This window comes from Indicator indicator, chromosome 25, assembly GCF_027791375.1.
Source record: "Indicator indicator isolate 239-I01 chromosome 25, UM_Iind_1.1, whole genome shotgun sequence".
NCBI lineage: Eukaryota > Metazoa > Chordata > Aves > Piciformes > Indicatoridae > Indicator > Indicator indicator.
The window spans coordinates 6072443-6144531 of NC_072034.1; the positions used below are offsets into that span (position 1 = coordinate 6072443).

The 72089-nt window shown below is 37.6% G+C and overlaps 1 protein-coding gene across 2 annotated transcripts; it reads right to left on the reverse strand.

The window, feature by feature from the left end:
• Window positions 1-1621: 1621 nt before the first annotated feature.
• PRDM5 (PR/SET domain 5) lies at window positions 1622-57600 on the reverse strand. 2 transcript variants are annotated; one of them, XM_054392409.1, is made up of 15 exons: window positions 57508-57600; window positions 54679-54762; window positions 46134-46256; window positions 43066-43249; window positions 42320-42494; window positions 41348-41469; window positions 38954-39033; window positions 34208-34292; window positions 32803-32960; window positions 27711-27804; window positions 25940-26100; window positions 25495-25588; window positions 14489-14574; window positions 6893-6997; window positions 1622-1786 (listed from the first exon to the last, which is right to left on the reverse strand). In XM_054392409.1, exons 1-15 carry the CDS (start codon window positions 57598-57600, stop codon window positions 1622-1624), a joined length of 1809 nt encoding a protein of 602 aa, XP_054248384.1. The 2 variants fall into 2 exon arrangements, with proteins under 2 accessions (XP_054248384.1, XP_054248385.1); XM_054392410.1 differs by lacking the exon at window positions 6893-6997.
• Window positions 57601-72089: the final 14489 nt, after the last annotated feature.

Genomic DNA, 72089 nt, shown 5'->3' on the forward strand with positions numbered 1-72089 from the left:
GTAAGTTAAAAGTTCTCTGGACCTAGAAATACACTAGTTTGACAAAGTCTCTAACAAACTGTCTTGTGCTCATTTTCTGGAGAAAAGCAAAGCCTTTGGAAAAGACTACTATTGGGATCCAGTGCTGGGTCTCAAATCTGAACCTATAATGTACAGATGTCCACGCAGAAGAATGGGATCCAAACCATTAGTAGAGAAGGAAATGGTAATCACTAAATACATCAACACATTTTGTTGCTATTTCTGTCACTAGCAATACCATAACTGCAATTTATTGTTTTGTTCTTCCCAGCAGAAAAATCTATCCTGTGATAAACAGATTTAAGTAGTCTCTGCTGTGAGGTGAAGAATTATGTTGTTCATTTCAGTATCTTTGTCCATGCTGCCCTTAAGAAGTTGAATTGTTTTCCCATGAAAACTTGGAAGCAAGATGTCCCAGTGCAAGTTTCTTTTACAGAACACTGAGAGGTCCAAAATGAGCATGAGCAGTTTACTAATGACAGAGCCTTAATATTAACTGCTGATAACTCAGGAAATTTCACACAAAATCACCCTCTGAAGTAGTCCTTGTAGATAAAAATTTCGTGGTTATCTAACTGTGGTACAAGAGGACCTGTGGGAACATTTTGATAACATGAAGAATTTGATTGTTACTCAGTTGTAAAGCAGCGTTTTTCCCAGTGCTCATTAACAGAATTTAGAAAAGAAAGGTAGTTAAGTGAGATGAAGAAATCCAGAGTATCTGATTCAGCAGGAAGAAACAGTCTGGGAACCAGTTATTCACCAGGTAATCAACTACATGTTAACTAGGCAACTGTAGCTGCTGAAGACACTCTTAATATAAGTCTTAAGTCTTTCCACTTGCCTTGCCAGTCACGATGATGAATATTGTATTAAATTAAATTGCTCAAAGTTTTCACTTCAGTCTTGTTTCAACATAACCAGAAGAAATAAATCCTCCTCAATGCTCACACAAAATTACTTAATGTGACAGATGTCCACAGTTCCTGTACCCATACATTTTGGCATCTGAAGAAACAATTTAAGTTAATAACTGCTGTCAAGCAATGAGAAAGATCTAAATAAAATTAGATGAAATCATGCTACAAGAAAACGCAGAATTTAGATCTGAATAAAATTAGCCTGGATGCAATCAGTAGCCAAGCAGAATGACAAACCCTGTGTGGTTTCAAATTAAAGAATTTTAATGGATTCTTAAAGCTTAGATACAGAAATAGAGTTGCAGACAACCAAGAGTTCAGTTGCAAAAGTCTGTGATTTCCAGGTAATGTCACCAGTATCTACATTTCTAAAGCTGTAACTGAGAAGGTGAAGCTTACTTAAATATATCTTTTGCTTTGTATTTATTTTAATATATAAGCATAAAAGTTTCTCAAAGCTCTTTTATCTTCAACTTTTTATTTTTTCAAGCTATGTTTTACTTCAGGTGAATGTCTTTATCCTATTAGTTTATTTTTTGAAGTAGGAAAAATAGTATGTGAACACACAACAGTTGTTTGTCCTGACTGTGCTAAGTAGTCAGGTGAGAAGTCTGGAGTTTGTGCATGTACAAACGGAGCACTTTGGAACATGAGATCCATTCTTCTCACACGGGATGCAATTAGCTGTCAGTTTCACCATGGACATTTTCCATGTGCACTTTGAGGTAGTCGTTTCTTGTAAACTTCTTGTGGCAAAGCTGGCACTCTGCCATCGGTCGATTTGGGTTGTGAGTCAGCTTGTGTCGGATCAGCATTTTCTTCAGGCTGAAGGACAGATCACAAACCTAAGGCAGTGAAGACAAAGAAAGTCTTAAAACTTCAAGAGCATATAAAGCTCCTTATGTTACATCATTGAGGCCACAGGCACACATACCTGCAATACTTAATAAATGAGCTGGTCCTTTGGAAGAATAACTCCTTCAGAGAGCACCTTAAAGACTATTAGTGTCTGGAACCTTTCAATGTTGTACATTAACAGTGGTAACAGTGTGTCCCAGGTTGGCTTGATTTTTTTTTTTTTTAAATCTCTTATTCTCTCTTGGATGCAGCAAAACTTGTAACAAAATATCACAAGCCTCTGTCAATTCAACCTCAAATGATGTATTTCCATCCTGACCTCCTGAATGACATCTGCCTGTTCCTAAACAGTTACAAGGAGGAAGGAGGAAAAAAAGAGGCTCTGAAGGCTGCAAGAAAGGTTAATAACTACTACAGAGAAAACTGCATTGTTCCAGTTGTCTTCTGCCCAGCCAAGAAAACAGAAGACATCTTGCAAGTGAATATGGAATTCCTTTGCTGTATTATCTGGTGTCCTGCTTCCCTGCTTCCACTGCACTCCAAGCAGTCCAGTTCATTCTGCCATTTGAATAAATGAACAGAGGGATGAGGGGGGCTCTGCCATGCTAAAACCATCACTTCTTAGAAAAATTCTGATACTGAAGTCAAAATGAAAGGGTAAGAACAAGTTCAGCCAAGAGAAGTTAGAATGAAAAGAATCTGTAGACAAGACATCAAGTTAATCGAAATTATGCAGTTACACTGTCACATGCATGTACCAACTAGGTACCTACCATAGGTGCAAATCTCCCAGAAAATAAATATTTAAGAAAACATGTTCCTGAATCAACTAATTAAACAGGCAAGGCTCATACAATTAAGAATGAACATCCATAGGCTTGCAATCTTAGAATTCCATGTTCATTCCAGACAAAAATATCTTCCATGCAGAGGAAACCTAGGGAGCTCAGCACAATATGCCTTTAAGAAAATGAAGTTTTAAATTCATATCGGTATCAAACTAAGAATGAAAACACCAAATGACTATTCACTTAGTTTGGAACTAAGACAAACAGCTGACTTTTGAAGTAGATAATCTTGACCTGCAATGTATGTATTTTATGCCAGTTAAGGCAAAACCATACAGTGATCATAAAAAGGGTAATTGCCAGAGGCATGTTTTGTACCCACAGTATGTTTTGCCGGACATGAGCACTGAATGTGCTGTTGCAATGGAACAGTTTTGAATTTATGACATGATGTAATACCAAGGACTTTTATACAGCAACTGTAACTCTCCAACTTTTTCCCCTCAATGTATAATCACCTCTTTCAGACCCAAGCAACAGTCACCCTTTTTATTATGCTACAATCAACATCACTTACAGCATCCACTGGTCAGGGCTTAATGTTGCTTTTGCCAAATACCATTTTGTATTCCTCTTCCATAGAACACACAAAGTGAACTCGTAACACTTCTCTGATCAAAACCATCATGCTTGCTCACAAGTCACAATGTGTTAAAAACAGCAAATACTTGTAAACAGAACATGTTCCTTGAAAGCTCAGAAAGCTGATCCAGAACATACACACATCCAAGACACATGTGTGTTCTGTTTATCTTACAAATGCCTCTTCATTTTTAAAGCAAACTGCTTACTGCACAGTCTTAAAATACATTTTTTTAATTTACAATGATTTTTTTTTCATTTATATTCATGTAAATAGTATAATGTGTCCTGCTGTTCCTTCAAGGCTCTGGCACATGCTACTACCCGACTTCCATGGAATGCACAGGATTGTTAAAGATACAATATATCTTGCGCTGTGCTTATGCTTTAGAGTTTGGGTTTGGATTTTTATGTTGCTCTGTATTTCAAATGTATAAGCAAGACCAACATCTGTAGATTTACAACCATGTTTGCTAATGTACACTTGAACTCTAATCAATCTCTTCAAAATGATCAAAGTTTTGATCAAGTAGGGAGGATGGAAAAGACTGACATTTGAAAGTAAGTCTAGGGTCAACTAAAGGCAGAGTGGAGAGAAATACTCTACTGGAAAGAAACCAGGACAGGCAGTACTTGACCTTTCTGCCCCCAAAGAATAATCTGTTGTTTCTGAGGCAACTGAAGTTTAATTTGCATTCCAGTAAAAAAGTCTGGTTCTCACAGTTCAGAAATCCAATATACTAGCAAAAAAAAAAAAATTGTATTTCCCCATTTTAGTTATTTTCATTTTCCTATGCAATACAGATTAGAATTTCCATCTTAGAATAGAAATATTTTGCTTCCACTATCAGTAGGATGAGAGCGTTTTGAGTCACTAAGGTCTGGAAATGCTTTTGTTGACTGACAAGGACACAAATAAACTCCAGCACCTTCATCAAACAGGGTACAAGGATTATTTTTACATGTATTCTGTACTATAGTGTCTGTTCCATATGCCTGAAAGAGAGGAAGAGAAAACATGACTTTTATTTCTGATTCTGGAAATAAAAAAAATGGCTATACAGTGGTTTAGATTTGCTGGAGAGAGTTGCATAATCAACCGAAGTATATTCCTGAACCTGTAAGATACTTCTTTTTTTCCTCCTTTTCGTTTTTCCTTTCCATTAGCCAAAGGTTCTCTTTCTCCAGTTCTTTGGCACTGAAAGCCATTCCCATTTGTAAGGGCTAATAGTACTAAAAAACAAAGAAAACTCTGGCAGGAAACGGTAATACGTTATTTAGAAGAAAGAGCTGGATGGTTTCTATGACTGCTTCTAATGCCAGGGAGGAAACAAGACCAGATCTGTCAATCCTTTTAGGACTTTGGTCTTTCACTGTGGCTTCCTGTATGATTACATTTATGAAAATCCCAATCATTAAAAACACAGCCTGTTTTTCACCTTTAAAAGATTCTTAGCAGGTCTAGGCATTGGACTTACAGACTTTTCCAATTACTTTAATGAGTAAAAGTATGCCAATATATGCCTTCACCCTGTAAAACATGCAATGGAAAGAAGGAAAAAATTCCAGAAAATGGTAACAAAAATTATTACGAACATGGGAAGTCACCATACAAAGTGTTGGAAAGAGAAACTTCAGAGAAGTTGACTAAGAAGGAATATGGCACAAGTACAGAAAGCAATGAATGGGACAGCTATTAACCCTTTGTGTTAATGAAAGAACTAAAAGACAGTTACTGAAATTTCATTGCAGCAATCTGACACACACTCTTCTCCACAAAATCTGCAGTTAAAAATTGATGGAAGTTGTTGCCAGAAGTGAATCCCAAACAAAATAACTACTTGTAGTTCAGTAACTACTGAAAACAAAATTTTCAACATTCTACAAGTGTGCTGTAAACAGTAGACCATGGTATGCATTTAGGCAACTGAAGGGTGTTTGAATGAATTGTAGAGGCTGTATGAATGAATTGTAGAAGGGTGTACGAATGAATTGTTCTTACCCACCAAAACCCAAAAACTCTGCAGTGTGCAGCTGGCAAAAGACTAGTGCCGAAGAGTAACTTTGGTGCAACGTGGTAGTAATGTAAAGCATAAAAAAGTAAAATTGTCCAGTAAATGAAGGTATATCAACATTCTCAGAGAAGCACCAGCACTAGATGCAGGTTACAGCTGGGTTTAGAAACACTATGATTTGGGAAAATACAGGTCTAACTAATTAATAAAAACAACTGAAGGAATAGTTGAAGCAGGAAAGTGTGCTCATACAGCTCATATTTTCAATTAAAGAGAAATAAAATAAAACAGAACTATTACCCCAAACTGTTCTGAAAAAGCACACTATGAATCCAAGATCAGTGAATCTTGGATTCATAGTGTGGTAAAATTTGCATTTACACTTTATCACTTGGCTAGCATGTACAGTACAGCAATCTGAAAGCTGAAAAGGTTACTGGCAATGATTTGGAATTAGAGAAATCCTCGAGATACTATCTAGAGCCAGGTTGAGGTTATCCCAAAAGAATACAACAAATCTCCCAACTTGCAGACATCAGCAAAACACTGTAACTGAAATTTTTCATTACAGTAAATAATTTTATTCCCAATGAAATGTCACCACATTATTTTTTAAAAGCCAGATCAATTAACAGACCCTTGTGTCTTTTCATGCCAAGTGATTATTCTAGTTTTTGCACCTGATTTTAAAATTTGTAACAAATTTACAGCTGTTCAGTCTGAGCTACAAAAGATAAAACTGAAAGCTGGCAGTTTCCCTGTGACTGGTTCATTAAGAGCTCCTATCACAAAACAAAGCACCTATACTAATTCTATACCCTGTGTTCTAATGCCCTTCTCTAAATCACAGAACTGTTTTGGTTGGAAAAGACCTTTAAATCCAAACATTGACCTAACACCACCCTGGCCATTAAACTATATCCCAAAGTGCCATGTCTACAAAATCCTCAAGCAACAATTTACATTCTGGCATTTGATAATTCTGAAAGACATTCCATCAGTTCCTACACATGCAGCTTCACACCTACCTACCTTCCAAACACTGTGAGATATGTTGTATACAGGATAGAGTATGCTGAAGGAAAGGTACTTGACAGTGATCTATGAACTGCAATATGACACGCTGCATTTCAGCAGAGCAGAAATACACAGCATCCATAATTTCTTCATTGAATAATAAAAGAAATCCCTATGAGCAGATGTTGAAAGTATTAGACCAGATTTCACTAAATGCAGATTGGAAATTCTGAATTCATGTGTGTCATTCAACACCACCAGAAGCATTCATAGTCCATGTAATGAATTAAATACCTTTTCCTGTATAAGCTAATCTCCAACTATTAACCTGTCATACAAAATATACAGGAACCCAAGTAGCATGAATTTGTAACTTGTAGCATCCAAATTGCATTAATAATGGTGAAAATAACTCTTAAGGGATCCAAGCCCATAAAATAAAAGGGTGTGCAATGCTCTTGGCAACTGAAGAGGGTACATAAACTTCCCTGAAGGGTCTCTCATTAAAAAGGCAATCAAAGACCATATAAAGTGTAACTTTATGCCTCAGGCAATAAGTGCAAGACCATAGTCTCACCAGCATTAAGTTCTGCTGCTGCACTGCAATCAAGAAGAGAGACAGATAACTCACATCACACTGAAACGGCTTCTCTCCAGTGTGCGTCCTCATGTGCTCATCTAGGCCTCGCTTCTGACTGAAAGCCTTGTTACACTCTGAACATTGGTAGGGCTTTTCCTGTATGAAACAACAACAGTGAGTGAAAGTGAGTCAATGCAGAGCCCAAGTCATTAAAGGAGTGGAATTCCATGCTGGATAGTGCAAGTATTATATTCTCTCTAAGGGATTACAGTCAGTGAAAGCAACAGAAAATGACTTTCAAATGATTAAGTGAAAGCTGGGAAAGCTGTGGCCTGACAGTTTCCACTTCAACACCCACTTATGAATTAATTATCTGTTCCAGTCTTTCAAACCCAACCATTTCAGGATTCTGGTTTTCGTAATGTGAAAGGTACAGAAACATAAAATTCCAATGTACTTTCCTTTATCCTCCACAAAAGCTAAAGCATAAAGACAAGAAAGATGCCTGTAAAAACCTCAGGTTTGTGAGAGAGTTTCCAAGCAGGGGAAGAGCTAAGGAGAGGAAGAGGGGGTACAAGGAAAGCTCATGGTAGAGAAAAAAAGCTTATTTTGAAAAGTGGTAACAGCAGGTTAACCACATATTCATTGCAGAATCTCCACAGAGGTGCAGATGACAACACAGACATCTGTATTTTTATTACAAGTACTGATTATCAGCTACTGTAACACATGATATCATAACAGTTGCAAGCTCACTGACCTCAAATAAATAACTAGAGATAAGTATGGAAAATTGCTTCTACAGAGATTTTCCTCTTGGAAGTTATCCCTTAGTAGAGAAGCTTACATAAGGTGCAAGACATTCTTTATTCCATTAAAGAATAGAACTCCATGGAAAGCAATATTTAAATAAACAATATCTAAGTTTGTGTTATGGCACTGCATCATTAAAATTTTGATGCTCTAGAGGCACCTTTCCTTTTTAATCAAACAATTTTATTCCATGATCATTCTATGCCTTCTGTGGTCCCTAATTCTGTATTGCTTAAATTTGAAAGATAGGTAATTCAGGCAAAGTAAACATATTTTACTAAATTAAACTGAAAACAAAAGACTGAAAAAAATCAATAAAAATGCTAAGCCTATGAATTAACAAATAATAGGCAGTAATCTTAACAGTCTCTTGGGAGATAATGTGGGATTTCACAACTTTTGGAGAAGGCAACATTTGTAACACGGAAAAAATGATGCTGGCTTGGCATAATCACCACTGCTCTAAACCTAGTATAAAAAGGAAATAAATAAAACCCACAGCAGGAAGTCTGCATGAAAGTTAATGCCACCACATAAAGGGACAATCAGGACCAATGACAAGATTAGAAGAAAGCTGGACAAATTTTAAACATCAAGCAAAGGGGAAAACCTGCTGTCAACAAAACAGGAGATCATTGGGAAGATCATATAGGTCTGACTTCAGAGGAGTTAGCAACTGCTAGTACCATAAATCCACCCTCTGTTCAAAACGCATCTGCCAGGCCATGACTATGGTAGCAGCGAAGCCAAAGGATTACATGTGTTTTCTTTTATTGATGATATAAATGAGGGAAGGGAGCAGGAATAGTGAAAGAGACAGGACACAGCTGATCCTGCAGTGATTTAATATTACATTTTTAAGTACACCAGGTATAAATAAAAATATGTAGATCAGGATTTATAACCTTCCTGCCTCTAAACAAATAAAGGCCAAGGAGAGCCCAAGTAAGACTTGGTATTCAAGGAAGTGCTTCACTCCAAGACTGAAATGCTAACTTTGAAGCTCTTATGATGATGATTTTCACTTCACTATGCTAAAACTGAGAGGAATTTAACATTTTAACAGCTATGACAAATATAACAGTGACATACTTAAAATCCCAGGACTACCTAGGATCTAATATTTCTTAGTGTTTTGGTTTGGTGTTGTGGTTTTTTTATATCCAACTGAATTCAGCAGATTTACTTCTGAGTTCTTTCAGAACGTCACAATATTGCACACTTCTTGTGGAGTGTGTTCATACATCTAAGCACACGTAAGAATTACTACCATCTTGGGGAAGAAATACTGACCACATTAAGTTGTGGATAATCTCTCTTCGGAAGCATTTAAAGCCAGGTTGGATGGAACTTTGAGAAACCTAGTCTAGTGGAAGATGTCTCTACCCATGACAAAGGGCTTGGAACTGGATGTTTGAAGTTTTTTCCAACCCAAACCGTTCTATGTATCCTTCAAACAACACTCAGGAGCAATTCAGCAAGTAGTACATAGCACGTATCAAAGATGGTGACCAGAATTGGTATCAACCTATCCAAACCCTATCTGAGCATGAACTGAAGGTTCAAAGCCACAACAGCCTGAAAAAGCATGGTCTCAGGGCCTGGAAAAGAGTCCAGCCAGGTGGCCTAACAGAGTTCATGATGCATACCCACATGCAACCCAGCCTCACCAACACCAAACTTCTACCAGAAGTTACACACAACAGTGATGGACAGGTAAGGGAAGTTGTAGAGATTCAGAGAGAGATTGCTGCTTCATCTAGAAACTCCCCATAGATAGTGTCAGACCACGCTGAGGGCCAGGCCAATAGGTTCATTCTTTACAAGAAAACCTGTCAGACAGCAGCTGTAGTAATAGACCTTTGAGCCTCACTAAACTCCAGTGTCAATGCACAGGTTTCTTCTACATTTAACAAGAGCAATGGGTAGTTTCACTACCAATGAAGTGGTGACATGCAATATGTTGTTTGTATTCTTTTTGAAAGACCAGCTTTCCTCTGAATCAAAGGGCTAGGAATTGAGGTATAGTGCAGGAGAAAAAAAATGAAACAAGAGTGACTTATGTAACTGATGTTTAGTTACATTTCAGCCCTAAAAAATAAATACTAAGCTGATTAATGTCAGAAAAAAACATCAGTGAGACTTTCCACTAAATCACCACCACTAGCAATACATCCTCTGTTGAGAAGAGAAGCTAAGTCACTTAAGATCACAGATGGTGCAAGTTAATGGAGTCCAGCTTCATATCTAAGTGTGAAGAATATGCAAGACCTAACAAGATGTTTTCTCACTAACTGGATGGTTCATGGAAGCTATCGCAAGTGGCTCACCTACAGAGGCCTAATTATATGTGATGGTTTTAAGACTGTCTTTTTCATTTTTCTTCACAAAGTTCAGGTAGAGAAAGTGAAAGAATGTAAATAAATCACTATTGGGTGTAAGAAAGCAAAATAATGATTATTCTAAACACTTCCATTGGAGAGATAGAAATGTTTAAGAATCTCTACTCAAAACAAGGCTGGGGAGTTGGGCAGTCTCAGCTTGCTCGGTTTCTGTCTGCTTCTAAATGAATTGTAACAGTGTGAGAGCTGAAATCCCCCCACATACCGACAATGACCAGGCTAGCTCAGTCTGGAAGCAAATGAAATCTGCATTTGCAAGCAAAACTACAATCTATGATGAAATGCAATGAATATGTACAAATATACACTATTCACAACATTTACAAATATGTACAATCAACAGAAAAGCACAACCAAGCCCCCTTTGCTTCCCCCAAGGGGCCTCCCCCCAGCCGGAAGGAATCCCCCCAAATCTCCCTGGCAGAAGGCAGAGACCCAAGAAGCAGAGAGGCTGTTAGACTTAGCTTGTCAAGGTCAGTGTGTTATCTTCAGCCAGAAAAGAAGACAGAAGCCCAGCAAGCAAGCTGAGAACTCAGACTGCATCAAGCTGAAACACTGACAGCAGACTGCCTAGCTTCCGTATTTATCATAATTTGTTCCCATTAAATTCATAATTAAAACTTAACTCATAGTTGGGTAATTCTTCTACATACTGTGCCAGACTGAGTCCTCAGCTTCTGAGGATATCTTTACATTGGAGTCACTTACATGACTTCAGCCCATGCAGATATATCCATAAAAGATTTATACTAATACTCTCAGCCTCCATTAACAAATTAACTGTGAGATTAACTGAGTTCCAGAGTTGACTTCAAAACATATTCAATACTCAGGCCACTGGACTACACCAACCCTTGCAATTTTGAAGCTGCATTAACAGTATCCAAGCTGCCCAGGTTCAAATGAGTAAGGAAGAACAGGCAACAAAGCTTCTTAAACAGTGAGTACTGATAGCTTAAGTGTTCAGAAGCTACATATATATATATAATTGCAATATATATATTGCACAAAACCTAGGGAAGGACTGTTTTGAAGGACTTGTAGTGACAGAGGAGGGGCAATGGCTTGAAACTGGAGCAGGGTAGGTTTAAGTTGGACATAAGGAGGAAGTTCTTTACTACGAGAGTGGTAAAATACTGGAACAGGTTGTACAGGGATGTGGTTGAGGCTCCATCCCTGGAGACATTCAAGATGAGACCAGATGTGTCCCTGGGCAGGCTGATATAGTTGGAGGTTGCAAATGGCCTGTTTTCCCTCACTACCATGTATTTATAACTAAAATTAACTACCATTTTTTAAGTAATAACAATTTGACATGATGACAACTCTGGGCACCCATCAGTGATCTTATTTCCAAACATTAACAATTATAATTGTGTAATGTCAGGCAACGAATCAAGCCTTAGGGGAGAGCTGAAGTTTATTGCACCATGTAGGTTGGAAACATGCATGTATTTCCTAAAAGCTGGTATGGTCTGTAAATTCATTTCACCGAGAACTTCAGTGAGTTGCTCATTCATGTTTTCTTAGGCTGCTTTATTTCTTCTCAAGGAAAAAAAAAGAACAAAAAGAACCAAGCCATAAACCGAACACATCTATTTTCATAGAAACAAATCAGCACTCAGGTGACATTTTAATATTAGATGGTCGGTATTTTCTTCTCTTTACATTGTCAGTAGGGGTTTTGGCTTACCTTCTCTGTTTACTCCAGAGTTTGAGTTGACACCTGCGGCCACCCAGGTTGTGCTCAGTGTAGCAGCTGCCAGACCCTTAATCAACTTTCTACAATGATTTTTCCAGCAACCTTCCCTGATCCACAGGATCACATTTGGCATTTAATCCCACTGGTAAAACATAACTAAATTTAATCTCTGCAATGATATTTTCCTTGCTGAGTATCATATTATTACTTTTAAGCTACTCCATAATTTTTCTGGACAAAAGATCAGACTCTTTTTTTCAATGTATTTACAAGCACAATCCTTGAGAGGGGTGCTATGATTATGTTTATTTCCACATTGCTAGGCTTAGCTGACACAAAAATACCTTCTAGCTTTTTACATCTTGCTATTTCTCTTTGAATAATCCTTCTGCATGCAAGTGTAAGTTTCAAAAATCAATGTGTGTGTACAAAGGGTAAAAAAAGGAACAGCCAGCATCCTTATAATCTTTTCAAAAGTAAACACATTGGATGTCTAACAAGAGAAACTTCAAGTGTGACTTCCTGTCTTTTCTTCTCAGAACTGACAGAAATAAATATTGGCAAACACACTACATTTTTTACATCCTCATCTTTTTTTTAGATAGCCTAGGATCATAGAACAAGTTCTAGTGAATTAGTACCATGCTGAGGAGTTTCAAGTTACTTCTGCACAGGTAAAATATGTCTTCACTGGAAAACTTCCTACACAGTGCAGTCAGAAGCTATTTCCCTTAGTATTTATATTCAGATCAGGTATGTGCTTTTAAAGCACACATTCCAAACTTTCCCAGTTACTGTGCATTGGTGTATACTTCCAAAATATTTTGGGCTGCATGATCTGGATTACTTTTGGAAACAAACCAGAAGGTTTAATGCTTTCCAGGGAGTGCTATTGTGCATTCAGTCCGCAGGACCACACTACACAATCTGCAGTGAAATCCTTGAAACACATACAGAATAAACATCAGGTCGTCAGAACTGTTTCACTTTACATACCTACTACTTCACTGTACTATTTGTTAACACACATGTAGTCTGAAAGACAAATTAAACTACATCTACCCTGATCACCAGATAAGCGCTATAATGTAACTATGTACATTCACTTCAAAAAAGACCTACACATGAAGAGCTCAGTATTTGGAGTTCAGCTTATGTTGCAAGCCTGTAGGACACACAACCCTATTGTAAATAACTGTTATCAGTTCACGTCTAGCTTTTAATGAATGAAGACACTGTTTGTAAAGTTCTCTAAGCTTACTCCCAAGCATGTATTTTGGAAGAAATCATTACGTGGTGTAATCCACTATAGTCAACAGAGATACATCACTACAGGCCTACTCTTTCTCTTTCTCATTTCATCTCTCTCTTTTTGGTCTTTTTTTTTCTCCTGCAGAGGCTGAGGATTTGTTTTTACGCAAAGTGTATGACAAATCAGGAAAAAATTAAAATCGGCACTATTTCAGAGTTGGTCTTGCTTTCTGCTCCTCCCACTCGCAGCCATGTAGAACATGTATGGCAATGAAATTTGTCCTGGTGCACAAACAGTAATATGGGACAGAAACAACAGAACGGACTTTATAGCACTTCTTAAAGCTACTTCACAGCTGGCAAGAAGGAGAAACAACTAATGACAACAGACTAGCCTGCTCCCAGTGAACCCCCAGGAAGCTCTGCACAAACTTCTAAATTAAAGTTTAGGATACACAACCTAAAACTTTATCTAAGACCTCCAGTTAATATCCTCAAGACCTAGGTAAAATGGTATAATATTGAAAAGTTTTGATCTTACCTTTATTTAATTAGAAAGCTATTCTGTGTGCAGATTTGCATACGGTGATTATTAACTTAACCATCGCCCTTCCTATTTATTAATAGATAAAAACTTTCTTAGTTCGACTTCAGAGATGCCTTGACTTCTGTAAGCAGTAACATCTCCCAAGGGATTACTAGCAAAGCTATAGTGTACTTCTAACTTTTTGTTTGTTTTCTTATAGTGGATGAGGAGGCCAGAGGCAGGTACCATACGGAATGCTAGACCAGCTTAACTTCACCTTTATTGAAGAATACACACCTGTTGTTTTGAAGACAGTTCTCTATATAGCTCTTTGCTGCCTTTGCAGGGCCAAGATCTCACTACTGTCCTCTAATAAATGTATGTACATGACAACACTTTTCCCTAAAACAGGGGACTCCTGTACTAACAGACTCAAGGTTCAAAAACTATTTTGGAGGTATCTGCAATTCGCCTTTTATTATGGTTTCAGTTAAACAAAGTCATTTTGTAGCTTTTTTCTTTGTCATCTGTTGGTAAAATACAGTCTCTACAAAAGCTCACAGTGACTAGATTTGAAGGAGAACATAAAAAAATTGAAAGCACTGGATATTGAAGTTTCAAGAATAATGAAGCCCTTACATAACTGTTTACTGAGTAAAGAGCCACAAAAATTAACTAGTATCTGTAAATAACCATGAGTTAGAGGAAGAAGTTAGTACTGCTATTATTTTAACGTATACAAAATGGAATACGGGAAAAAATAGAAGGACAGTAAGGGAGTCAAATAGAATATAACAGCTAATGACTTAACTGTTTGCCTCTTATTTTCATAAGTATAAAGTATCTTGATTGGTAGAGCGTAATCTCTACACAAACAGTCAATTTTTTACTTTTTGCCACTCATGATTCATAAGACAATCCTCAAGTGCCCATAAAAACTAAGCTACACTTACCTGTGTGTGGGTGCGAATGTGCATTTTCAATCCATCATTCTTACTGAAAGCTTTGTCACAGTAAGGACACTGATAAGGACGCTCACCTGAAAACAAGAAAGCATTTGAATCCCTAAATATGGCCTCAGTATATGAAGGTCTTGTAGTATTGTGATTTCTCAAATAGAAGTAACTTTTAAATTTTTTTCTGGTCTTCTCTTCTACTCAGTTCAAACAAGAAGAGATTTAAGTGTTAAGAGATTTAAGCATCTGAGCAGGATGCAGGGCTAGACCAAAATATTACTCTTTGCTGCTTGGTTTTGTTCAAGCAGTAGATCACAGAGTGCCTTGGAGAAAACAAACACACACACACCCCCAAATGCGGGAGAAAAGAGGGAAAAAAAAAACAACACACCAAACCAACAAACACACATACACAGAAAACTACTCAGAAATTACCTACTGCCCTTACCCAAACCACATTCTACAGTGACTTACACATGGTTGCTTTTATGGTTAGGCATTAACATCTCCCAAATATTTCTGCTGTTTCACATCTGGTCATTTTCAGAGCCCTCTGGGTGTCCAAATCCAAATGAAATACAAAATCTATTCTTTTTTTAATGCTGCATGTGAGCTAACTGTTAGAAGCCAGTTAATCCAAAGTTTCTACAATTTTTGTGTTACATTTTATAATTGAAATGGAAGCAGAAGGATCTTAGCATCTCCCTCACAGCATCCTATATCTTAGAGGTATTTAGTTTAATACTCCATTAAACTGGTGTCACTTAAACTAAACTGGTGTCGATTTTAGCAAATGCACATTAGTGTAATGTGGATACTGAGCTATTCAGAAGCAAATAGCCAGGAGTTTCCAAGCTAGCCCTGTAATTTGGAAGAAGTGATAAAAAGCTTTATAATTTCTCAAGGCCATTTTAACTCTTCAGGCAATGCACTGAAATCTGAGTTGACTACCTCCTCTTTCTGTACACAGTGCTTTAAGAACAAACATCAGGTTTCTTCTAGTACAAAACCACAGTTCAACATACAAAGATACAATAACTATTTTCCCACTAAATGTATTTTTTCTACACAATCATAATGTTGAAGGTCTAACGAGCATGTACTGAAAAATACAAACAAAGAAAAGTCTATTCTAAACCAATGTGTAGCTTTCTGCTCATGAAAGAATCTTTGCACATATACAGAGATTTAACATAGTCCAAATGTCAAATGCTTGTTAAGACTCTTAACACTAGAAAACAGGTAAGAAAGTTAAAAAAAATAACATCAAACGTATTTCTCTGATATGCCAAAGATCATAGTGTAAGAGAGCAGCAGTAACAGAGACAAGTATTTAAAACTCCACAGCTCCTAATCAGTGCAATATTCATCTTGACTTGGAGAAAGGAAGCCTCATCCCTCTACTGTTTTCTCTGCATGAGGTGTTCCTCCATGATTGCTTAGAGGGAAGATACTGGATGTTTTGTTTCTTGGGAACAATATGCCAAAGGATCACAAAGAGTATCTAATGGAGTGTTTACAGCAATAGCTCTTCAGAAGGACTGTGATTATATCAGACCTGGCCATCTGATAGTCACTGTGATACACAAAACCTCCATATAATCCCAGGTTGAGATGATTACTTAAGTAAGGGGATAAAAAAACCAAACAGCTATTTATTAGATACACTGTTCTGTTTTTTGTGTTACTGTTTCGATAACAGCAATGATAGCAGCAAAAAGCTGTGTAACAAAATAGATGAAAAATACAAATCTTTTCCTCTCTCCTATTCTACCATCTCTCAGAAAGCACAATTACATGTTTCAGGATATTGCGTTAAAGCCATGCTTTCACTGAGCAGTCTGAAATACAATACTCTCTCTCTCATGACCCTTGATGTCTTCAATCCATGCCTTAAAACTCAAACACTCCAACTGTTGTCAGTACTCGAACATTTAATTAATTCAGACAACATTTTTATGTTTTAAGGTTTTTGAATGTAAAAGTTAAAGCTTTCAGTAATTTGTAAGCAGGTAAGCATTGACAGGTTAGAGCTGTACCCTTTCTCCCTCTCTCCTCCCATTCCTGAGTCTCTTTAAAGAGAAAGACTTTTGCTTTCAAAGGATGGCTTTGACTTTCTCTAAAATGGATTAACAATGTCCTTCAGAAACTAACCATGGAGGTCAAGGTACTTGAATAAGGCCTTAAGAGCTTTCAGCATATGCCAGTAGAGGGCAACAGTATGACTTCACATCAAATGTTACACCTGAAAAAGACTGGCTTTGAGCAGCAGCTACATACTATAAGGTAACAAAAATCTCCAAAATTTGTTCCAAAAATTGTGTTTACTGTGTAATATAGATTGCGAGCACTGGCTTGACATTGATGCCTGGTGACATTTAGTACAGTATCAAAAACCAGCAAGCATATTAAATACATCTTAATTTGACAGCTTGTCCAATCGTTGTGCCCACAAGTAATGCAAATGCAACAAAAATCAGAAGAATTGCTATAATTTTAAATAAATCATTCAAATAGGACAGATGTGATAAACAGTTTATCCTCAAGTTACGGCTAACTGTCATGTCCCTGCTGTCCAAGAACAAACTGTTCAACACACTAATGGCACTTCTGTACAAATAACCCCAAATAAATAATCCTTGGATAAACTGCATTGGATTTAATGTAATTCAAAGTCTAGACATTCTATTTCCAGATTTCGTATGAGCAAACCCAAAGCTTTTAATGTAATAAAAATAAATTTAACCCTAATACAAGGATTATGAAAAACAATTCCATGATTGAAAACCATACGGGATTTTATCTAAAAATATGCCAGGACAGAACAGAGATCTTATTTTCCTTATGTGTTTTTTTCCCCCTCAAGTGTGTACATCTCTAGCATAAGAATGTATGTAATGGAGCATAAGAAGTTAAATACCATATTCTTCCATTCCAGCTCAGCATGGACAGTTTTCTATACGACATCTGCAATCAAAGATGCACTAAGACAGTATTTACAGTGAGTTTGACACCCATATTTCCCAAACTTGGCTATCTCTGAGAGCAGAACAATTAAACAAAATCAAATACATCTTAGTTCAAGATTTCAGTGGCTACAGCTAGATATTTAATAAAGACTTTGAGACAATGATTTTAATTAGCCATACATGTTGCTACTTTCACACTGCAATTTGTATTCCCTGTAGTCAGTTTAGCAACAAAACAGCAAAATCAGGTGGAAACCTGATAAACACCAATGTTTGTGATAGCTTTGAAACAGTGACCTCAATTAAAATCAACCAAATATGTACTTTGCAGGTGACAAATATACGAGACAAATAAACCATGCAACAGAGAAACAGCTCTAATACGTAGAGACCGTAACAATGACTGATGAACTCCTGAGTTCAGTTTCGGAAGCAGTCTCAGAGAGCTTTTTCAAACCATACACGAGCATCACCTATATTTCATCCCTTTAAACTTGGAGTCGTATTTACTGTCCCCACACCCACACAGCTTGCTTCGTCACTCATACACAATTCTCATGCATATACATCAGCTTTCATGTATGACTTCCTTGGCTTTGTCTTTTTTGGAACCAAACTGCTATGCTAAGAAATGAAGAATTTATGCGCTGAAATTATCAAGTTGGGGCTCATGGTTTTTTTATGTTTATCCCTGGTCATTTGGGGTATTATGCAGCACTGGTCTAGGTCACTATTCAGAAACATCAGAAGACTTAGGAGAAACTGCCCCAAACATCAGTTCAAGTGCAGTTTATGAGGCTTCAGAAGAATAGTTTTCTTTGGTTTTCTTCGAAAAAATTAACAAATAATTATGGCAATGTGGTCCCTCAGAACCTTCCACACACTACTTGCCATCTTGTAAATATGGCACCTTTTCAGACATTGAAATACTTACTGTAAGGATTAAAGCAATTTCTTTAAAAAAAAACAAAAACACCAATACCAAAACACAATGTGTATATTATTTTTAAAAAATCGATTTTCAGAACAGTTATGGAAAAATAAACCCCTTTTTAAAGGCCTAACTTAAGACTGGGGTAGAGGAGAGGGGAATAAAGGAGATTCCACCACTACCCAACTGTGGTGGAAAGAAGGCAGTACACCTGGGCAGGAATTTGGAAGCAAAGGGGGCCATCTGGATCACACATGCAACACTTCCTACCAGGTGATGAACAGGGCAGCCCAGAACGGGAGTTGCAAGAGGGTTTTTTTAGCCAGATATAATCTGGGGTGATGACAGCATTCAACAGCAAGTAAGGATGGGCAAAAGGTTAACGGATACAACAAACTTATAATCTGTGACATATGCTTTAGAACATTATCTGTTCACAGAGAGCATTTGACAGGTTTACACAACTACCCTCAGCTGCTGTCGCTCTGTATACGACATGTTCCCATCAAATTAAAAAAGGAAGTCTATGCCCTCTGCTGTACAGAATTCAGTTAATGTATCATACGAATACGTACAAAGAAGCCTAAGACACAAAGAACTGAACTTCTCGCGCATGCAAGGAACTTCATTAGGAATTAAGGGGGACTGGAATAAAGCTGGAAGTGGGGAGATTCAGACTGGACGTGAGGAAGAAGTTCTTCACCATGAGAGTGGTGAGAGCCTGGAATGGGTTGTCCAGGGAGGTGGTTGAGGCTCTATCCCTGGAGGTGTTTAAGGCCAGGCTGGATGAGGTTCTGCCCAGCCTGATCTAGTGTGAGGTGTCCCTGCCCATTGCAGGGGGGTTGGAACTATAGACGATCCTTGTGGACCCTTCCAACCCTGACTGATTGTATGATTCTATTCTATGAAATAGCACCTCAAAGACCCAAGTGATTTCAACAGAACTTGAATTTGAAAATGCCATAAAATCAGTTATTAAGACTAAATATTCATACTTTAAGAAAACGTTTGGTGCTATACAGCATGTCAAATGGTCCTTGCAAAGACAAACACTTCTTCACAATGATAAATTTCATCTTCTGTAAAGGCAGCAGTTTTCTGGATACCAAGTAGCATTTCTAAAATAATTTAATATCCTAAGTCTCTTCAGCATTTCTGTAATTTTGACTAGGCATTCTCAGAAGGGAAAATAACATGAGAGTAATCAAGAAGCCTGGCCAACTGCAACAGTTAGCTGCTCTCTTTACGACACCTAGACTAGTCTTAATGTAGACTAGACAACAAAAACAGTGATCTGGCCAACATAAAAGTCTGGCCTGCCTGATTTTCAACCATTAAACATTCAAAATTTAGCACTTCAGAAGGTATCTGCACAGGAGCAGCCTTCTCATGCCAAGAACTAAACAAATTCATGATTTAAAAGATAAAACACTTGTGGACGTCAGCTGAGACATGACACAGAAACACCAAATAAATCCTCAAATGTTACTCATTTCAAAATAAGGGAAAATCAGATTGCTTCAAATATTTTTTTTCTATTAATATTGTAAGTACTCAGCTGTGTCTTATTCTTTGAAGTCTGTAAGTGGTATTTTCATAACTGGGAATGTTTGTTTTCTGCAAAGTTTTGACATCATTCAGAGTATTGAGATTAATTGTAGCTAGAACCAACAGTTAAAACATTTATCTGGTCCATAAAAATTATCATGATATAACTGAGGTTTTAGCTATGTGCAACTAAATGAATTATCAAGACTATGAAATAAGAAAGCTACCTGTAGAGTAAAGCATACAGTAACTACCACTATTACTGACTTACAGACACTTGTAAGTTCTACAGTGGTATTAATATTTTAGTCACAGAAAAAACCCAACACTGACTTTAAGGAATAAATCAGTTTCATTCTTTGCATGTATTAGTGGAATTAAACAATTTGATTTCCCTATAAATGGAATTAATATCCATAACTTCAGTGAACCCAATGGTCAACCAAATAATTTAAAGTGTATGCATTAATCAGTATTTAATTTGATCTAAGGATGTCACCAGCATTCAAATTATCTGCCCCTTATGACAACATTTCTTCATTAATGGAAGCAGACAACAGGAAGCTGACAGCTGCATGAAACTTTACAGGTACTTTTAAAGATTTAACTGTTGCCTGGAGATAAAGACGACAATGATGTATAAACTGAAAGGTTTAGAAATGCAGAATCCTTACCTTTGAGGTCTTGTGCAAGCTCCTTTTAAAATTTGGTAGATAAAAGAGAGATCATTTATAAGTTATTGAAAAGAAACAACCTATCTGTAGACATATGCAAGCTGTTCCCTGACTAAATACAGATACTTTTTACATACTTCCTTGTGATATGAGAGAAAATTACTTCAAGCTTCCCTTTTATCTCTTTTTTTTTAATTTAAGAAAGAAAAAATTACTTAGAATTTACCAGAAGATTTGCTAGAATGAGGATCCTGGTTGTACATTATTTCTTAGGTACATGAACAAACACTTGTCTGTTTAGCTCTTTAATACATTGAAGACACATTTTATAAAGTAATAGATGTGAGTTATACTGTAATTCAACTCTTCACTTCCTTCCACTACATTGAAGTGTTTTATGTTCATAAGTGATTGAACTACTCCTAAAAACCAAAGATTTTTTATTATATCTCCACAACTAATATTTTGTTTGGTTATTCAGGAATTTTTACATAGAAGTGCAAAATTTGGACCTAGATTTTTATACAGTTTGACCTTAAGCATGCTAAACTGCCTAGTTAATCAAATTGTTGAAATGCGACTGTAATTGCAAAGTTAGGACAGTAACATCAGGCTCTCAATGCAGAGATTGAGACATCTCAAGACAGCAACCAGCACCTGAAGTTATAGGGGACGAGTATGACGAAATGTTTTCCCAAGCTTATAAAACAGCCTTTAATTATGGAAATGGAATTTGAAAGAGTAAGCTTAACTGTGTTGACACAAAGGATATGGAAGCCCATGGTCTGAATGCTTTTCGCTGTTTTAATGTAATCTCTTGGTATTATCTTTTATTCATGTATATGGAAGCAAATTTACAAAAAACCTTCTCAACTCATGCTTAAAAATAAAGCTGCTTTTCCCACACACCAGAATGCCACATTAATTCATGACTTTTAGATGGTATAGATAGAAACGTTAATATTTTCAGAAAACATTTAGGACAGATGTAAAGTCACAGATATCTTACTGGCTTTGACCGGCTTTATCAGGGCTTTGACTACATGTGGTGGAAAAAGCAAAGTAAGGTTATGTTTTAACCCTTATTTGCATGTGTAAGCTTTTTCTGAAAGAGCTGTATGGTCATTGGCTGTCCCTCATGAATGTCCCTCACCCTCTATGTAACAGAGTAGGTAAGACAGCAAAGTATGAATTAGTTAAAATACACAGTTCCTTTAACTCAAAAATAAATTAACCTGCTAATATAAACTACCTCACAGCTTCCATTCTTCCATAGCTTGATGTGCTACTTCCCAAAGACAGAACGGATTAGGGTACAAGTGATTAGGAAAACAACAGTATAAGTATCAGACAGATAAAATGTGTGTACATACACACACTACATAGGCACACAAACACAGGAAACAGCAATTAACAGATTTGAATACCTCTGTGTAAGGCAGCTGCGAAGCTGCACAAACCACAGCCAGTAACTGTTAACACTGAAAGTTGCTCAAAACTTGAGGGAAGTAATTAACCTTCTGGCCCCTAGGTTTTCAAGCCCAAGGAGCAGACCATAGAATTTCTTTCACAATTTATGAACAAGCCAAGGAATTTATATCGCAGCCAGAGGATTCTTTTGCTGAATTAACCCCAGCTCCCTCTGACCCTAAGAAGTCATAAACCAACAGGATACAGCAGAGGGAGAATGTGCTATAGTGTTTCAGCTGACCTAGAGAGTGCTGTCTATGACATGCCAAGGCTGGAAACACAGATGATGAATTACAGAGCAATATGCTAGGTTCAGATGCAAACATCAAACCCTTCCCTCTATACATGCACATGCAGACATGTTCACTCACCCCAAACCAGCTCAGTTTCTGCAAAAGGCCAAGTACTGTTAGGGCTCATTTACAGAGTCTTAGTCTAAGATAAAAGAGGGAAGAAAATTGCTGATCAAGGAAGCATGCATACATACATCTGTGAGTAACAATATTCAAGAACACATGCTGCATATTAAATAAAAGCCAAAACCCCACCGAGCTTCTCTTATTGTACATGGATTATCAAGCATATCAAAAACACAAAATTCAAAAGCAGGAGGGCACCTAAGAACCTTGGATTTTATAAAGAAGAGCTTTATAAATAAAAAAAGGATAAATTGATATACAACTCTCCTGAAAAGAACTCTGCCTGGCTTTATTTTGTAAATACAAAGCAAAGCCTCTTACACAAAGTAGCTAATAAAACAAAGGCTATCTGACCATGTGCACTGAAAATGGGATAACACAAGCATCTGCACCAGGACTTCAAGCCTAATCAGCTGTAACCATTAAGATATGAAAGTCTTGGTAATATTTACACTTATGGTGTATTGCTTAATTGCACCAAAAGCTGAAGGCTTGTTCACAAAGATGAATCGTCTCAAAAACAGACAGCGGCTGGTTGATTCACTTCTATCTCAGAATGAAAAGTTATACTTTGAAGTTTGAGCAAAAAAAGAGGACATAGTCTTGAATTGATTAATTCAAACCACAGGATTTAACAGACACTAGGAGTATGAATTACTCCACACTGTGACATTTAGAAATAAATCATCCATTAATAAGTAAAGTAAGTTTGTGACGCGACAGTTTGATGAAGCAAAAACTTCCTACTGCTCAGAAAATCCCTGAAAAATCGTCAAGGATTTTCACAATATAGTGAACATTATTGCTAAAAGCCACTGTCTGCAGATGGCACAGATCCTCTTTACCAACTACCTTGACTTTCTTTGGAAAGGATACCATCTACTCATCAGAAAGCTATGCTTCGTCAGGCCCACTCAACACTGGACAACAATCTCCTTTTGACATGAGCCTGCCCATGTTATGGCCATGAACAATTTGGCTGAAGTCCAGGTAGAGCACAAGGGAAAACCACCTCTCCAGAAGCAGAACAGAAATCTAATTATGGCATTTTCTAACTAAACCTCACATGAGGCATTTTGCCATATAACAATTTTTATTTTTTTAATATTACAAGTCACAAAGTAGCTACAACTCTCCACTCCTCTCCTCCTCCCTCTCCTATTTTCCGCCCCCCCCCCACATTTAATCAGAATAATCAAGAAGCGGTCAGGAATCGTAACAGTATGGCATCAAAAATAACTAGGAAAAAATGTTTTAGTTGACTCTCACAGTGGAGGATGTCAGTTACAAAACTGACATCACAACAGCAGCTAGACTAGAAGAGGAAAGGATTACAGTTTCTTTATCACAGGTTATTCTAAATTAATTTAGCAAGGTGTTTTTCTAGAATTAGTAATTCTCTTTAAAATGAGTGCTTCTAGAGAGAGACCTTGGAAGTTGCCACCCTTCTGTGGTGTTACAATTCCAAATTGCATACTCCTGTAATTCCAACCTGCATCATCTTCTTGCAAGCTCATTTCTCCCACCACATTTAATCTGCAAATGTACTGGAACTCTCCAATGCTTTTCTACATCAAGTAAGTTCAAAATGTCATCGTTTACTGTTTCTTGTATATTAGTAGCCACAAATTTTGCAAGGCTCTGTAGTCAAGGTTAGAAGTCTCTGGTGTGCAGTTTCATGAAACTCACCTTAGGCTAACTCCTGAATTTAGGAATGCCGGCTGGAGAGAGCTGAAACATTAAAAGTAACTGGGAGCAGCACATGTGTGAAAAGCATTTTCACTCAAACAGCTATAAAGTTTTTTACCCAAGAGTTATCTGCACTATCAACTTAAAAAAATTAGGGCCTTTCTCCTCTGTGCAATCTAATGTATAACATTGAAAGTACACAGAAAACATACCTAAAGAAAAGGGCCTGTGAAATAAGGAAGAACAAAAACACTACGCTAGTACAGGCAATAAAGTAGACTTGCCTGCAAAAATGACATGGAAAGGTGAAGGTAAAGAAATACCCATAATTAAAACAGCAAAATCATTTCATGAAAATATTACCACAGATTAGAAATGGAAGCAATTCAATGCGTATAAGAAGGCTTATATGTATTTATACAGCTGCTATGGGGAATAAATGTTCGAAACATGGAATTTAGTAAAGAGTAAGAGCTGAAAGTCAAGTTTAGCTCTTTAATCTGGCTGCAGGACCAGGATAAAAATTTGCTAGTGTCTACCACAGTCAAATCCAAAAATCATACTCAAAATCTAGTAAATCTTGTCATCTTCAGAAGATGTCTTCATAGAATGAAGTGATTAAGACTTTTCTAAACACAGTAGAGGGCCAGATTATTAAAAACACCAATTCTGTCATCTCCCTGCAAATCAAATTTACTTATGCAGTGAATGGAATATCACAGGAAGGCTATTTGTTAACTGCTAAGCTTCCAGAATGAAACCTTTCAATATGACAAATTTATCTTCAGGGTGTTTACAGAAGAATATATATAGAGTGGCAGGGAAACAGTAATGTAATTTGAGGGGCAATATAAAATAAGTTGCCTAACTCAGACCCAGGACTATTAGGAGACAAGCAGAATGAGTCCAATATAGCAACAGAATACAAACTGATCTAAATCATACTCAAGGTACAACACTCTAATTTGGGTAACATGCAGGTTATGGTAAGGTCAAAAGTTATATTAATATGAAATCAGATTTTCAAAACACCTCAGTAACCACAGAGATGAATGAACTATATACATAGAAATATTTTTTTATATATATACACACATATGCATACATAACACACATTCATACATAACAGTTGAGAGTAGAATCTGGTTTTACACATTAAGCAGGTAAAAATTTATGAAAAAGATGCTGTGTTAAGTCCACCTGAATATTTCCATTTCTGTTTGTACAAATTGTGGACATACTTGAAGATACTTTTTACATATTTAGAAATCTGCTGTGTTCATTGCAATAAACAACACTGTACCTGTATGGCTTCGAATGTGGACTCTCAGTGTTCCATTGCTTGCAAACTTCTGTCCACAGTATGGGCAAATCTTTTCTTTTTCACCTGTGTGAGTCTACGTAGGGTGGGAAAAGACAAGAATGAAAGCTCTGACACTGCCTTAACAGAAGGGAAATACGGAGTATTTCACTGTATTGAGTATGGTGAGAACAGTGTAGGAAGTCCCATTCTGACACACACACATCATGCTGGAGCAGGTACACTATGCTGATACATGTGCACCCACTGCAGATTCCACACACCGCCAATAATCACACTATTGCAGTAGGTATTTTATGATGTTAAGCATCATCATCATGGCTTTCTACTGAAAAGCCAGGAATGCACAAGTATCTGGGAATTTTCTGTTTAGTCACAACCTTAAGGACACAGAAGGAACGAATATGACAGAACTAATTCTACTCACTTTTTTGTGACTCTTCAGGACTGATGGTGTTACAAATGCTTTGTCACAGAGATCACACTTGTATTTCTTATGTCCATCATGTACAACTTGAATATGAACATTTAATGTGTCCTTTCTTTTGAAAGTAGCATCACAGTGATCACACTTGAAGGTCCTCTCACCTTATAGAGAAACAAGGTTTAAAGATACAAGATTTTTGTGGAAATACACTAACGCAAATTGTTTCAGAAAAATTAAATAAATGTAGTAAAGACAAATGAAAAGCTGGGTCCTGAGAATAGAAATTAAAGGAACATCACATCAGGTAAAAATGTGATTGGGTAATGAAAGAAGTAGTCATGACAATTTCATAGCCAGAAATGTGAGATTCAACTCTATAGCTAAAGGTGAATAATTCTTCTGAGTTATTTCAAACATGAGAAACTCATTATCATGGTAGCACAACTTATCAGTCTCACAGTTAGGTCATGAAGGGAAGAGTTCCACATTTCTTCACTGAGAATACAAGCTCTTCTCAGACAACAGCAGAGACCCTTGTTATAATCACACTCTTCAACTGAAAACTGTTTATTTTTCAGTTCATCTTAGTAATGACTTTCACTTTGATATTGGTCTGTCAACACTTCTTTTATAGAACTCTACAGACAACAGAGATGCACTATAAAGCTTTACTTATATTCTGCTGTATTAAGGCCTCCCTGTTAAGGTTTTTTCTCCTGAAGTAAGGGGGGAGCAGGGGATGATTTAAAAGTCTTCCCTGTGATTAGTAAAAAAACACTGAATATTTTTGGTTTAAGGCTTTGACTCATTCTATAGACAGTTTTAGGTAAGATAGTTATCACCTTCATACACCTACTCTGTCCTTCAGAAAGACATCTCCTTTTGCATCAAGATGGACTAGACAATGTCTGTGCCACTGCAGTTGTCTGATATATTTAATATTTACTTCCGATGGTTCAAGAACAGCTAAAGCTGCCAACAATCACAACCCTAACTCAGATTTCCTGATCTCACATCTTCTTCAAAGTGTACATTTTTTAGAGAGACCTTTGCCAGGCCCTATTTTACATACTATGAACTACTGCTTTTGGATATTCTGCAAATACATTACCGAACAGGTTTTTAGCTTCACTCTCCCCATAATTTTTAATAAAAAGATTTTATGAAATTAAATGCTTTGTGAAACTGTAAAAGCTTTTATCTTTCAAAGAATAAACTGAACATGCCAGTATAATAAATCATCTAACAAAAACACTGTTGTACAGAATTAACAAAAAAAAAAAAAGGTTTGGGGTTTTCTTAATTATACCAATGTAAATACTGTCCAAATTGAAGTACTGTCATCTAAGCTACAAGTTCTAGGCCAGAGGTAGGAAACATTAGCCTGGGCTGGCACAGGCAAGACAATCTCAGTTTCAAGCTCTAAACCAGATTATCTAACAAAAACTAAGCAAGTCAGCAAGTTAATTCTGCCTTGAATTCTTCTATCTTAAAATGCAGGTAACACTATCACAGTTAATACAAAAATAAATCTCTTGTCATAAGACCACAAATCATTACTAGATTTTCTACAGCATATTTGGATTTCAGTGCATTTAAAGACAAGGTTTGAATTTGGTTCTGAATCTTCTAACTCCCTGGGGTTAGAGTTGAATCTTAATACTAATTTAATATAGCAAGTTGCATATTGGAGCAAGGTGCCCAATATCTGTTTTTCTCAGTCAAATGTGAGAGCTGAGGAAGTTCTTTTTCTTCTGACTTAATTACTTACTGTTATGGATTAACAGATGCCTTTGTAGAGAGAATGGGGTTCGGAACAAAGCTTTGCATTCCTCACACTGGAATGGTCTCTCTTCAGAATGGGTCTACAGATGAAGGACAACATGTCAGAGGAAAGGCTCAGAGAAAACAATTAGCTGTCATTACAGTAATTATGGCTAATTTTCTAGACTAGATTTAGGAGAGGATATCATAGCAATTTGAAGTATCAGGGGATGAACAATTAAAACAATCATTATCCAGAATGCTGAAAGTCAGCATAGCAGCTACTGAGTACATGTACCTTCCCAGTCCTCAGAAGTGTTACATGAGGGATGCATGTGAACAGGAACAAAAATACGGAATAACCAAGAAAAAAAAAAAAATCACCAAAACCCCACAAACTTAAAAGCTCAGTTGCATTGCTTCAGCAGTACTGACAATGGCCTTAAGTACTTACTAATATGAATAAAATATTAAAATTAAATGCATTTACACAAATCCCTTTTTCTAAGTTTTACTATCAAACTGATCTGATTATCTTGTGACAGTATCTAAAATTTGACAAAGAGAACTTCCAAAATCACAAAGCTAGTCTTGCATATCCTTGCTTCAGCTTCTTGTATTGAAAGAAAAAAAAGAAAAAAAAAGGCATAACATAGAAGTATCAATATCAAGATTTTTTTTTCTCTGGAAAATTTTGTGACAGTTGAGAAAAGGCTTCAAAGCTATAAGTAAAATAAAAGGCTAACTGTAAGCTTGGATGATTCTCTCAAACTGCAGAGCTGCTGAAGCAGATTTCTTTTCTGGAGCTTGGGAAACAGCTTCATTGTACTTCTGCACCTTTCAAAGCACCTTCCCTGTTTCTCAATATTACTAAGTGCTGTCCCACCGTAGAGAGGAAATTAATTCATACAATTAGTTATCTACCAATTTCCTACTGTTTTTGCAGAGGAAAGCAAGTTTTTAAAGGATCGAGTGTCTGAACTTTGGACCTTAAGCAGAAGCTCAAAAGGACCTTAAGCAGAAGCTACAGCACCAAGAGGAAAAGGGGATGGACAGTAAATGTGTTATTGTATGCACAAAATTAGATAGGTGAGTTATTTTTTAGACTAATGGTAAATATTAGCACAGTATGTATTCATATAATCTATTTTTGCTATTCATAATACCACATGACATTTATAGCTATCCCTTAACCTACAGAGGAAAAATGAACTGTGAGAAGTCAGCATAATTATTTAGATGTTGACTGAGGGGAATCAAACCTAGACTGTCTTCTTGTGTAACAACACTCCCAAAACGTTGGAGTGCCTGCAATATTGTATAGAGGCTTTGGATTCAAAGTTAATCCTTTCACTTCAGCCTGTGTCACTTCAAGCAAAAAGGCAACTGGAGCACCATCAAATGTGTGCAACATACCACACATCACAGAGTCTACTCAATGTTCCAGTACAGCTTCTACAAGCTTATATCATAGTTTGCATTAGTGGACACCCTGCTTGGCAGACTCAGCAGTCAGGCCAAAGATTGACAGGACATTAAGAGACTGAACTACCTTCTCACCTCAATAGGTGGCTCCTCCAGAACAGGGTTGAGACATATTGACGAGACACTGTGGGGAAGCTCGCAGTGCTGCTGTCTGTGCTGTACCTGTTCTGTGGATAAATAGAAGGGTTCAGTCTCTAGGGCTGTCAATCTGGCACCTGTCACAAGCGCAAAATTCATGTTGTTTGTTTAAAACATGCCCTGTTTTAGAACACTCACCAGTTGAGTGATATTTCTGAAAAGCACAGTGATTTGTACAGAACTCCTTCATAGCATCAATTTGACAGTTTTCCTAGTCAAAATACAAGTAGTATACTGTGCATCTTAACTTCACTACAAAGAAAAACACCTAGTTAGGCATATCCACATGTAAGGGTAGACAGATCACCTGCCTCCTTTGTGAATGGTCTAGAAACAAGCTAGGTCTGTACAAAAACCCATGTAATTCTTAATGAGGAGAGGCAGTCTCCCAAACAAACATAAAATACAGTATTAGAACTAGTTTGTTGGGTTTTTTTTGTCCTACTAATAGGTTCCAGATCAAAGATGGTTTCCATTCAATAAGAGCAGGGGACCGCCGCATGATCAAATCAACTGAGGATGGGCTCTTACAGAACATTTCATGGCAGCCTTTCCTAAGATAGCATTTGGGGAGACTTAAACCCAGCCCAAGGAGACTTCCCAAGAGAGAAACTGAGGGAATAGAGTTGTTTCAATTCATTATGCTCTCCAGGACCAAATAAACATGGATTAACCATAAACCCTTTAAAATCCTGGGTCTGCTGACCTATTTCTGCTCAAATTCATATCCTCATGTTTTGTTCTCTGAACTCATGATCTATACACATCAACAAGGGAATAGAGGGGAAAAAACCCCACACTTCACTTTCTTATGTATGGAATTAATCTGCATTATATGGCACCTTCAACTAATCTAACCTGGATGAAAGGTGACTACTTTTCTCCGCAGCACAACTCAATACTACATGTGCCTCTTAATTTCAGATGCTATTCCCTTCCCCTGTCACAAAACCAGAACTGTATTCTTCATATGATCACTTAATCACATAGTCTGAGCTTTTTCAAGACATCTGAGCTAGTTCCACATCATGTAACACTTCCCAGCGCTGACATCTCAAGCAAGTGACAAAGCAAGCTTGTACATGCCTAGACAGAGCAGTGTAGTACTTGTATGCAGAAGTGGCACATTAGAGAGTTACCACAGGAAGACCAACCGTTCCTGTCACTCAGATCTCTAGCTATAAGGGCACAGTAAGTTAGGGTTCACATCAGAATGCTCTGCTGAATACAGCAAATACGCTCTCAGCAACTCCACTGACTTATCTCCCAAAGAAAAGTAAGGAACTAACCTCCTTCTGCACCTTTGAAATGACCCAACATGTATCCACAAGCGAAATAAGATTAAAAGCACATATTGTGGGAGCCATTTCTATTCTAATCTAATTTTGTGTTGGAAGTATCAAATAACCCCCATAAAGGAATCATAGAAACAACAGTAACAAGTTTTCATCCAAAGCACAAAACAAGAATTCAAAGGCAGAAAATGCTTATGTATGCTGTTTCTTACTATAAATAAAAAGCCCGTAGAGCTCTGCTGTAAAACACAAACTTGAAAGCATGTTTTCTCTTTAAATGCTGTTGATTTTAACTACTCTACCCATCATTTCTACTGCAGGTTTCTAAGCTCCCTGCTACTAGTACAGTAACTGCACCCTAAACTCAGTAAGTTATTCAGAGAATAAACGCAGCCCAACTTTTCTCCCTCCAGAAGAAAATTAGACATAAGAGGATGTCTTAAAGGAATACACACCTAAAGAATCACTAAAAACCCTCAGCAGTGCAGCTCTTCCAAAATCACACCACTTTGAACTATTTTGGCATCCCAAACTACAACATCCTTTACAACTGGTGTTGTGCATACATATCCACACTGTTCTCTGTATCTACTCCTTCTTCTTGTTTATGCTGTTTACTCAGTGGAGAGAGGCACGTCTAACAAAAGGAAACTCAGGAGACTTACATCAGTCTCCTGTCTCTTGTGCTCACGTCTGCACTTAGCAAGCAAAATTAAAGACCTAAATGTGTATGGCTGAATATTCACAGCTGTTTGGGTAAACTATGTGTATACACAGGAATAAGTCTCTTGCATTATAGGACAGGGTTATCTTCAGCCAATACTATGTGCAAACAAATCCAGGAACTAAGTATTCCAATATGCTTTAAGGAATTCTGTCAAAATTAGAGACTCATTAAATCTGCCTAAATTTTAATATTTTTCCCATTAAGTGGAGCTTCTAATCCTTGCTTATGCTAGTGGTGCTGCTGCTGCTTTAAACAGAAAATTAGGTCAAAGTGTTTACTCATTGATAATCCTCAAGTCCATTTTCAGTCCAAACTCCCTGCCAGTCATGATCCACAAATTAATTTAAATAATTTCATGTTTCTTTAAGATATAGAAGTATTTTTCCAGATAGTAATTTATACATTTTCCTTAGAATATATCTTATTTGTGAGATTTTGCCCCATTTTCTTAAAGTCTAAAACGTAAGATAATCACAGCATACATGGGAGGTAATCTTATCCTTCAGCACGCTTCTGCATGCTTTCTATTTTAGACAGTCAACACCATTTCATCCTGTGAGAAGCATTATTATTACTCTTATATGATTTATAGCTTAAAGTGAAAGAGATGGTACAAAGATCCTGTGCCAAATTCCCAGATGGCATAAAACATGAGCCAAACTGTGAAAGACTTGTAAGTATGGGTATATCAGTTTCACCAAAAAGGGAAAAGGAAGCGGTAGTATTTAAAAAATGTAAAGAAAGAAAGAAAGAGCAAATGGTTCTACTTGGGCACAAACCCACAGTGGTAATTTTTGTCTTTGTTTCTCTTTTAGAGTCTTGTAATTCTGAAACATCATTCATGGATACAGCCTTAACATTAAAAATACAACTCCAGGTTAAAAATAATGACAGGCATTATAGAAATTAGGCCAAGCAGATTTGAGCTTAAATGAACAGAAGTAAAGCATCCCTTCATAAGCCTATTTTTCAGGTTCTTCTTATTGTTTCAATGTGTGAACACTACCCTGTGTAAATATAGTATAGTTTGAAAGCATCTGCCACTAAGTCCATCAATGATTGTAACAAGACTACACTTAGTTTTATTTTTTATTTTTTAAAGAACAAAAAATCTGAGGATTTTTTTTTTAATCAGTAACTTTACCTTGATAACTTAATGTTTAAGAAAAGGCAAAATGGGGATTTATTTGATGCTTTTAACTATGTCACTGTGATTTACTTGTGCTTTATCTTCCATGTATTTTCTTTTGATTAGAATTAATTTAGTATTTGGATACTATTTGAAAATTTGGATATAACAAAGAATACTAAAAAAAGAAAAACAAAACCATTCCCCAGAACTTTAATCCCATGTTTATAAGCATGTCAGAGCTTAGTGATGAACCACTTAAAGGAAAAAAACCTGCAAATCTGAGGCTGGCAGACCTGTAAACAACAACAGCAGAGTGCTTTACCTTCTTGTGATTCTTGTAAACATTTCTGTGGGCAAATCCCTTTCCACAAAGCTTGCATTTATAAGGTTTATCTTCACTGTGTATTATTTTGTGTGCAGTCACTTGATCAAGTCGTTTGAAGGACTTATTGCAAACCTCGCAGGTGTAGGGGCGTTTTTCTGCAGAAAATGAGTGGGGGACATTTAATCTCCTGTTTATACAGGGGGAGAAGATGAAAGGCAGAGACAGTCATCTCCTCAGAGAGATTTTTGCAATTAAGTCAACCCAATTAAGATTAAACCAATTAGAAAGACATCTAATGCCCTTTATGTTAGACAGTTAAGTCACTTTACAAAAGATGAGCCATGGTGTATCTCAAGAAATTGGCACATTCTTTGCAATAATCATTGCTAAAACTAAATTCTGATTAATTAGCTTAAATCAAAAGAGAATGACTTCAAAAAGGAAGACTGTTTCCAGATTACAAATGTGAAAAAGGGCATGACAGTTTAAATGTTTTAAAACTTAATTAAAAACATACATACTAGCTTCCCAAACCAAAAGTTCCTATGCAAAAAAGCCTTAACTGGTGACTGCAACTTAACTACATTAATCCTTATCCAAAAGTGTCAAAAGAAAGCTAGGAAGCCTAGATTACATTACAAGAAATGAGCTTTTGGTATGGACTGATACCAAGAAAATAGTTCAGATATAAGCCTGTGCAGCTGCAAAAATCTACATTTTTTAAAATGCTAATGGATTTGATAAAATGTTTGCAATCCCATTGTGTTGGCTGATACTTCTAATCACTGGTCAAAGACAGAGAAATCCTATATAGCAGTGATCAGACATCCTGGCAGAGCCAATTTGTGTCATACTGCCAACTCTAAAGACACTCCCTGCTCACAGTGACCTCTTGTTCTGGCAGAATGAAACACTTACGTGTGGTCTATGAAATGGTGTGGAATATGAACTGCTTTCCTATGACTGGAAACCACATGCATGAGTCCACTAATACATGAATTCATGTTTCCCTTTTTAACACCAGTCTGTCTGATAAGCATACCCCAGCTGCAATCCTTTTCAACATGGAATTTCAGCCACTAATTCTTCACCTTCTCATAAACCAAGGGACAATCTTTTACTTAATCCCAGCTAACTGACATCATCTACCCCAGCTGGCATGACAAAATAACTTGACAAATCAGCAATTGGAAGACAGCTATAGCCTTACAGTTGAGTTTCTGAAAGGTTTTGAAAGGATAGCTTAGATGGTTTCCTTGGAACCTCAGACTTGCTTGAAAAGCTCAGGACAACACAGAATTCATCCAGCCTTCTATACGAAACTAATTCAGGTAAAACTCAATATATATTAAATAAATATAAAGATATACATACACACCTTTGTGTTATTTTTGTACATTACCTGAATGAGTTATCATGTGGCGTTTTAGCTGGTTAGCTGAAATAAATTTCTTGTCACATTCCTGACACTCAAAGATCTCATGGACCTGAAAAATGAGTGTTTAATGATAATTAAATATGTCTGAAACATGATCACACATCTTACATACACAGAAATTCTCTAACAGACCATAACTACTTCTTAGCCAGTAGCTGTACTAATAACTCATGAATATTCTGTGATTTCCTGCTTTCCAGTCCCATGGTGAACAACATCTCTCAAAAAAAGAAATACTCATATATTCCAAGCTAAAAATTATCACCAAAGCTATATTTAGAGAAACAAGTTCTGCAAATTTGCAATAAAAGATCAATTTAAAATATCATTATTATGAAAGCTTTAAAAAAAAAAAAAAAAAAAAAAACAAGCCACATACAAATGCATATTATCTTTTCAGTTATTTTCAGATATTTCCTCTAGTCAATGAGACAGAAGTAAAAATAACTTCATAATTGCTCTAAGATTAAAAAAAAATTACAAGTACTACCAAACTCTTTCAGGACTGTTTCTTTTAAGCTTTAGAGGCAAGACAGTAGAGGAGCAGCAGCATCTCTGAAGTGTTAACATGGTAACAATTAGCAGGATTTTTAACATGAGAGCACATAACATCACCAAGGATGCTGGAAAAATAGAAGAGGCAGTTGAAATCTGCAAGTTCTGCTAACTAAAAAAAATTATAATTAAAATCTTTGTTATTTGTTGTTCCCCAAAATCACAACACATACGCTGTTCTCAACCTGTCAGGATTACCGTTCACCTTCTACTCTGCACTACCCTTTGTCCTTGGCAGCTTCTCCTCAACCTAGCTGCACTGCATTTTGGAACTGCAGCCTCAGACAGCAAAACCTTTGGGCAGAGATTATATTTCATAAAGCTCTTTTGGAGAACTCGAGAGACTTTCTGCAGGAGAATCTAGCAGTTAAACATAACAAATATCAAAGGTTCAATACAATAGTCTAATGGAAAACATTTGTGGACAGAAATAAGCTCAGCTAAGACTTCCACTTAAAACAAACCCAAAAACCAAAAAAGATGCTCCATTCATATTCTGCCTTACTATATTTCTATGCTGCTACTCAAACTAACTTTAGAGGAAATCACACGTTTTAATAAACTAAAAGGTGGTTATTCCATTTCCTACAATCTCTGCAAACTTGCATACTTTGGAGAGTGATGCTTAACAAAACAAAATCAGGTGGTAAGCTCAATGAAGATCATTCATTCTAAACATTCTGCTTACCCAGCTGCATTTCAGATTAATTTCTCTCAAAGGCACACACAATCTAGTACTCTACCCTTTCCCAAAAGATCTAAATATTTACTTAAATTACTGACTGCAGTTTACACAATTCTGCAACCAAGTGCTAACAGAACCCAGATTATTTGAAATATCTTGTAAGGTTTTCTTAAACATAATATTTAATACATCAGAATCCAGTCTGTGCTTTAACACTCCACAAACATCCAATTTCAACTTATAAGCATTGTTTAATGAACAGTCTCAGTGAACACATTTGCATCGAAACAGAGACTTCCGTGCATGTGCGTTAAACAGCTACAGCTATCAAATATATTTTTATAGCTGACGCTCTTCAAGAAATTCTTTAGAAAAGAATAAGACACAGACTTGCATGCAGGCCTCAGTAGTGTGGCCTGGCAGCCTGTGCTATTCACACATATATGCTCACTTTCAAGTTTAAGCTCCTGTGAGCTATTCAAATCCAAAACTGAAGGCCTTATATTCAGAGCTACAAAAGGAATCCTTTACCAAGAATCTGCCTCAATGCTCACTGTCATCACTACTGAATGATCAAATTTTGCATTTTACTTAAAATTTCAGAATATAATTCAGAACATCCTTCAGATGGTGTTTCATTTGCTCTGGCTGTAGACATCACAAACTGCAGAAAGACTTGACAACAAACTTTTAAATTCTGTTACTTAGTCTTCTGCAAGATCCTGTATAGCATTTCCTAAGTTGTGTTTCCTGGGAGTTTAATTAATTTTGCTGTAATTACTAAGGAAGACAAGATCAGAATCCAAAATGATTTCCACACTGTGATAAAGCTCCAGAACACTCAATATCTAGGAAGGAGAAATCAAACGCACAAATGCTACATGATGACCAACAGTTTACATAACACTATTACAGAAAACATAATTAATTCCAAACCACGTATGGATAATGAGATTGACGCTGCTATTAGAAAGCACTGCCATTCTGAAATGTAATACAGAGATATTCTCTGTATTAATAGATTTATGACAATCATTCCACTGCATCTGGCAGTACCAAGGGCTCAAGTAAGCATTGTCACTCTTCTTGTCTGGGCATCTGACTTCTAGAAGCACGCAGGTGCAAAACATTATCCACAGGGGGGAAAAAAAAAAGCTTACTAGAAGTAGTTTGGAAAAACAGATGCATGAAGAAAAGTCGTTGTAATTGTACAGCCTAGGAAATGCAAATGGAGTTCATGACAAGTCTGCAATATGCTAATTGTTACAAAACAAGAGTTGTGAATTTTTCTTGGCATTCTCTCAGCTAAGACAAAGAGCAATTAATTAATTAAATTTGCAGTAAAGAAGACTTTAAGTAGGACATCAGAAATAAACAAACACTGTACTAATGAATGCATTCAGAAATGCTGATGGCACTAATGCCAGAAGTCAAGAATACAAATAAGACATCAATGAAGGTGGAAGAATTTTCTTTAGTAGAGCTTTTCAGAGATGAGACTGCATATCTAGGACGATTTAGGTACATGCTTATTCCCCTCTATACAATAAAGCAGGGCTTTTCCAGCCCTGCATTTCCTTGAATGTATTGAGATAAACAAAACACACAAAAAAGGCTGTGCCACCAAAAATTAGCACGATACAAGCAACAGTCTGGAAAACAAGTAGACTAAGGTACAGAAGATGACAACAGCACATTCAAGAAACAAGCAATCTGCAGGATATCTAAAGATAAAACTGGGTTTAAGTCAAAGATGGTATGAAAGCTACAGACCTGAATGATCATGACTTCAGAGAATAAACTGATAATTTAAATTTCCCTACAGCCACCGTCTTTACCTGTTCTCCAGAACAGGATGATGAGCAAACCCAAGGCAGAACAAGATCCTCTGTCCTCAGAAAACTTCCCCTTTTACACTGAGCGTGAGGTTCCTGATCTGGTGGCAAATCTGTTAGCTGCCCTGGCTGATTCACAACTGCTAACAGCCTGCAGCCCATGGCTAGCCTAAGATTCTCTCAGTGAAACCAGGATATCCCCTTTCTCCACATTTCTCTCTGTTTTCCTATACTTTACCTTTCTTCAATTTTATTTCTTTACATCGAAAGGAGGGGAAAAAAAAAATCTCTTCTCCTGCCTGTTTCACTTATTACTTTTTTATGTTTTTCATTTCCTCATTGCCTGCCTGAGTATTTTTGGCAGTATTGGTGATGGATCCCACTCCATTTCCTACAAAAGCAAAGTAACTCACACAAACAGAAGGCATGAATCTAAAATGTCTATTTTCTGGATTTCCCAAAAGAGCAGACAATCAAGAACAGCAAATAAAAGTTTGCTGCACAAAATCTTCATGGTGATTCTTAAAATGATTAAGTGTTCAACTGACCTACCATCAATACTACCTGAAAAGTTTGTTGTGTGTGTCATGGTATCACAGAATCACACCTACTGAAACAAACCAAATATTTTACTGCAATAGACACACTAACCATAATATTTGCATTTTCAGGGACAACATAAGGCACACTAATGTGTGTTTTTATTGTTATTAAATGTGGCAAGGCATACCATGATTTAGTCTGAGGAGTAACAAAGTATAGTGCTGTTAGACAAGAAATGCAGAGCATATTAATACATACAAAACAAATTAAAAAGGAGGGGCCTTGCCATTTCCTTTGCATCAACATATTTTAATTGACAGAATCTGTGTCCTCAATGGATTCAGGTTATAACCAGGACATTATTGAAGACTTACACTTAATCTGATAAACAGTAAAATGTAGCTTTTTGTAAAAACAGAATCTCCTGAGTTTTAGTGATTTATCAAATTAATCTTGCAGGGACTTCCTTTGGGTATAATGGATTTAGAATCTCATATTCATAGCCCATCTGTATTTCTATATGAACCCCCTCATTTCCAGTAGATGATTTTCTAAGTGTTAACCCCTCCTGTTCTGGTTATAAAAGATGACATGCATAAACACGAGATTAAAAATCTCTCTTTGAGGAAGGAATTTGTTTACTACTGCATAACTAGATTATAAATAACACCCTTACTGGTATGTCACAGAGCAGTAAGGAAGATGGATTGCATTTTGTACAGAAACTGAAGGCTCACAAAACTATTTTATGGTTTGTATCTTATCATTACATAACATACTTTTACATTTATCTTAGCATTTAAGAATGATGAACAGCTGGCAACTTTGACTTAATGTTGAAATGCATAAATGATACAAGCACAAACATCTTTGTTATTTGGTAAAAGATGCATTAAAAATTTAGGAAGATTTCTGGTCTAGTATATTGTGATTGCAAAAATAAATATCCACAATAAATACATTTGGTTTTGTAACCATAAAAGAGACTACCCAAAGGTTTGCATACCAGCAGCTTTCAAGTGACCTAAGCACCACAGTCTCACATCTTAGTGAAGTCAAAGCCTGCTGTGGGTTAGCCTTCATCTTACTGACCTTTCGATGCTCTTGGAGATTTGTTGCCGAGGAACATTTCTTACTGCATACTGAACACATCAGCTTCTTCCTAGAATTTCCTGAAACACAAACAAAATACCACCACCATCTTAAAATGGAAGTGCTAAGAAAGAACCTAAATATTTCCACTGAGTCTGTGACTTTTCACAGGTCATTTGACTGACAGCAGATTTTTACATTCGTATCCCATCTTCAAAGTGTTCCATATCAGAAGTTCTCTGCGGGTGTCCAGCAAACCAGTTACTGATGGAATGTAAATCAATACAACTAGAACAATAAAGAAAAAAAAACCTTCAAAATATATGTTATCACACATCACCAAGCCAATATGAAGAGCACCATTAACAAGCAAGAACAACTTGCTTTATAACTGAACAGTTGATTTCTTCCAGAAGTCAACACAGGAGTTCATGGAGCAATGATAAAAACAGATCCCAAACTGAAGTCAAAAGCACCATTTCCCATTTTTATTTATTCAGAAGGAATTAAACATTCTACTATCATCATTAATAGACTTTAGCTGTGCATAACAGGAAAATCGTATTAGCAAATCTCCTCTAAAATGTAAACTACAAATTAAGCTACAGGTCTGCTACCAGATTTCTTTTCCTTCCCTTTTCACAGATCCTTTAAAAAAATCAAAATACTTAACTGGTTTTATCTGTTATTTACCTTTTGAAATCCATTTTAGTAACCTACAAATGTATTTAATTAGAAAACACAAACCTAATTGTTTGTGTATATGTTGAAAGATATACCCTGGTTGATGTAAAAAATGTTAACATTACATTGAACACTACAAAGAATGGACACAGAACAAAAGAGGGGAGTACTGCTTAGTTGAGCACAGAGGAAGTATGGATCATAAACTAACTAATTTTATGGCTTCCAGCCCAATTTTTCAGATTCTCTCAGCACCCTGTATCCTTCCTGATCTTGCCATCTGAAAGAATTCATATTACATTGGTTTTTCCTACTACAATGTACCTCATAGGATGTTAGGGGTTGGAAGGGACCTTCAAAGATCATCAAGTCCAACCCCCAATCAGTGAATGGTTCAATACTTACAGTATAAAAAAAGTACTTAATATCATATGCATTTGGTGTAATAAAGCTTGTAAGTATTTATATACAGTGATATACACAAATACAGGAATACATTTAGTACTTCAGCTTACAAGAATAATAATGAGACTTCTTCAGAGGAAAAGAAGGTGGTATCTGTTCATAGCTTTGCATAATGGGCAACACATGTAACAATCCTTTTTACTTTCCCTTGCCTCCAGGTAACACAAGGCAGGAAGAAATTCCAGAAGTGTCCCTCAACAGTGGTAGTTTATTTCCATTCCCGCACTGACACTGGTTTTGATTTCTATGACACTCAAGTAGCAAAATAAAAGCTCTGCTCATTATGCAGGCAGAGCAAAAATATCCTTGAGACATCTACTCTCAGCCAAGTCTGAAATGTCCATTCCAGAGAACTATGGAATTCGCATACCACTACAACTGATGAAAGCTAAGCATAAACATAAAAATGCTCATGGATGAAAAGAAATTCTTACTGATACTGAAAAGACAGGACTATCTTTTATAAGAATCATTATGGAAGGGTTTCTATACTTTTACAGACTTTGGCAGAAGAAAGAGATTTCGCATAATGAAAATCTTACAAAGCCTCTTAGTTCTGTCATCATCAACTGAAGACTATTTTCTTTGTACTTTGGTATTTTGCTGTCCCTACACATACTGACATTGAAAGGGGACAGACAGGGAGAACCAAGATCTACATTGTGAACCCAAGAGCAGTATTTTGCCCTTTCAAGAAGATAGAGTGAAGTTTGACTGGAAACCACTGACTCACAGAGCACAGATTTAAAAACACTAGGGCCCAACAGGACTAGTGGATCATCTAGTCTGGCTTCCTGCACAACAGAGGCTATGGAATTTTATGCAATACCCTCACCAGGCCTAATCATTTGTGAAGCATGTCTTCAAGAAAGACATAACCATTGTGTCCTGAAAAGACTAAAAGATCAAGAACTCACCACTTTCTGTAGCAGTTCATTCTAGTGGTTAGTTTTCCCTACTAATGAACTCTTTTTTGCTTTATCTATTATTTGCCTAGTTTAAACTTCCCTAGATTCCTATGCAGCAGACTAATGATTCATCTGGTATATGCAATTTCTCCCTGCGGGAGGAGAAAGAGTCACTCTTTCAGTTAGTTACTTCTTAATTTTCTTTTTTATACAAATGAATCCATTAAAGGAAAGACACCAAGGACAAATATTTATTCTGATTTGCAAATTTAAGGCTAGGAACATGTTAGGAGAGAGGGAGGTAGTGTTCTGAAGAAACAGTTAAACTCTTCCTTACCACTGTGAACATTTTCTTTATGTTTTTTCAGAGCATCCTTACTCTTGAATCTCTTGCCACAGCTATCTGCCTTGCAAACGAATCTGGCATCCCCTCTGCATGCCTCCTTGTGCTGTTCATAACTATATGGGATAACCAGTAAAGAAACAAACAAACAAAAAAAAAACAAAACACAAAAGGCAACTGATCAAGCAGTATCTACAGAAACCAGACACACAACAAGTACTCTGAGCTGAACGCATGCTGCACTGCAGTTTCAAGGCCACCTCATGCATTACTTACAGCAAACAGGAATGAAATCATTTGACTTCTTTCACTGTTAGCATTCACAGACACTAGCAAGCTTGAAAGCTAACATGCAAAGGGAGGCCAGCAATGATATGACAGCAGTCCAGTAACTCAGACACGAAACCTCGATTCTGAGCTGAAAGACGTATTGCAAACAGAGCACTGAAAACTTCTTGAGGAGTCTCCAGGGCCGATATTCTCTGTGCACTGCAGTACACTAAAAAAATAAATTTAAAAAAATTAAAAACAAAGTAAGGTAAACATTTTACAACTTAGAACACAGGTTTGCAGTAGCTAAAAACATATCTACTTAAAGATTTGTAGAGCTATATATAAGTAATCTATTTCATGTACGAAACTTCACAAAATTTAGTCAGTATAGTCAACTGCATAAACACAAGAGTCAGGACTACTGAGTAGTCCACTGATGGAGACAAATGGTTCTTCACCAAACAGTCTACCATATATGATTTTTAAAAAATAAAAAATTAGTGACATTTTTGCCATCCAAATTGAAGCCTCCAACAAGTACAAGAAATTTACAAATACATTTAAAGACTAATGTACAGGGTAAGGGTACAAATATATAGGCATACAAATTGAAGTTTAAACTATGAGAAGTAAACGACTGAATGAAATTGATCTAAAGGATCCCTAAAAAAACCCACTACTGTTTCTACTCACTGTCTTTGTAGAGCTTGTTTGACAGGGAATTTCTTTCCACAGTTTTGGCACTTAAATTCCTTTTCCTCACTGGGTTTTTGGTGCAAAGTCTGAAGATGTTCAGCTAAAATCTCCTGGCTAGAAAAACTGGACTCACAGTTTGGGCATGCATGGTCCTCCTTACAGGTGAGAGGATCTGCATGATTGAAGGTGAAAACAGTAAAGGACTGGTTTTCAGGGAGTATTGTGGTTACATTAAGACATTCTTCCAGAAACATGTTATGTAAAATGTCATCACAAAATTCACAAAAGACGTTGTCTCTGAATGGATTATAGACAGTCAGTGGATTATCATCAGCATTACAGAAATTGAATGCAAACTATCAAGTGTGATTAAATTAGTCATCCAGGCTGCCTCTACTTTGATAAAGACGCTGAGAATTCACTACCCAGGTCAGGTCACATACCTTTTCTTAGACACCTTACACTAGGATTGGCTGAACAGTTTTACAAAAAGGTTTATTTCTCTCCCATTTAAGTAAGAGGGAAACCACCCCTCTTTCAGCAAAAAAATGAAGTTTTCATAAGACTGTATGCCAGATGAAATGAACCCTGTCTTTAGTCCAAAATTAAGAGACAAAACTCATACAAGAGCTTAGACTAAACCTGAGGAGCCTTCCAGCTCTACAGTTCTACAAAGTTAGTGTTTTCTCGTTTGTTACTACTTCTCAGCTCTCAAGTTATCCCATTTTTTACACATTGCTCACCTGCAGTTTTTTCACCAGCTGGCTGCACTTCTTTATTGTTGCCACAGTCTTCATCTTCCTGGATAACAGTTACTACTTCTTCCTCCTCCTCCTCCTCTTCCATGTCACTGTCCAAGTACCCAATGAGAAGTTCTGTGTCTGTTTCAATATCTTCCACAGCAAGATAGAAAATATTTTCCCCCTCCTGTTGCAAACAGCAAGCAGAAGTAATGAAGTTAGGTCAGAGAAAGTAAAACCCAGAGACAAGTGTGAGACCCTGATCTAATATTAGCCCTCAACTGTGGAAGGGCTGGCTCTATTCCACAATGCCAGAACAGCCTTTCTAATACTTCTTTCCCAGTGTGGCTGCATGGATAAAATCTCCTTGTATGCGAGCATTCTTGAAACATTCCCCTGCCTCAGTTGTGAGGCTTTTCCAATATGCACTAGACCGAGGTGAAGGTGGTGTTCAAGACCTCCTCTCCTGCCACACTCTGCCTGACAAGAACTTCAGAGTTTGAAAATGAAACATTTGAATATTAGAAAAATAACAAAATTTAAATAACCATTACGTCTTTAGCTCTCTCCCCTGCTGGCTGCATGAATTATAACCCAGCTTTCAGTAGCACGCTTACATAGTGTTATTTTCTCTCTATTCTTGAGATTCCTAACCTTATTAATGAACCGGCTTTCACCTCTGGTCAGTTATCTTCACTATCAAGTTAAGCAAACACATCTGCACTTACACCACTAGATCAAAACCCTCTGCTAGTTTAAATCAGTGTAGATACACATATCCACAAAAGGCCAAAGATCCAGGCCAGATTCTGCATGAGAGACAAACTACACAATAAGCAGCTCCAAAAACTTCTCCACAATGAATAAACAAGCTTCCAAAGAGATATATAAGCTAACAACTTTGGTCTTTGACAGTATTTAATTAAAGTTACTACAGTCAGCACAGAAGGGGAGGTGAAGGGGGGTTCTATAGCAAAACCAGCTCTCTCCTAAACTAATATACAGAGCTGCTTATTTTTGCCAGATGTGAACCTACTGCTTTAGGTACTACCCAAAGCACCAAAGGAGACTCGCTATTAAACAATGAAGCCTGCCAAGTTCTATCATAAATCTTAAAGCTTATCTGATTAACATCCAGAAAAGATAACTGAAGCTTCTTTGGACTACATTGAGTCGTATTTTGTAACAAGCTTCTAGTACAAGGACAAGAAAATTATTTCTAATTTTTGCAATATACAAGGATTAATTTCAACTGTCAGCAGGGTTGCAATATTCCTCCAGCTTTAGAAGGAGGAGTTGTATTTTACATAAAATATGTTACGCAAGAATGAAATCTATTTTATTCAATAGATCATACTTGACACCTACACAACAGATTAAATCTGGGAGAACAGGAACCAGAACTAATTATTCAGTTAACCTAGACCAAGTGCATGAATGTCAATCACCAAGCTTTTATCAATACTGCTGCATTCTCAACATCTCTGCACTTCCGTTATGTGTATCTGTGACTTCCTTTATAGCTCTGTATCTAAAAACATCCTGGTTCTTTCTCAGTTGTGTACTTTCAAATAGCAAATGATTAATGGGAGAAGTACTAAGGGCTCTCAAAGCTCGAGTGCTCTAGGTTGCATTTGCAGTGAAAAGAAATTAGCTTTGGTGCCAGCCAAACTTAAAACAGCTCAAACTCATTTCTCCTCCAAAGCTAATTTGTTTAGCTTTACAGCCAAAATAAACTATGTTTTTTAATTCTTTTGTTAAGCAAATCCTAGAAAAAGTCTTCTCATGATGCAGAAGTAGAATAATAATTTTAAGACATGCTGATAAATAATTCTCTTTTGGTTTTTTTTTAAACTTGGATTACAACAGCAAATAGCTTGGATTAGCCTGAAACAACATTCTGGAAATACATTTTGAGAAAAAATGAAACACAGCTATGCAATTCTTACTTATGTGGGATTGGAAATTATTTTACTGAAAAACTGAGCTGTTGAAAAAAAATTATGTAGTTAATCTCTTTCACGATCTTCAAAAGGACAATAGCTGTAATTAGAAAAATATCACCATCTTCATTGCTTTTTGCAAAGTCACAGAAATGAGAGATTAAACAGACTAAGACTTCAGCTTGAGAAAAGAGCTATCAAATAAGGACTTCAATAAAATCAAGGATGGTTTTAGAAAATGAACCTAAAGAAGCTGTTCAGTGTTATAAAAGGACTGGGGAATCAAGTGAAACTAAGATGTCTAGAAGAAAAGCAGAACCATGTTTCAACATCTGTAATTAAAACAGTGGAACTCTATCACAGAATGACAAAATGACAAATATAAAAATGCAAAAATAAGCTGGGTACATTCAGATCCACAGCCAAGAGTAAAAAATTGTCTTTTGTTATTAACTTATCTTCAAGCACTGCCTGATCAACCTATCAGACAATTAGAATCATCAATTCTCTAGTTTTGTGCTAGAATATTTTAAGCAGCATGCTGTCTCTCGAACCTGCAGGATTCTGATTTCCACATACCTGAGTGTATACCTGAGTTCAGCATGAAACTAGGCCTCTAAACCATTAATCCTGATTCAGACAGGCATACAGTTACCTAGTTATCTTTTTAATTTCTACCACAAGAAAATTACTACATTCAAGCAAAAACTTATATTGACTGAATAAGGCTGTAGCGGAAAAAAAAATTGTTTTTACAGTAGTGATTTAACTACTCTGGAAATAAATTTGGGAGGTTGTTTTTTTTTTTATGTAAACTGTTACTTTCTTTTAAGCCAGGAGAAGTAGTTCATGTAAGTGCTTCAGTGCAGTTCCACTACAGTGGATTAATATGAACCTTTCAAATAATATCAGATTCCAACTAAGGACCTCTATAGTTTTTGCCCTATTAATCATATATATGGTATTACATTTAAGCACGAGCTCACTTCTGAAAGGAAGGTAGGAAAAGGAAAGCAGTTCACTACTTTTCTCAGATCTCTTAATTTTACTGCAAGAAATAAGACCAAAGAGGAGTACAATTAGTAAATTGGTAACTGGAAGCAATTGGTAAGAATCCACCAAATCTACCTGGATGGCTGCCAGGTTCTTCTGATCCTGTGATGGAGCCTCATGGACAAAACGTAGCCAATTAGAATGGCGTGGATTGCTTGCATCCAGGATATAAAGGACCTCACCTTTACTCCCACGAACCTGAAACATTTTTTACAAATAATTAAATGGATAAAAATAAAAACTGATTAACAAACACAGACAAACAAACCACTCAGCAAGCAAATCTTGCATTCAGTGGTACATATTCACTTTTTTCTATGAGCATATTTATTCACCTGAAAACAGGGGGGCAACTACAATCCAGCAACTGGTGTCAGCTTCCTTTATTGAGCTTCTCCTCTCATTTCTTAGCCTTTCCCTTAGTAAATGAGCATTATGACTGACTCCCAAGTCTCCCTAATCTGACAGTATGATGCTGCTTTTTCCCCTCAATCTTTGTTCCTTCAAGTTGTCTTCTTTATGATCTTGTCAGAAAGTAATACAACCAGAGAGGTCCTTTCCCATTCCAACCCTATCGTTCTTTTTCCAGTTTCTTTCCTAAGTTCTCATCCTTCACATGTTTAAATGTCAGCATGTCTCCTACAGTCTAATTCCAGCTTACACTGAAAAATTAAAATACTAGAAACTATATATTAACCAAGTCATTCTTCCCCCCGCCAACACAAAGACATACTGCTGAAAAAAATACAGCTGCTGCTGACTTGTTTCGTTTAAAATAGATCACTTAAATCTCTACTGATACAGAAGATATGAGAGCCACGCACCAAGGTCACAAAACCACATTGCTATTCCATGTGATTTATTTACATAATGAACATATTTTCTTCTCCATCTGTCAACAATAAGTATCCAGAGCAGGTATTTCCTAAGAGCTGGGGATTTCAGCTATGTAAGATCAAAATAAGATTGTCTTCATGTCTTTGTATTTAAGTTGCTCACATTCTTGCACTATATGTTTCTAATAGATGCAATATCATATTTCTTCAGTATGACTGCTTAAATTACCTAAACACTTACGATGTCATTAGAAAGAAAAAAACTTATTCCATTACAGTAATAGCTGGTGACATTATATTGTTCTCAGATTAAAACAACAAAAAAACATACTGTAGTTCTGCAAACAGAAATCTTCAAATTCTATTACTGTTCCTCCAAAGGAAGACATCATATCTTAAGGACTCCATCATGAAATGTGCCAGTATTTCAAACTTTGAAAGCTATTTTACTTTCAAACACACAGATTAACCACAGTGAAAAATGTCAAACCTACACATTTAAATAAAAGCCAGAAAGCCAATCACATCCTGGGCTGCATCAAGAGAAGCACAGCCAGCAGGTCGAGGGAGGTGATTCTCCTCCTCTACGCCACTCTGGTGAGACCCCACCTGGAGTACTGTGTCCTGTTCTGGAGCCCCTATTACAGGAAGGATATGGACGGGCTGAAGCATGTCCAGAGGGGCCATGAGGATGATCAGAGGGCGGGAGCACCTCTCCTATGAGGACAGACTGAGAGAGCTGGGACTATTCAGTCTGGAGAAGAGAAGGCTCCAAGGTGACCTTATTGTGGCCTTCCAGTATCTTAAGGGAGCCTACAAGAAAGCTGGTGAGGGACTTTTTAGGATGTCAGGTAGTAACAGGATTAGGAGGAATGGAACAAAAATAGAAATGGGTAGATTCAAATTGGATGTTAGGAAGAAGTTCCTCTCCATGAAGGTGGTGAGATGCTGGAACAGGTTGCCCAGGGAGGTGGAGAAAGCCCCGTCCCTGGAGATTTTTAAGGCCAGGCTGGATCTGGCTCTGAGCAACCTGACCTAGTGTGAGGTGTCCCAGCCCATGGCAGGGGGGTTGGAACTAGATGATCCTTGAGGTCCCTTTCAACCCTAACAATTCTATGATTCTAAATGCATCTGGAAACATCAAACCTATATATTTAAACTCACTTGGCAACATCACCTAACACTAAGCACTGCAATGGATTTCCCAGACAGGTTGTGTAGTTATCATTCTCAGAGATTCAGATACTCAACACCTGTCCTGGGCACCTAGCACTAGGTGGCCCTACTTGAGTAGGGGGATCTCCTTGGGAACAATGCCTGCTAGTTATTTGAACTATTGCTTTATTAGAAACATGGGCAAAACGAGTGCAATCAAACCATAAAAGCAAGCTTCAACTTCACACAAAAATGCAGTTTTAAACAGGTAATCCACAAAGCAGGACTTCACTCTGAATTAAAATGGTTAACACTGCAGATGAGCATCTTTGAGTAACTGAAGTCAAACTAACGGCTTTGTGATTTAGCTAACAAAGTATGGGTTCTAGAAACGCACCATGTAGGTCCTATAAAGGTTTCAATCACATCTTGATTTGAGCTGGAAAGAGAAGCCATCAAGATCCGATCATAAAAAGCATACGTGACACTATCTACCTTTTCATCCATTCTTCATCTTCGTTTGCATGGTCCTTAAATTATCTAAGAATTTATACTCATTTCAATGATAGATGTCAGCTGTGCTTTCTCAATCTCTGCTAATCCATAAAGAGATACAAACACAAAGCGAAGACTTAACACATACGGAAACTATTGATAAAAAAATACAATAAATCCCTTAAAGACATGCTATACTTTCTATTGATTTTTTCCACCTCATAAAGAAATAATGCTGCATCACATACACAGATGTGAGGAAGTCAAGAAAAACAGCCAGAACACTGTACTTAACATGGACTACACTACTGACATTTACCACTCCTTTTTCTCTGGTTGCATCAATAGGTGAGTTTCCTAAATGAACAACCAATTTTTAAGCACCATGGCAGTGAGGCCCAAACATAATCAATATTTCAAACAAATAAGCCAGGAAATATACCAGCTCTTGCTTTGTAGAAACATTTCTCAAACTATTAAGTTAGTACAAGCTAATCATGATAGTTAAATGAAATAAACAGCTAGCCTCTACATTTTCAGTTGAAAATAAGTGCACCTAAAAACATCATCCATACTTAATTAGTAACAAATCTAAATGAAGCTTGGAATATGTCCCAAAGTGTGCTCCCTCCAATAACAGTCCACTAAAGTGCCTCAGTCATCCTTCTGCTGTGTGGCATGATTACCAATGAAAATCCACTTTATTAGAAGATATATCAACAGCTGACTTCACAGTAAGATTAAACACCCAACATTCCCTTTTACCACACAGTAAATCAGGACTTCAGTGAAATATGCCACATTTACAAACACCATGTCACTACACAAGTATGTGGAAAAAACATGTCCCTAGTCATTGTACAAACTCCCATACAAAACTCTACACTGGCCTAGAAGATGTTTAAGCTGCTTGTAATGTCCATCACAACATGTACTACTCCATCTGTTGACTTCTGCACTGAGTGAAATTATCTCCACATATTCAAAGCACACCCAGTGTTGTCATATGCACTACTTCAAAATGCTCATGACTGCAATTGCAAACACTATACCATGCACAACTGGCGAGAGAAGAAGAAAACCTCACTGAAAATAAGCAGATGGTTATCTCTGCTGAAGTCAGTAAACACACTGCACTGCCCGCTCTCTGGAAACCATTTTCTAAACATGTATAAATGTAAAAATCTATGTTCACTCAAACAATCACGTAAAAAACCCAGTATTGTTTTCTGTGCTGCATTTTTTTTTATTAGCTGGAAACATGATTTTTACTGTTAATAGTATAAAACAGCTAGATGCAATACTTCTGCATCCTCAGTTTCAGACCTCCATCAGAGTTCACTGCAGAGAAGAAACTCGCATTTAAACACTGCTGTAGAGTGTTTAGTAATACTTGCAAAGGAATACTGAGGCAGCAACTATTGACTGGCTTACTCACTAAGAAATGCTGGGACACAGGCAGCATGTGACTTTTTTTCTCAGCCAAACTATAAAGCAGCAGATTTCCATGTTAGTGAAGCTCTTTCTGGTGCATGATGTTATATGACCTTGTCAGAGACACAACAGTTCAAAAGCTCATTCCTGGACTTCTGCTAACATTTTGTGGAGCCTTCCTAAGAGGGGTTGAACTTCATGTTCACTGCAAGGATACCCAAGTCTTCTTGTGTGATCTTTTTTACCAAGCTTGGATTAGAATACTGGCACGTCAACCTATTAACATTCGTTTTCTGACATTTTAAATAAATCACATAACTGCAGATGTGAGGCTAGCATTCTCAGTCAGGACTAGATTCCTCTCATGACCAAAATCCAAAGATCAATAAGGCACCTGTTCCAAAAGTTACCAAAATGAATACATACACCTAACAGAATAAAGAAAATTAAATCAAGCTTTGAAGGAGTTGCTAATGAAATTTAGTTGAATAAAGCAACTGGTAAGACCACTAATAACTACTCTGGACACCTATCTAGGCCAGTGAGGATTAATGTAATGAAACTGAAAATCAAGGACACAAACTTGCAACTCAGCGCATCACTGTCTCACTTGAGTGGCAAAAGTTATTTTAAACGCAACTTGTATAAAAATTCTTCCAGAAGCATTTGTCCAAGAAATGAGAAAAGCAAAAACATTTCTGAAAAATAAACAGATTCATACCAAAAAAAAATTAAGGCAAACAATTTTAAATGTAAATACTATCTGAGGAGTATTGACTGGGATGATAGTCTTCATAAAGAAAAAATAGAGACTACATTGCTAAAAGCTTGATTTCTAATATTACATTCATCTTGAGAGCAAACACAGAACTCATCAAATTAAGATTTATTTTATCATGAAATTCAGAACATAATTCAACTTAATTCCTTGTATGTAAAAGCATTCCTATGCCAGAACCACATTTTACAGGCAAGATATCAAAGACAAAAAAATAAAAAAACCATACCACCACTAGCTTAAAGTGCTTGGCTTCTCATACCTCAGTCCTAAGCATTAAAGCTCTGATCTAAGGCTGGTGATAGTCAATAGTAGATTTCACGTAGCCTTCACTAGTTTTCAGACAGGCTTATTTAACTGAAAATAATTGTCACTGTAAAAGTGATGAGAGTTAAGAAATAGAAACGCAAGTTTATTTCATTTTGTCATAAAAATAAACATGAACATTAGCTCCCATGGAAAGACTGTTTTCCAGCATGCATATGTTCCTCTTGGTTTTAATGTAACAATGAAGAAAACATAATCTTGGCAGATAGATAGAAACTAAACCTGAAATATGTAACATTCAGCATTACACAGCATATTATGTACCATCCCATTCTGACCAATTTTCTTCATGGTATGTCAGAGTATTTGAAGAAGGACTAAGTCTTTCCAGCCCTCCCTATTTTAACATTTGCCAAAGTCATCACCAAAAGTATATGCTTGCCACAATCCAATAGTAGTGAAATGAATTCCACTTTCTTGGTAAGGGACAATAAAGAAAATGAACTAAACAGAAATCTTCCCTTTGTAAAGGGACATCTGAGCCTCCAGAGGCAAAAATCTCTGTGACCTTCAATAACTAAAGATTATTCTATTCTTGCCTCTTCCAGTAAATACACAATTGCTCTACCATGTATACTAATATAGACCAACAAAGCAATACTTAATCAAGGTGTTAGTGGGATGCAAAGAACAAAACTCTCCATTCATCACCAGCAACTAGCCGTATACTTAACTAGAACAACATGCAATTCAGTCTGAGACATGATGATGTGCAGGCTGGGGGATAATGGAGAGGTGGGGTTTTTGACAAAACGAAAGAAAAAGCACAAAGTCATTTAGACATTTTCCTAGCTTTTGTTTTCTTATTCCCCCTAACTATATGATTACCACAGGTTTGGGATTTTCCCTTTTGCATCACTTTTCAAAGTATTTCAGCAGGTAGCTCTTCACAAAGGTAAGAGCAAAATTAGAGGCACTCCCCACCTCCAGTCCTCTGGAATCTGTTGAATGAGCAAGCGTTAGTCTTTGGTTTCTTCAAAACTATGGAAGTTACAGGCAGACCAATGGCATTCTGCTATATTTAATTTAAAGACAAACTCTAACATTCTCAGAACTTTAATAAAATCACTGGACCAAATAAATGCTTTGCATCCCACATTTTCCCAAAGACCAGAAGAAAACATAACGTGTAAAATTCTGACTCAGCATGATGTCTTAGAGAAGCCAATTGACAATGCTGATCTCAGGGAAAAAAAAAAAAATCTACTTGATCAAAACAGACCACATCACAGACCATGACTTTACCCAACTGGACATTCATGTGGTAAGCTTCCTTGCAGAAAATTATTCCACAAAAACTGAAGCTCAGATAGCAGGCATCACATATCAAGAAATGTTCCATTAATGTTAATTTTGATTTGACTTACAAAACACCTCTACTACTCAGACTTCTCTCTAAAAACACATTTTTTGACTGCATATAACTCTGAGGTCAAGCTTTAACCTTCAAATTAATTAGTTTTCATATCTTTGGTACAGCTGACTATGCACAAACTTGGCTAGTTGCTGTGACTGCCTCCCACAGTCTCTGAAATACCCATCTACTTGGACGGCTCAACTTTTAACTTTCTGCATTCCTGGTCTCGATTTTCAGCTTAAGACTGCTCTCAGTATGATTTAAATTATATTATAAAGCTCACATTCAGATCGACTTCAGTAGACATGAACAACTTGGGTTCAAACATTCAGGAAGTCATAAAATTTGGTATGCAGGAATCTTTTCAAGGGTCTCAAAGCTAGGTTACAATAAGTATGAAACTGTTTTAGAACAGCTCATAAAATACTCATTCTGGTCTGCTGTTGATGGAATCATATTAAGTGTCATCAGTAAATACATCCACTTGCCTCTTCTGTCTTGCAGAAGCAGATAAATCTCATTTAATCATCAGCAATCTGGAGGAATCTGGAAAGTCATATGGCTTTCCAAAAAACTATAATCCACCCACCTTCCCTTCTGAAAACCTTGTTCTATCTCAAGTATTTTACTGTTTCAAAATAACCTGCAGAAACAACATGAAAAAGCAAGTGAGCCAGGACATATTAACATGTACTGTATTCAGCAAACATGTAATAAAAAGGACATTGTGCTGTTTTGTTTTCAGCTGAAAACAAAGATGATGAAACCAATTGCTCTGAGTATATAACCAAGGGAATAAACTGTCCACACCTTCTCTCTGGGAAAGGGTATTTCGGGTACACTTCTGGATAAATAAAAAGAAAAAAAAGAAAAGAAAGGAAAAAAAAGAGGGCACAGGTTTCACAGCCTTAAATTAACATTTACTTAGGAATATTTTGCCACTTGTATTGAAGATGGGTTTAATGAGATGCACTTTTAGCACTCTCTTGCTCACTGTTCCATTGTGTAGGTTAGTTACACCTCTCCTAAGACTAAATTCATACTACTCTCTCTTTATAAGCCTCTCAGCAATGTCAATCTAGAGTTTTTTTGAAATAAACATTTATTTTGTAATAAATGCGCAGATAATGGTTTAAGCCAGATGACAAACACAAGTGTTTTTTATGTACAGCACCACACAACATAAAAAACAACAGTTGTTCTTCCACCACCACAGAACGATGAAAAAGTGGGGTATTAGTCTTCTTTCCAGTGCAAAACACAACTGAATATGCATTCAACAGAAACTGCTTGACTAGGGGTTGGGGAAAGGAATTGTGCTTAAAGAACTACAGCAGAAAAGAAAGATCACAAATGTGGAACAGAAACACAGAAAAGCAGGTGTTTACAACAAGGAGACCTTGTTATTACAAGTATTTTTCAGTTAATCTCCTCAATTAGTAAACTCAGACCTTTGCTACAGGCAAATATCTAGTGTACAAACTACTGCTGCCACCTAACACATATGAAAGGTTTAAAAAGTCCTGAAACTCATTATGGCTTCATCTGCCCAAAGATCTCACATTACAAAGTCAGTAAAATTTAAGAACTTCATTTACACAACTGCCAAATTCTAGGACAATTGTCATGGCTGGAAATGTTTTATATTGCAGCTGACACCAGTTGATAAGCATAAATCAGTATCTCAGTAACATAATTATCTTTACATATTCAATAACATAATTATCTTTACATATTCAAATTATTTACTTATTATTTCCACATTTTTAATGACTTTTCCCATTGTTGTTACATTTTGCTTGACATTTTTCAAGCTTTATTAATTACAAACTATAATATCTATAACTATTTCTTTGTATTTTAAAAAAGTCAATCTCCCTCCATCCACAAAGCATGTTTTAAAAGGATCAATAAGCACAAAGTATTCCCTACATACTACATTTTTAAGCTAAGGAAAAAAGGGGGAAACAAAGGATTTCATAGAATCATAGAATCAACCAGGTTGGAAGAGACCTCCAAGATTCTCCAGTCCAACCTATCACCCAGCCCTAAGCAGTCAACTAGACCATGGCACTAAGTGCCTCATCCAGTCTCCTCTTGAACGTCTCCAGCGATGGCGACTCCACCACCTCCCTGGGCAGCCCATCCCAATGGGCAATCACCCTCGCTGTTACAATAAAAACTTAATTCTGAGAACCCTTTTTTCTAGGTGTGATGATGTGACTCTAGACTACTCACTTCCCACATGAGCCTGCAGTCTGTGTCCTCATCCAGTTCCTGCGGCATTCTCTTCTCTCCTGCAAAGGGCCCAAACTTTTCACCCTATGCAATTAATTACAAAAGACAACACATCAGTAATAAAGGCCAATGAATAACCAAACTCCAGTAGAAGTATCATTTTTAGCTTCAAATAGAAAAGGACCATTTTCCTTTGTCATTCTACTATATGCCAAGAAGGTGCATGTCCTTGAGGGTTCAATTACAAGATCATTTCCATTTTTTCCGTATCTTGGAGATTCTTAAAACCACACCTTTCCTCCACATGCTTATTTCTCCCTTGGGAAATAGCATTTTTCTTTATTGTAAATGAAGCTGAAATTTACAAGTCAAACTTCTTAAAAGATTCACAGGAAGCACCTTGCAATAGGCATCCAACTAAAATGCAAAATATTTGGCAAGCACAAAGTTGACATTAGATTTATTTGCAAGATTATTTGCAATGTTACTTTTTGAAGTGCCACAAATCAAAACACTGAATAACTGAATAACTTTAATCATAGAGAGATTCGCTTAAAAATGGAGGGAGTATGCATGTGTCTATGAATTAATTCAAGCCTTCATAAGCAAAATTAAAATGTTATACCACCTGCTAGTCATAACACGTACTGTGAAAGCATTCATTGATACATTCTTCCAAAAGTACTGGGTATTGGTGTTTTTTCCCTTCACAGACATCACTCTAGCAGCACAGCAAATTTAAATAGGAGTTTCTTCTTACACAAGTCTAATATTTTTTTTTCCCCTCTCCCTTGCAAACCAGAATACAGACTGGTAAGTTCCTTCAGGCATTTTTCAAACTGAAAAACTCTCTCTATTTTTAAGCACGAGAGATTTCAAGTAAATAGTGAAAGGTAGCTTTTGTGTTTCTTTAAAAATAATAGCATTTTGGCTGATAGAAGTATCGATCTGGTCCACACATTCCTTCCCCCAGGCACATTCCATGATCCTAGAAACAGCCTGCTACATCTTTTTCCCTCTTGCTTGGTTTTGACAGACTGCCTACAGGTAGAGTGAAGAAGAAAAAGTAGAATGACAAACTTCCAGGATCATTCCTCTTACAACAAACAAAATTATAAATAAATAAAAATCCTGGTAATTAAAATTAAACCTGAGGAGGTAATAAACACAGGAAAATAAATCGTCCTTCACTTCTCAGTGATCTTAACCATTTTGCTAATCCAATGCTGTCAGAATTCCTCCCACATGAGCCTTATAAATACTGGGATTGACTACTCCAACTTCCAAGTTCCTTCTTCTTTTACCTCATGAGCACTGAAGGTGAAAATTGGTCAATATGATGTTCAGCTATGAAATGTTCTCAGCTGATGTTGAGGACAAGCAAAGAAAAAGCCTGTAACACATTCCTAACACAAACAGATCTTACCACTACCTCTGTCTTTACCTTCTGCATTCCACATGCAACATGTCGCAGTGGCAACATTTCAGCTTTACTAGGATGATCTGTACCACACACACGGGCAGAGCTGCACAGGCAGAGCTCTGATGGCATATACTTTGCCTGTACAGAGTTCAAAAGCAACACAGAGTAATTCAAGCAAGATAATGCTGTATTTTCCCTAACATGCAGGTCTAATGGTTTAATTTACAGCAGTGTAAAGGAAGAGAATTCAGACCCTGAACTCTGAACTGACATTCAGAACTGATATTGCCATGTGGATGATGATTTCAGTGAACTTCACTCTAGAGCTCGCTCTGAAACAGAGTTCGAGGATTAATATATGCTACTAGTGTGTAACCTTCCTTTCCCTGTGAACTCCTAAATTTTTCACAGTTCAGAACCTCAGTGGAAAAAATTCAAGCCAGCCGATATGAAATTGTTCCCCTTTCACCCCGCTATTAGCACTCAAGGACACCTTAAAAATGAAAGACCCCTACACGTCGTGGTGTCTAAACTTTGTTGATGAAACCACCGACAAACTAGGCAGCTCACATTCCAGATAAAGATGGGAAGCAAAATACACAAAATAAACATAATGCAGAGTCCATAACTTTAGGTATGCTTTTACTTCGACAACAAACCACCTGTAGTATTACCTGTACTGTAATAAGCACGATTTCAGGCAATAAAGACGCTATTATTCAATTACAAGGTGTCAAGAGACATGACCTGGCTAGGGTATGAGAGCAGTGCAGCTGAATTACATCTTTCCCAGGCCCACCTTTGTCATTCCGAAACAGATAATTAAATCACCCATTCCACCGAACTCTAAGAGCGGAGAGGCGATGGGAGCTTATGCCCTGTCGTAGGGGGATCCTTCTGAAGCAGGTACCTCTGTCTCTGAGGCGCCCCGCGGCCTGAAATCAGGCGGTAACCGAGAGGGCGGCTCTGTCCACAGTAGCTTTTCCCTCAAAACAGATGAATTTGGAATAAATGGGGTATACAAAAACCCACAAAGAAAACCCTTCCCTATCTGCGCAGGGTAGTCGGCGGCGCGGCGCGGTCCGGTCTGGTCCGGCCCGGCCCGGCCCGGCTCGGCCCGGCCCTGCCCAGCCCGCCAGGCCCTCTCCCGCCCCAAGCGGCAGTGCTGTGGGCACTAGGAGACTGCGGGTTATCTAAGGGGGGGCTGGCGGGAGGTGCCTCCTCTGAAGAGAAGGAACCCTGGTCGACGGAAGCGGAGGCACCGCCAACAAAGCGGGACTGAGGTAAAGTTCTAGCCCGGCAGCAGCGAGGGGCGGAGGAGCCGCCTCGCTTTCCTGTGATACGTGGCAGCCGCTCCCCGCTGGGCCGGGACAGGCCGTTACCCCTCTCGCCCGGCCATCACCCACCTTTTTCACTCTGCGGGCCGTGTAGAGCCCCATCCCGTCCTGCACTTTTGACGACTTCAGGGCAAACCTATCCGGCACATACATGCCCAGCATTTTGCATCGACTCGTGCCGCCGCTTGTTACCGTGGAGAAGGATTGCCGGGGACTTCCATCCCACCGAGAGAGCGAGGGAGAGACCGGGGGAGGGGGCAGGAAGAGGGGTTGGTTGCGGGGCTTTCCCGGCTCCTGAGGAAGAGGGGAGGAGCCAGGCCGCCGGCGAGGCCCCCACTGCGGCCGGGCAGCGGGACAAGGGCATGGCGGCGGCAGGGGGCGCGCGCGCCCGGCGGGGCAGAGAGCGGGAGCCGGAGGGGAGAGCCCGGGTGCCCGCGCTAAGGGGCTTCGTGCCTTCGAGGGTTTGTTAAATCGATTCGTGTGAAATGTCGTGACAGGAAATGGGGCGCATCCGATTTTCTAATACACCTAGCTGCTGAGGCCTGGCCCCAACGGTGCCCTCACTGGAAGGGACACATAGCTGGCAGGCTCCTAACATGGCGCCGTGGGCTAACGACTCAGGCAGCATGCACTGCACTGAGGCACGAGTGCACGTTCGTCACCTAGGTTGGCGTTCGTTTCCAGAGCGGCTGGCGCTTTATCACCCAGGCACAGCTTCATGGTCTGGCACCATCCCGAGGATGGGCTTTTGTCAGCTTTTTCAGATTGGCTTTTCATTCTGGTTTCTACAGCAACAGTAACCTGAAATGAGAGGAGAGCGGTAAGTAAGCAGTGCTGGATCTCGGATTTGAGAGATGGAGTTGATTGTGAAGCCTGACGGCAGCAGAGAGGCTTCACCCTGTCACAAAAGTCCAGAGCAGTTTCCTTAGGTACTGAGACTTCTTCACATACATACCAAAATATTTATCTACTAATACTTAAAGTTATGACCCCTTAGGAGAACAGGGATATTCTCACCAGAAGCAATACCCAAGCACACTCCCATGCTATGTAACACTTTCCATGGGCAGTTATCTCAAACCTCACTCAGATTTCTCTTCATTACTTTTGTATTGCCATAAGGGGTGAATCCAGATTTATATTCACTTTTGAAAACATGCAATCCTTCACTTTTGGAGATTGTTTTTGAGGGAACTCAGATGGAATGCTAGGAATTTAGCTGAATATGAGACTCCCTTTGGCTACTTTCTAGTGTCCTTCTATATTGTGCACAGTGACACCATTTTGTGTTTAGTATCTTCAGAACCATAGTAGATACCATAAAGCTTTTTAAAAAAATCTTAACAAATGTAATGTATATTCTTGCCAACATACATGTATATACACACGTATGTATACAGAACTGCATGAAATCATTCATATGAGCGACTGATAAAATAGATGAGCCCCTCACTTTGATAAGAAAAAAAAAAGATTAATTCCTCCAGCCATGTTGTTGGAATCTCTTTGAGAATGCAAACAATCAGACACACAGGCTTTATACCTAGATTGATAGACTGTTAATTCAGTAAAAAAGTGAATTAAAATGGAGTGTCTAAATCTATGTAAGTAAGAATTCTAACTCCTCAAATACAAATATATTTGCAGAGGGGAATTAAGTTGCCTGGGGCAAAATTTAACTATTCTTTTAATTAATATCTGTCTCCAAAACTTCCATATGCATAACTCAGCATATTTTTATAGTCTAAAATACTTTCTTGAATCTGTCTTAACATACATCAGATTAAAATGGCATAATTTTCTCTGTCTCTGATTATTTCTAAGGACTATATTTTTAAAACAATTTTCCCTCAGGCCTCAGTATTTTTCCCTTCCAAATGAAAAGAACATGGAGGTGCTTCATTTTAAACCTCAAAAGATTACATTTAATGTCATGTAAAAGAAAAAGTATAGCCTAATTTGCAATGCATATACATGTTTTGCTTTTAAGCTCTTGAATTGAGCAAGACTAATTATTTTCACATTTATACTCAAGCAGACGTATGTGTTAGAGCTCTGTTCTGTTTTGTTCTAGCTGCAGTTGCAAGGAGGTTGAGGTCTGAATGGTGTCAACGAATCACATGAAGATGAAAGATACCACATCACGCTGAATGTACACAGTCACTGGTCAATGGCAAGAGTGGAGCCCTGTAAGTTTCAACATAACTCTGGTTTGTATTTAGTACATACATAGTGTAGGAGCCTCCTGTAGTCCTCTGGCTGTTGTGAACGAAACTGAGAATGCAGCATACACTAGTAAAAGGAATTTTCTTGTTGGCATAACTAAGTCATGTCTACAATGACCAACCGAACCAGTTGAACACATGCTTCTGTTACAATCAACACCAGGGTTTGCTAACATAGCTGGCAGCAACTCCAGAGTATAAAGGTAACTGTGACACAACTACACTGACAGAACTTGTCAGAGCTGACCAAGTCTCAGACTCATCAACCACGAAGCCCTAGTATCCAGCTACCATAGAACAGTCAAAGAACTTTCTACTTTAGCCTTAGTAGAGTCTGTTGAACAAAGTATGGGATGAAACTCTTGTCATCCCGTTTCCAACTCATTTTCCCAGAAACTTAAAAGTATTCCTTGGTGTGCACCTTTCAAAAGCACTCTTATCAACAGGATTTTAGTCTCTAATCGTGATCCACACTGACCCATCAATTTCTTCTCAAAAGGTCACTACCAGACAAAAGGCACTATTTCAGCAGGTAGTGTCTATCCTGGACAGTTACCACACTTCCCCACACTTAATGGCTTGCTTTCTTCACATTCCTTATTCCTAAGCCACAGAAACAACTGCCCAGGTAACTTTCTTTGCTCTGTTTTACAAGTATTTGTTTCTTGGCACTCGCATTAAAACAGGTGCGATTAAGGGGAGGTTGACAAATGATCCAGGAATGTTTGTGCTCAAAGAAACAACCAACTGCTAAAATGCTGTCTGGGTGGTTTAACTGAACTGATGGGTGGCACTCTAAAAGCACTGAGAAACTGGGTTGTGTGCACAACTCAGACAAAAGATCACATGCAGAAACCACAGTCACCAAGAGAAAACACAAATTACTTGTCTGAGAGTCCTTAGGCCAGATTAATGACAGCACTGTCATTATTCAACAGAGCTGATCTGCAGCCAGGCTAAACAACAGTAGATGTTGTTCCAAAAATAGGAGAAAAGTGGCTTGATGTGTACACAGGATAAAGTTATTAGTACCTATAATTAAGAATAGACGTAGTCAGTAGTGTCCTGCAAGATTTCAAATATCCATTTTCTATTTAGCCAGAGTGCTAGAAAATGGATTGTAAAGAGACTTCAGGGTGGAGCAGATGCTGAATATGAAAATACACACAGGTTTTACCTTGTGTTGCAAACTGGAATTAATCCAGAGTTAAAAAAAAGAAAGAAAGAAAAACCAGAGTGAAAAATATTACTGTTTTATTGTGAAATTAAAGCAAGCCAGATGTGTAAAAATCTCAGTGAGTCTTTTCCTGAGGCATCATTAAGTGAGGAAAGTGGTCAGGACTGTTGTTTACAATTCTGCTGCATGTAACACACTGGTTTCTAATCATAAAAAGCACACTGCAACATATATGAGCACATTCACCTTTTGAGATATGTAAAATGCATTTCAATTTACACAACTAGGAGGTTGGTAGGTGAATGATTTCTCCAACTTAACACCAGTCACTGAACAAGCCCTAAAATACAGAAGTTTTCTTTCCCACACCCCATAGCCCAGAGGTGGGGGCTTTGGATTTGGGTTTTTGATTCCCTCCTTATGCTAAAAGTTGCTTGTACCATGCCAGCACTGGGCTTCTGGAAAAATCATGAGAGGTAAGTTTCATCATTCTTTCCCAGATGTTACTATAATTTGCAGCATTTCTGCTTAATCTGCTTCGTTACAGTTTTAATTATTTCATGTACTCAGTTGTAATGTTCGGTTTTCTAGTGATGTTAAGGTTGTCTTGCATTCATAACTCACAGCACATTCTTCAGTTGCTATTAAAAAAAAATGGAAAAAATACATAGAGACGGCTGGGTTCCGTTTTTATTGGCCTAATTCTTTTAAGAAAAATGCTTTGATAGTTTCAGCATTCATTCAACTGAACCAGTCAGATGAATTGTTAGGGGTCAAAAAATAAATCTGAGGAGTATACCTTAAGTAAAGTTTACTCTGAACTAATGCATTAAAACAAAAATAAAACCAACATTTTGGTGGAAGTATTAACCAAATTACACAGTAAATAATTAAGCATAGTAACAAAATTATGAGAAATAACATACAATTTGAATTGTTGTTGTGGCAGTTTAGGCTGGGTGCCCCCTGCCACTGCCGCATGAGATACACCTGTGGTGTCCTGGATGCTCACCCACAGGGGTGGACACAGGAAACAACATATTTCTACCCATAAGTCCTGCACCATATAAAGCCATCTGCAGAGTCATTCTCTTCCTCTTTCTTCCCTCTCCGCTCCCATGGGAGATGTCCTCTCTTATCGGGTAATGCCGGGGGAGTATCCTCAAGGCCTCTTAGGCCTGAATAGGCCTAATGCCAGGAGGAGAATGGGGGGGGGGGGCAGTCTCAGACCTGGCCAGCCTGAGACTTGCCTAGCAGTGGGGGGGGGGGGGGGAAGGAAAGAGCCCTGAGGGATTGGGTAGACCCTCAGGTGGGAGGAAGGGAGGATTGGGAATTCTCTGCTAATCGTTCTAAGTTTGAGATTCCTAATTCCTTCTCTCATTGTCTTACTTATTAAATAAAGTTACCTTTAATATTTGTATGGTAGGTCACACACATAGTAACAGAGGAGGCCTTTCTTAAATCTTGCTTTCCTGTGGTGCTGCTTTTTACTTTCTTAATTGCTTGGTCATACATTGAGTTAATTATGCTAGGGTTAATGTGGAGCTAATAAAGCTTTCTATGGCTTATCCTAGTGTGTATCCACAGCGTGCAGAATGCCATGCACCCCTCCTCAAAGAGCAGACACTGAGCTATAACTCATGTGCAGTCTAGCCCAGAGAAACTGGACATATTGGTCCACTGTTTCTATCTTGGTTCATTAGTTGGAACACTAAAGAAAAACAAAGTCATCCAGCAGCCTTCAGATTTGAAGCCTAATGTATCAGAAAGAGGAAGAGGTGTCTTCAGAAGAAACCTCTTATGTAGTTGTGGAAACTGCTATGCCCCAGATGAAATTCCATGGCAGGAATCCACATGTGGTGACAAAATTAGAAAAATTGCTTGTCTGGAGTTACAACACTTGTTGCAACAACGTGCCAGAAGTAGGTATGATACTCCCTTCACCCAAGAAACAGCTAATTAAGGGTCATGCTTAATAAGTTAACATGTCACGTTCTAAGAAACAAAACGATTTAGGACAAAAATGGCCTTCAAGACTCCAGATGTAAACATGCCAGCCGCTGAAGTACCCAGCAGCTTAGAAGGAAAATGTGTTCTCCAGAAGAAAGCATGGCTTCTCATAACTAATCCCTTGTTTAGATGGCATAGTATCATCCCTAACAGTTTTCAGGGACTTCACTTTCCTTTCTTCTCTCCTCCTGCCCCTCAGGCAGCTGGACTAAAATCAGAGAGGTTTATTTTACCCTTTGAGAATTTCTAAGTATTGGGATATTAGCTTTGGCAGAATCTATAGCAATAACAGATTTTGATCTAAGCAGCTGATAGATCTAAGAACGGGTGTTGAGAGACATCTTCAAGACCCTTTCCCAGTTTGTACACTCACTGGTGCCCAAAACATTTTTGCACTGCAGATTAATCAAGTTTGCAACTTCCTTTCTGGATCTACATATCTCCTTTCCAACATCATCCACTTTCTCTTAATCTGGGAAGATCAGGAGCAGCACTTTAAAAGCCATCCGGCATACCTGGATTGTACCCCCTTTGCAGGACACTTAACAATATTTTCAGACTATTTCCTCTTTGTTCATGTATATCTGCAGGTTTCCAGTGTGCAGATAACATTTAGCTTTGACCAGATATGCAAAGCTTTCAGTCAGATACTCCCCTGGAATTTGCCAAGCCCATTTCTCAAACTTGGTACAAGGTCATTAACTTTGTATAGGATCATTGGGGTTTTTTTCATAGTAAATGGCTTCCCAGACCTTCTACACTGCAGTATGTAGGCCAGGATGGGAAAAGGGCTTTGTGCTTCCTCATTTTGCGTTGGAGTTTTCAGAAAGCAAAAGTTTCAGCTCTAATGACAGAAACTGAAGGGAAGATGGGAAGAGGAACAGCATGCAGACCTCTCAGAGGTTTTTGTTCTTTTCTCAGCTGCATAAAGTTCAGCCTAAAAAAAAAAATTTTTTTTTTTTACCACTTCATTATCTCCCCCCCAAAAAGCTAGTATATATGGGAAAAATCCTTCTCTTCTTTAAAGCAAATAGTAACAACTATGATACACAATGCTGACAAGCTGAATATGAAACCATATTACTTTAGTTCATGCAACATGATAGCACATGCAGACACAATGACCCTTCTAGTGTTTCTGAAAACAAATCCAATAAGTGTAATACTCTCAAATGAAAGATTTAGAAACAGAAGCAGCAAATTAACTAACAGAGCTTAGTAAGAGCTATGTATGTCTTTAAAGTTTGCTCTGCTTTGGGGGCAACGGCACCCTTGCTACTAGTAATCACCAGGCACAGTGACTTTAAGTACCTGGAACAAATTGTGTTGACATGGAGTCAACTTAAACCATATGTTATACTACCAACTGAAAACTGAATCTCACATTTCAGACAATCCACTTTCCTAAACAATTAAGCATGATTTTTGTAAATATGACAATAAGCCCCATCTATGCAGTGTCTCAGGGTTTTTTCCAGTTCTGTTTGTTTTGTCTGTATTTTCTGGTGATCTGAAAAACTTAAGTTACTTCTTCCCAAATACATTTGGATTAGCTGAGGAAAATTCAGTTTTGGGGTGGGTTTTTTGTGGCTTGTTCTTTCTGCACTGATTCCTTCAGAGCTTTCTGAGTTCAGTAAACACTCCAACATAAAGAATTATTTCCCCACCAAATACGTCTTCTAATCAATGCATAGTTGGCTTTTTTGTTTTTTTCCATAAACAAATACATGCATCTTGTGTTGCGATAGTCAAGGTCATGCAAAGCAGAAAATGGTAAGATTAGTTTTTAACTTATGTGTCTTTCTCTGCTTGGATGTACAGAGTAGTTACTGTCAAAGTTTTATTCTCAGATATTTGAAGTCCTGGAAGTTAGTTCCAGGATTTCAGAATTAAGAATTTTCTCCTTTCTCTTTGGAAATATTAAAATGCATGCATGTGTTTTCATTTCCATTCCCAAGCTGATTGCATATTACGTGTTTATTCCTGTTGTTTCAGAGGTTTTTAAACTAGGGTTTAAAAACATTCTTAAGGCAAAATTTTAAGTGAATAAGTACCAGATTCAGCTAGTAACTCAAGTTTCATTGCAATATATTAAGTAATGACCACTTAATTAATCCACACCATATGGACCTAAAAGAAGCACAATGTAATTTGACCATAGCAGATTTTTGATGTTACCTCACATAACTTCGCATATAGGAAATGTAGGGAAACAGTCTAAAGAGCTAGTAGAAAATGGTTAAAAATACTGAATAGCAGTAACTCACTTTTAGAGTAGCATGCTCTGCCCTGAGCCCTTTAGTATTTAGTTTCTTATCTTGAGGAATTGAAGGTGTGAGCTGATAAAACAGGTTGCAGATCAATAGTGAAAAGATAACTATAAAACTTAAGCAAAAGGGATAGAGAATACAACTGCATAGGTAGCAACTCTTTAGAAAAAGTACTGGAAGCAATAGTGGGTCTTAATCTGAAGTTGAGACTGAATTATTATGCTGATGTAAAAATATAATATATACTCCTATTTGTACACACCAACAAGAAAGACTGCAAGATAAAAGCATGGAATCAGAGCATGCATTGGGTTGGAAGTGACCCTCAAAGATCTTGTCCAACCATCCTGCACTGATTCGGTGACATCTTTAACTAGATGAGGCTGCTCAGTGCGCCATCAAGTTCAGCCCATCTTCAGTATTGGTTCAGCCTTGTCTGAAGAACTGAGTTCATTTTGAGGCATCACATTTCTAGAAAACAGTGGAACAGCTGTCAAAGTTCTAACATGGTTTTGTAAGGAAAATCATGTCAAGTGTATCTCATTTCTTACTATAGCAGTTACAGGCTCTATACACAAAGGAGAAATCCAGATGATAACTGTAGACATGGATCAAAAGACGATCAGAAGAAAGATTTAAGACATTCAGGCCTTAAATGATCAGAGAATAGAAAACTTCTGGATATTTAGCAATAGTCAAACAAATTAAAAATACTTTAAAGAAAAATAGAAAAAAAAAATCACCTTTTAGTGTCCACTGTGGACATGAGAAGAATGAACAAGCTGAAGCAAGTCAGAATTTTTACCTTGAAAATATTTTCCAAATGAGTAAAATACGTGCACAGACTGCCTGGTGAGGTCACTGGGCTTTCCTCAACTTACATCAGTTTTTCCTAGACACCTGCTATTGGACTGACCTCTGGTATACTCATGTGTTACATGCTGATATAAAAGAAACCAGAAAAACATGAGCTTAAGGAATCTTGGAAATTCAGAAATTGGAGCTCTGACCTCCAGAATACTTCTTAAAATGTATTTAGTGTAAGCCATCTCTGTTATTTCCATCAGTAACAGGAACTGACAGAATCACTTTATGCAGTAGCAGATGAACTCTTGGGCACTATCCTTATAGACTCTAAAAGCATCTTCCTCAAATGACTTCAGCTCCAGAGTGATTTCCTAAACTGATCTCCACCACCCTGTTTCTCCTGTCAGCCCCTTCAGGATCAACTCACCCTTTTTTACCTCCATTACTGGAAAGTGACTTTCCAGATCCAGCTTCTCCCTGATGAGCTAGTTCCTTCAAGCCTTATCATTCACATACATGCCCCATTGCAAAGAGTTCATACCTTCTCAGGCCTCATTTCTCATTAGCCCTTGCATGGAGTTGATTATATGCTCCTTCTGGGAGCAATAAGTCTTGAACTTACCTACTTCCTCTCTCCTCTCCTACTTACAACCTAATCTTGAGAAAGATCTTCATGTAACATGAGCTCTGTCATCAGGCTGATTCCTATTTTGTGCAACTATTTTTATTTGTTGAAAAAACATAGAAATTAGGCTCCCTTTCAGCACCTGCTCTATGCCTGTCATTTAACTCATCATATTTGGCAGTTCAACCACACAATAAATTCTTTATAAAACCTTGAAAGAGCTTTAATGCCCTGAAGTATTTTTTCACCATTCCTGAAGAGGAGATGGAAGCTGGAACACCATGTTGGATTTTCCTGTAGGAGGAAGACAGCTGACTACTGTACTATGAACTTACATTGGTTTGTCAATATTATTATAGCAGATGGATGACAACTCTCATTACTGATCTCTGCCTTTCATGTCTGCCACATGGTGCTGGATATTCATATTTTCACTTTTCCCTGAATCTTTAGCAGTCCACTACATAGGGTATCATAAAGCTGCTACACACAATGTTTTTAAATCCTTGGAGAATGGCTACATACATACAGAAGCTATTTCTCAGAACTGCCAGCTATGCAAAATTCATTCTGGCACTGTAAGCACATTTGCAAAATCTGTCGTGGCCTTTGCTCAGGGAATTGTCTCAAGTCATTTTCTTAACATCACTTGGTGAAGTTACTGAATTTTGCAAGCACTAAGGAGATCAAAGACAAAACCATAATTTCTCTGCATATAAAAGTTAAACAAAAATCTGAGAGTTTTATACTTACAGGTCTTTGCAGAACCAGCTTCACCAACACCCATGGTCATGAGTATGGCTTAAGACATGCATGATCAAGGGTACCATGTGCATTTATGTTTGGAATGAACTGAGCCCCCAAAACACACAACAAACCAAGCAAAAAAACTAAACCACCAACATTTGTCAGGAATTCAGTTTTCATTAAGCCATGCAGGATGAATATTTAAAAATGGCTTTTCTGTTGAGTGCTTCCATTTGAAAACACTAATCCTCATTATATTTGACCTGACACCATAGGTTCTCAGCAGCTCTGTCCCAAGCACTCAGAATTCAAAGTCATCTGAGAGTGTAGGATCAGAGACAAACAGAGCTGCAAGTTACCTTTTGGTATGTCCTGTGTATACTTGTAGGGTTTGTTTTGTTTTTAAAGTAGCATATCCAGCCATATGGCCTATAGTTTTGCAGAACTTCAAATAAATAGTGAAGAGTCATGTTAAAAAAATGAAACTGTGTATTTGTGATGTTAAAAAAAGTAATGTCATAACATTGTGAAGAACTGATTTCAATAACCATTGTGCTGATTTACAGTCACTCACTGAATAGCATCAATTACAGTAAAATTAAGTTGTGTCCTCTATTCATCTTCATAAATAACACTTATTTTTAGATTGCAACTATCTAAAATTTCACTGTCCATCAGACAAATAGAAATATTTCCTGATGCCATAATGTGCAAGTTTCTGGCTACTGTACTTCTTGGAGCACTCTGTTCCTGTTAACATTATTTAACTGGATTCCACAAGGTAGATAAAAGATTGTGAAATACACTTTTTTGGAGATTGTATGCCAGACTCTAGAGACTGCATAATTCCACTCCCCTACCCCCTGGATACAATATCAAATAAGAAAACTACAAACATAGTACTTTTATTGTTATTAGAAAGAATAGTTACACAAGAGAATATTTCACAATATTTAGTAGGATCATTTATTTTACCGTAGCAGTCTTATTTCCTAGTCTGTATTGTACTAAGCTTTAAAAAATCCACAGTTTGGGGCAGAAGTTGATTTTGAGAGTATATTAAAAATCAGCAAGGAGTTCTGTAGGTATGTGAAATAAATACAGAAAAGGGAACAACAGAAAAATGTATGCATGTATATGTACAGATTAATCTCATGATTACCAAGAGGACACATGTACGTTCAAAATCATGCTCTTCAAAGAAAAGTAATAGCTATAGAAAGACATCTGAAAGATGTCTGCCACTATGTGGCTTCCTTTATGAAGTATTTATCCTTGGTTAACAAGACCAACAAATCCTACCACTCAGTATCTACAGCTTTAGAGCTGTAGCTGGTTCTGGTTTCCCATGTGCAAAGCCTGCCTATATCAATGCTTTCCCTTAGCTCAAGTGTGTACTCCCCTGACTTTTCAGAGGAAACAATGGCACCCCTCTGGGTCAGGCTGCAGAGAGTTTGGGTTTGATATTGTTTGTGGGACGCTGTTCTATTTATCACACAATAGGGCTTCTGCTTCCCCATCAGTTCTATTGTGTTAAATCACACTGCTTTTTTAAAGTTATGTTGTAAGTTACAGCCTGTCAGGCGCCCTAAGGCATCTAGACACTGGGTGCCCCATAAATTTGAAGTTATTACTGCTCAGTATTGCCGTAAATGAGTTAGTCATCTTTTCTCATAAAGCAGCAAGGGAAGGGACTGAAAATAAAATGCAGCTGCATCTTGTTTTAAAGCGTGTCTTTCAAGAGGTACAAGACATTAACGTGCCCGCTCTGAAACTATACGAAAGTGTGCCCAAACTATAATAAGTCCTCACAGAAAGGCTGAATGAAGCCCTGCCTACACTCGAGAAGCAGCCATAGTTTGCCCATGTTGTACAGTATGGCCGTGGCCAACCTGCATGCTGAACATGCTTCATTGTCCTGTTAATGTGGATACAACACAAGTAATGTGGTTTTGCATCAGCAAGGTTATTCTTATAACATGAAGTGACCCTCAGGGAGAAGTGGGAGAGAAGGAAGCACAGTGGAAGCAGAGTGCTCAGTGTGCAGTTTCTACTGTCTAATCTAGATTTTTGAATTCACTTTTTTGCCTGTCTAATCTAGATTTTTGAATTCACTTAACCTGCTCCTTACATAGGCACAGGCACCCCTCTATACACACAGACCTCCCCAACAAAGAAAAGAAGCAGAGTCTCCATTTCCCTTCTCATGCTTTCTTTGAAAAAAATAACTCTTTTTTTCATATTTGGAGTTGCTGAATTTTATAATTTGTGACACAGTTCTTGACTCTGCATTACTTCCATTTAGTTTACCAACTGCACAAAGCAATCAAAAACTCCATCATCATGTAGATCAAGACATATATCCATTTCAAATGCAATATGACATTGAGGAGTGCTACAGCAGCCCAGTATCAGTAGAAACAAGAGCTGGCTTGGAGTAAATTCAAAGACAAGTCATTTTTAACAGACTCTAAGCATACCTTTTTATGGCAGATCATTTAGTAACAGTTTCTTTCCTCCCTTCTTCCCCTCACTTCCGTTCTATAAAAACAATGATAAGGATAAAGAAAACATCAAATGAGAAAAATTCACATTCAGTGGAGAGAAGGATAGGTGGAAACATGGATTCCCCACAGGTTTGAGTAACCTTCAAGATTTCACTTGTCCGTTCAGCCAAAGAGCTTATAGCCAGAAGCCTTGTCCAAGGGACAGACATTTGGACCGAATTAAGCTTCCAGGGGGTGTGTGTGCAAAACTCTAGTATGAAACAGTTTTTAAAAAGGCTGCATGTTTGCAAGTTCTATGGTTTACCAGAAAGGTCATTCCTTAAGATGTTTTCATTTAATGAAAATGTGCGTCTATTCTTATTGTTGTTCGATTGTTTCTTTCATGTATGATCCTTCCCCCCCATATCCTTGTTTGTCATCATATTGTGAAGTATCTTGCTGTTCCTCTAGTTGTCATGGAACTGGTTAGATGAAATAGATCTGTACAAGTTTTCATTACACTAGTGGTTAGCTTACAGATGGGTATGTTTCTGCCATAACAGCTTCTCTGAACTCATTAGGAAGTTTTGGACTGGAGTAGGATGAAAGCAGCCCTATTCATTGTGCAGGGTAGTATGGGAGCTGCATAGCTTTAGCAGATGAAGACTTGTTATACTTCTTAGGAACTCCTCACCAGATCTTTCCTCCTACTTTGATACACTGAGCAGACACCTACACTTGCATTCAACACAGGATGTCTACTACAACAATACAAAACATGAGCAAAATTATTCATCCTATGCGGAAAATACACCAAATACTGAATCTCCACTCATTTGTTTGCTAACCTAGCAAAAATAAGCAGCCTAGACAGCAAAAAAAATCAGCAGTAAAGGACTTGAAAGCACAAATTCAGTTGCAGTACAAGGCTATCAAAGAGATCCCCCAGTTAACCATTGCACACACTGGAGGCATGGATAACTGTACATTTTCTCCATTGTGTGAGAACTCATGAAAACCTGCTTTGTCTGTTTTAAGATGGAAAACAATATTAGAAAAATCATGCAAAGAAGGACATAAACAGCTTTGAAAAGATAGACAGAAAACATCAACATATGAGTTAACAGTAGCTAAGTATTTATATTGTACATGTCACATTTATCACAAAATACCCCTTTTTTCCAAAAAAATGTCTCTGTTAGGGGCCAGGACAGACAGTATCCAATTTATTTGTTCCTCTTGGTATATTATCATCCTTTAAAGAGAGTGAGAGAGCCAAGTGGGCCCCTCTGCCAGGGAAAGGATGCAGTATCTTCATTTGAGAGCTACTGGGTATACTTAAAGAGGGGAAAAGCAAACAGCAAGGAGTTATGATCATGCAATTCAGGCTCAGGAGACAGCCAAGAGCAGCAGGAGAAACTAGAAACAAGCCCCAATAACAATGGAAAAATACTTGCTAGGGATCAGAGTGAACTTGAAGTCTGCTTCAACCCAAAAGCCACAGAGCTGACTGAAACGAAGACTGGAAACAAGGACAAAGTGAGCAGCAGGAGATTTGTTTATAAACCCTTCCCCATGTCTAGTCTGTCTTTTCTCTCATCTCTGCTGTAAGAGGTTTGTCTGAAGTAGGCTTTTTTCAAAGAAAACCTGAAGTTGGAGTTTATAAGCTCTTTGAGGGAAGCTGTACCTCAGTTCCAGTCCAAGATTTTATTTATTTATGTTAATGACAGAGGTATTTTGGTGTTTCATTAACTTAGAATGACAAATACTTAACAGCTATGTGCAGCATGTAATGGCTTTGGCAAGCTGTACCTCTTGGAGAAAGGTGAGTGACAGAATCACAAGCTATATAGAGGGACACAATTTGAGCTCAGAATCAGAAATGATCTCAGAAGTACACTTGGATACAAAGTCACCATGGTGTAAGAAAGTTTTCATAACTTTTCAGTCTTTCTCCCATACTTCATCTGAACTAGAGGCTGCAGAGCAAAACCACTGGGCAGAGCCTCCTGCAAAGCATGCTATGAATGCTAGGCTGAGCTATTACACGATCAGCTGTAATGCCACTTGAGCAAGGCCAAAGGAAAGTAACCAAACATCTCTGAAACAACGAGAAAGGGAATTTTGTCAATATCAACAGGGAACCTACAACTAAACCGGGTCCAGAAACAGCTGTAACTCGTTTTAACTTACTGCCCAAACGAAATCAGCAGGCATTGCCTTTGTGTCCTTTAGGTCTGCTCCACCCAATCTGGACAGGGCATGAGACAAGTTACTCAGTACTCAGCAGTCCCCAATTACAGA

Coding starts and splice junctions, on each gene's coding strand:
- PRDM5 (XM_054392409.1), bottom strand. CDS start 57,600: ATGCTGGGCATGTATGTGCCGGATAGGTTTGCCCTGAAGTCGTCAAAA. Junction 25,589..25,939: donor TCCTGAAGAGTCACAAAAAA/GTGAGTAGAATT, acceptor CACCCTACGTAG/ACTCACACAGGTGAAAAAGA. Junction 1,787..6,892: donor AGAAGCCGTTTCAGTGTGAT/GTGAGTTATCTG, acceptor TCACTGCCTTAG/GTTTGTGATCTGTCCTTCAG.